Here is a 63,683-nt window from a genome sequence, read left to right on the forward strand (position 1 = left end):
CAAGACAAAAGTACTGAATAGCCAATTTTAAGTCGAATGTTGAACTTCAGCTCATCCCGTGACCCTGAATCGGATAAGCAGAAGAGAATAGATGGATGGATAGAAAAAAAAACTACCTTGAAGCTTGTTCTGTACTCTGCCATTTCAATCTGCCACGATTCTTGTATTTGCAGGTTCATGATGCTGAGTCTGGAGTTTCACCATTCTTGTCATTACGACTATGTGGAAGTCCGAGATGGAGACAGTATCCACTCCCGTGTTATCGGTAGATACTGTGGGAATAACAGACCTGCACCAGTTCACAGCTCTGGCAACAGTTTGCATGTTCTCTTTGTGTCTGATGGTTACAAGAATTTTGATGGATTCTTTGCCACTTTCCAAGAGAACTCAGGTAGGTTACATAACAAAGTAGTATCTCTGCTACTATAAGAACAGTGCTTTTCTCCTTTGTTTTAAAGTACCCTTGCCAATGTACCATACTTTCCAGCCACAAATCTTAAGCCCTCTTAAATGAGCCGTCATGGAAGAAAGCTATTTTCTTTAAATCTAAAACTAAATCTTGATTCTTTGAGTGAGCTGGAATCTTTGCTTTTTTAAATGGAATAGATAAGAAGTCATTTATAAGAAGTCGTCACGAACAATGGGGCTCTTTGGAATCATAACAAATACAAACAAGAAAGATGTTTCCATGGTATTTAGTGTCCAGTACCTAATAAAAGCTCCTAGTAGTGCATGACTAGCACCTACATTTTCTGGCAAAAGACTTTGTCATGGGTGTTGAGTCTGTTAACAGCCTGTTTACAAACCAAAATGCCCTCACTTCACAGAAATGCCCTCATTCTCAAGGTCTAGAACTCAAAAACAGACACATACACACATGTTACCAATGCCTAAGCCAGATGTAGTTAAAGTAAACAGTGGGCTTTGGAAATGAAGTTTTAATAACTTCAGCTTTGAGTATGATTCCTGGATGTAGCCTGACGTCTGCAGCCACATGAAGTTAATACATTAGAGTAACACAACTGATTCATCTAATGTATTAACTTCATTTCTTTCTGTGTTTTTATTCTCATAAGACAGTCTTTCTGTTTGTGTTTTTACTCCTAATCTTTCTGTTTGTACCCTAATGTTGTACGCTTGTATGTTCACAGCTTGCAGCTCTTCCCCTTGCCTGCATGATGGGACATGTATCCTAGACAGTTCTTACTCTTACCACTGTGCCTGTCTGGCTGGTTACACAGGCAAGAGGTGTGAAAATGGTGAGTCTGTACCATAATAGGGGACTTTGGTGAGCAAAATACTGATATTTTGGAGAAAATATACTAAAGTTGAAAATTAAAATAAAATCCATGCATGTTTTAATCACAGAAAAGACTAAACCAGTCTATTTTCCATCTTATGAGGCATTGGAAAGACATGTGTCTTAATGTACTGAGACTTACAATATCCCTAAATTATTTCAGTTATTTTCATCTAAAAATCGGCACGCCTAGTCACAATGAATTTACAAAGAATTGATTTCTTCCCTGAGGCTTTTTTACTGTTGTTGCTGCCCCAAGGCAGGCAGTGATTCATTTTCACAAGGGAGAGGTTTGTGGTCTGGACTGAGATCAGGCCAGCTGCCTTCTACAGTCATACGGTCAAGACTGTCTGTGTTCATATGTGTTGATTTCAAGTTTCACACCCAAATGGCCACCTAACACATATAGATGTACAAAATTAAGCAATTTTCTTCTGTTGGCAGATAAATAGGGTAAATGACAAGAAACTAACTGAGGAAAGGAGGCAGCAAGAGGAAGTGGATAAGGAGAAGAAACACGGAATAGATTTTGTAGAGTGGTTATTGTCAAGACATTTTGTTACTGTACTGCCACTTTATACCACCTTAAATATTTGTGTGCCCTGGAGCTCTGGGGGTACTGCTCCCCTAAGTTGATGTCTGGTGTGTTTTTGTATTCAGTGCACCTCTCTTAAGATTCTGCAAAAGCAGACTTGGTGAATTCCACATTTTTTCTTTCGGTGTTGTTTTTCAGGGCTACATTCAAGTCCATAAAACTAATGGTGAAACAATTCGACTTATATAACAACAGACAGTATTTTTCACTGGAGGAGACACCCATTTAAAAAAAAAAAAAAAAGGCTGTATGATTTCACACAGTGTGCATTCATCTGTATTCTCACGAGGAATCCTCAGCTGTTAATTTGAATGGAAAAGAGCTGGAACAACATTAATGCCTTACATTTTGTGGTGATATTGTAGTCTGTATTTCTGCCTGAGAGTCAGATGGAGAATTTCAAATATGAACCTGACCTTAGTCATATTTTATGCCTTCAGTAATCACCCTGTCATCTGTCGAAAGCTAAAACTCATTTGGTACGAGACAGTGTGACACTTTATCATAAAAAACTTGTGACAGGAAATGCTTTCTCTTCTTTTTCTTTTCCCTCTCAGCCCCAGTTGAATTTATCTTTGACACTAATCAGTTTCAGTATGCAGTATGTAACTCAGTTTCCAGAGAACTTGTGAAAGAAACGATGATTTACTTACAGTACATGTTGTGATGTGTAATATGTTAGCATTCCACTCTAATGACTCCACATTTATTTAGATTTGTCTGTGAAAACTATCGCATTTAAAAGACAAATCATTTCATGGGAAAAGAACAACAATGCACACGGCACCTCTGGGCACTTCATGGTTTTTTATACATATTCAAAAGAGGTCAGCTACAGTTTATTTCTCTACTTTTGGTTGCCAAGCGCATTCCTTATCCCCTAAAGGACTGAAGGTTGGAAATGCCGTTCAGTTAAAAAGATTATAGGGAGGGTTCTTTGGTTTGGAGCTTAAAAACCACAGACAGTGCATTTCATGGATCTGATCCCACTTAAAGTCAACAACATAACAAATCTCCTGAGACAGCCTCATAGAGATATGATAACTGTTGTCTTAACACATGTTTTGCGAACCTATTCGCAGGCCTTTATCACAACATTTGTGTGCATATTTGCAGCTGTGCTTAATGATTAAGTATTACAGTGTATCACAACATGCAGAAGAGTTTTCCCCAGACTGTTTTATTTTTGCCGGAGGTTCTTCTACGGGACAGTTGCACACAGTATTCCATAAACACATTACCAGTCTCTACTATCCCACTTCGTAAAATTCTCTTTTACAGCAGTGGAAAATTGAACATTTTGACTAAAAGGGTTTTTATTGCATCTATTTCTTCCTCATTTACAAGCCATGTGTTAAAGTCATGCTGTTAACTGTTCGCACTTTGCGATGATGAGTGAAATTATTTATTAATGAGTCTCTGAGGTAGCAGGCAGTGCTTTTAAATCTCAGGAACCTTTTGAATTAGAAAAATCGAGTCTTTGCTTTATGGACTACCTGTCTGACCTGTAAATAGAAAGGAATAGAAAGAACTTGCTGAAACTGTTTGTGTGGTCTCAACTGATTGTTGAGGTATGGTAGAGATGCCTCCTATGCGTTGTAATTTTGATGACTGGACATTTAGTTCGGAAAAAGAGAAACTTTGCGTGTATATAAATAAACCCCACATGTCTGTATTTCTCATCAGTGGTGGGCTGCCGCAGGCCTCCGGTGCCCACCCACGGATCTACAGAGGGTCTGTTTCATCACTCTGGTGCTCGCATCACTTTTCGTTGTGACCCTGGGTTTGAGCTGAAGGGGTTTCGTCACGCCATCTGCCTGAGTGACGGAACATGGAGTGCGCCTGCTCCCGACTGTGGTAGGATAATAATACAAATAGGTTTTTCCCTCTTCAAAATAATTACAATTTCATATCTGGGAAAGTCATACACTATGCGTGTCTTTAGCTTGCATCTGGATGCCATACATATTGCCTCAGAAATAGTGCAGCTCATGGAAAATAAATATGATTTTTTTTCCCTTCCTCCCTTCAGTTCCAGTGGAAAGAGTCTGTGCTCTGCCACCCAAGCCAGCCAATGGGGACCACTTCTTGGTTTATGGGCCCAATGATGTTCTCATTGCACTACAGTACTTGTGCCACCAGCCATATGAACTCAGCGGGGGCTCTCAGAGAACCTGCCTCCCCAATAACACCTGGAGTGGGACTTCTCCTGTTTGCATTAAAGGTTGGAAAATATGTCTTAATAACTGTAGACTGGAGATGGATGAGTCATTTTGTTTTTTTTAATAGTAAGCTGTTAATAGATGAGAGAAAATGACTCAATGCCTTAGAGCTATTCATCGTACAGGCCAACTTTAAACCACAGTTTGCTAAATTTGCTAAAAGATAACTTCTTAATAATCTCTTTTATGTTTTTCTTCACAGTGAATAACACTCTTAATGAAGCAGAAAAGGACAAAGCAAAAGAAAAGGGAACAGAGACAGATATTTACAGTAACAAAGATATCAGTAAACCTAAAGAGAAAGAAGAAGAGAACACAACTCGCGAAAACGAAAGTGTTGCTGGAAAAGATGTAAACACTGAGCGGGAGAACACAACAGCAGTCGACAGGGAAGATAAATATAATGGGACCACTCCTGGGAAAACTGTGGTTGAGGGCAGGAATGAGGGAGAGCTAGATGAGAGAAATACTGGCCCAGAGAAGCCATCTGGAGGTGGGGAAGATAAAGTGACTAGCAAAAGCCCAGATAACAGCCTAGATTACATGGTTGAAGAGAAAGAACCAAAACAACCTGAAAGAAAAGAAGACACAAACTTTGACAAGGGAAAGACAGATGTTACAGAAATCCCTGTCATAAAAGACAAAGGACAGGAAGAAAGTGAAAGAAAAGAAAAACAGGTGAATGGGAAAAGAGATCCTGACAAAGTGGGCCCCAATGACACCAAGCTCAGGACGGTCATATCTGAGGGTGAAAACACAGTGGAGATACCTGAACTGGAAATGACAAAGAACAACACTGTTTCACATGATACCAAGAGCACAAGTAAAGAAAATAATACCATAGGGTCTCTACCGCCAGGGAGGAAAATAATTCCAACTCATGTCAACATCACGCTGTACAGAGCAGAAAGTGGGAAACCGAAGGAGAAATCAACAACTGCGAAGGATGAAAAGGAGAAGGATTCAACTGAGAAAACAAAGGAGGAGGTGGAAAGAGAGCAGAAAGAAAAAGAGAAAGAAAGGGAGCGAGAAGCCAACCAAAGCTTCACCGGTAAGAGAATCAGTGACAACAGTATGAATAATTGAGTGAATAATTATCTGCTTTTATTTGGCCTTTACTCTCACCCGCTCTCTGTTGTCCAGAAAAAAGCTGCCCACCTCTGCCTCGCCTTTACCATGGCTACCACCAGGTGGTGCCAGGTTTGGAGCCTGAAACAGTAGAGTTCAAGTGCAATCACTCTTATGCGCTCAGTGGTGATGTCCGACGCACATGCCAGCCGGATGGCACATGGAGTGGCAAACAGCCCCTCTGTATCAGAGGTACCAGCGCCTGCTCTGTCTTTTTATTGAATTAAATATTAAGATTTTGTTGTTTGGAGATTTGTTAAATGTTTTTATTTCTTTAAGCATGTACAAACAGCATTTTTTCTTTCTTTTTTTACTGGACTGGTGCGTAGGTTTCAGATATATTGAAGCATTAGCGGACACTGTAGTGTTTGAGAACAAAATGAACAGTTAATAGATGGTTGTGGGTGTTATATCAGTCTATTAAAGTTGTAGATATACAGGGCTTGTAAGTCAATATTCCCAAAATGCTGAATAAACGCTAATGCTAAATGTTATTAATGAAAGGGTTCTGGCAGTAAAATGATCCATCAGGACTAGAGCTGTAAATATTAATTAGTTCTTAATAGATTTTGACCTGGATGCCCAGTAGCTCTTTGCCAAGAGGTAAGTGGAGGAACTGTCCACTGGCACGGCTTTAATGAATAAATTAAAGAAACAGAGGCACAGCCAAAGTAGGCCATGTGAAACAGCATGCAAAGCATGCCTCTATTAATACAATTTAAAGGCTTTTAAGAGAAAAGCATTGATAAACCAATTTCTCAGAAGATGGTTTAACATTGTGGGAAATGCTCCTATTTTATTTTTGGCTAAGTGTTACATATACAGATAGATACCACATGCCTCTTTACTAGAAGAATACTGCAAAAATACTGCAATCAGCAGCCGGTTGGCTTGCATGTAGTGTCACTTTTCCCAATTTTTTGTGCATATTTCATATGAATGTGTTTTTTAAACATATTTGTTCATTTGCAGCATGTCGTGAGCCTAAAGTCTCAGAGCTGGTGAAACAAAAAGTTCTGCCCCCTCAGGTACCATCCAGGTATGATTATTAAAACATCATCTTATATAGAGTAACTGACAACCATAAATATATAGTATTGTGTAGGTATGTATGCCATTTAGCTGAAGAATTAATATTAAGGACTCATATAATGCATTTACTACATACCTTTGGCATATTTTTCCCCTCAGAAAGACACCCGTGCACAAGCTCTACTCCTCAGTCATGGGCCAGCAGCCACAGTTGCACAGTCCCACTAAAGTCCCCCTGGTGCTTTCGCAGTTGCCCCAGGGTTTCCACCAGCTCTACACGCATATAGAATATGAGTGTGCATCTCAATACTACCACCACTTTGGCAGTCCACGTCGGACTTGCTTGAAGACAGGGAAATGGAGCGGGCGCCACGTCTCCTGTTCACCAGGTGAGGGCAGCAGAGGACCACTAGTTGTCAGACATTTTTAATAGAGTGATTTACGCCCATATATCAATCCTGTGCAGACATTAAAAATGATGATGTGGTCGCTTAGACATAGTGTTTTCATGGCAATTTATATAATGCAGTAATATTTGATGATCATATACAAAAGCACCTTCTAAAAGCATTCTTGTCTCTAATTGCTGACATTGATTAAAGCATTTTTGCACAGCCTTTTTACCTCTCAGTGAAAGCTTGCTAAGACCCTAAGCTTAAATTCATAAGCTGATATGTACAACACAGCTGTGACATCGGTGTAATGACAGAATTTTCAATAAAGGATGTCAGATGTAGCACTAATGCCTCTTGTTTCCATACACAGTTACATTGAAGAATACTATAACAGCAAAGTTAAAACACAGCTGATGTAATGCTGCTATCCACACATTATTATTTCATCATATTAAACAGTGAAGATGAGCCGTGTATATTAAACCTTATATTTATCATGCATTATTAAAGTTTTTAATATTTCTAGCTGTTAATTAAATAATGAATATAGAAAATATAGGCCTATATAAACAACTTATTATATTACTATTCAAGATTATTACTCTTTATTTTCTTTACTGCACTCTTAAATCGAATTCCCTCTCTATAGGATATTAGATTTGTACCATAACAATCACAAAATGGACTGCCCTTTTTTAAAACAACTTTCCTTAATACTAATGTGAAAAAAGCACTGTTGTGAGCACTGTTTAATAAAACACATCAACAAATACTGGAGGAAGATTCATTTTTATATGGTGCTATATGGTACTGAGCAAAGAAACAAACCAGATCAATGAATAAAATCCTTGAATAGTCTGCTTCTTTGGTCTGATTTTGTAATTCTGGTGAATTGGCATTAGTGTTTAGTGTTTAAGTGTAAACGGACAAGGTACCATTCTATGTTATGTGCAAATTGTGTACTTAAAGATTACGTTATTTCACTTCTTCTTTCAGGGAGTCACATTTCACATGGCTCTGTAGCCTTTAAGTGTTTTATATTCTGCTCCATCAATGCTACTACTTTAAATAAAAGCAGTCCCACAGCGCAAAATGTTGACTTAACCTCAGTGCAATTTCAATTTCTCCTGTCTTGTTTTTCCTGCTGTCCCGTTGATAATGGTCTCACCTCTCATCCTCTTTGGCAGTGTGTGGGAAGCATCCAACCTTTGACACAGAGAGGCCAGAAGAGGCTCACTGGCCTTGGCTGGCTGCCATCTACCGCCGCTCCACCAAGGGTACAGAGACCAAGGTGACCAAGGCAGACAGCCAGGCAGGGTCCCTGAAGAAGGATGGTGGAGCAGGAACTGGCAAACACAATCAGGCTTTTGACTGGCAGCTAGTCTGCAGTGCAGCTCTGGTTAACCAAAGAGTTCTGGTCGTAGCTGCTCACTGTGTGACAGATCTGGGCAAGGTTTTTCCTCTGGACACTGCCACAATAAAGGTGGTAGTGGGGAAGCACTATCGTGATGATGACAGGGAAACCAAAGGTCTTCAACACCTGCGGGTAAGCTCTTAGAAGTCTTGTTATTCACACAATCCCTTTTGATAAAACTAAGCATGTCTTTTCCCCTTTCAGGTGGCCTCCATTGTTATTCATCCAAACTATGATCCCAATATTCTTGACTCTGACATTGCTGTGATCAAATTACTGGACAAGGCAAGGATTGGAGAAAAAGTCCTGCCTCTCTGCCTGTCAGAAAACCAGGAAGAAGATTTGACATCTACTCAAGGACTTGTGACCGGCTGGTCTCCAATGCCCGAGTCAAATTTAGGCCCTGATGAGAAGGCTAGGGTTGGGCTCGTTCACCTTGCTGATGTAGTCCCATGTGAGCAGCAATACGCTCGTAATGGTGTGCCAGTCAGTGTAACAGACAATATGCTGTGTGCCAGCCAAAAGCCTGACTATGGACCATCTAACATATGTCCCTCTGACACTGGGGGAATTCTTGTCCTCCCTGCCCTCTCTGAGAATCAAGTCAATGATAACCGAAAGCCTGGTTATGCACAGGCGCAAGGGGAGAGCAAAGGGCTGTGGAGACTACTGGGACTGGTGAGCTTTGGCTATGACCAAGGGGAATGTGATCCTGACCTCTACACAGTCTACACACGTGTAGCCAGCTTTAAAGACTGGATTGAGAGCAATATGAAATAAACATCTTACAGTCCACTCCCCTGCTTAATCTCTATTTTAGTGCATTCATTCTGTCTAATCTATTTTTATGCACAAGGGCATTTTCCTACTAAACGCAGAAGCAACACTGGACATCACAGTGCTCAAACTGAAGGGGGTGCTAGCACATTAGATGTGCTGATGCATCGGCCCTTTATCTGAAGACTTTAGTGTTCAGGTCATTCAACCTGAGATCAAACACTTGAAACTGATAAGAAAACCATTCATCTGAGTATTTGACTGTTAATGGTTTGGACTGTACCCTCTGTTATGTATATATGTTGTAATGTACTGAATTATTATATCAATTCAAGCAACTCCAGAGATGTACATATTTTATTGAAAGAGAAAAATCATGACATTTTTATTAAAGGAAAGGTTGGTGTGGTGAAGCTTGTGAGACTGGTTATTCTTATGCTTTCACATGGTGTAAAAGTCTTTATGACAAACAGATTCGGGTACATTGAAAAAGCACCTTATATTTGCTTCATGAAGCACACAATGGAATGAATCCGGGTCAGAGCTGCACCATTTTCACAACCATAAACATAGCAAGTTATTCACAGATCATTTCCCAAATCAATTACCTCCATTGTGACTTTTCTCCATTATACAACTTCCAAGTGAGTTTGCATAGACAAAAGACCTGCAGCTTATAATGAGTTACAAAACGGCACAGTAAGCAATGCATTACTGTAATTTTATTCCATTTATACACACAATAAAGCTGGTGAAATGCTGCAGTCTTACCACATAGACAAAAATGACCTGAGCTTTAATTTCCAGCTGGCTGCAATTGCTGTGTGTCATTCCACCCAATATAATGTTTTAGCAAACACGTTTGTGTTTAGTATAACATCTACTTTTTACTGTTCAAAAACTATTTGGCCTTTTACAGTTCAACAGGAGATATTAATCATGCAAGGTCACAACTGGAATGCCGAACTGGTGGAATCCCCTTTTTCTCTTCACAGGAACATCTTCTATCAAAGACTTTCTGTCTTCTCTTCACCCATTTACCAAAGCTGAACAACAGCTTAGCAATAGTCCCATGTTTCCCAGAGGACAGTCCTATCCACTTGCGCTGGGAGACCGTCTGTTCACAGGCCCTTGTAAGCTCACAGGGCATCATCAATAGAGACACGGGCAACGTTGAACCATAAGCTGACTGGCCTGGGAACAGAGGTGTAGCTCTGAACAAAGTACTGGGATAATGATGAGAAAATGTTACCATGAGAAAATAGTTTACACTGGAGAGCCGGAGGGGTAAAATACTTAACACCAGACTTAAAGAAAATGTTTAGGTGTTGATCCAGTTTCCCAGTTAGGTTGATGAGCTTTCTGTGCTTGCTTCTCAGCATGAGAGGAAGCCTTTGAGCTGAAAAGGATGCCCACATACTCCACTGTTAGCATTGTGGTCATAACAAAATGGGACTTCTTCTGTAATGTCCAGACGTCTTCTGCATTTACAGTTCAAGCTTTGCTCCTCACATTTTTCTCATAGACCTCCCTAGCTCTCAGTCATAAAGCCTATTTGCTGGTACTAAAGGTAAATTTGAAAAATGTTTGTCAATGTTTAGAACAAAACTGACTAATGTTACACCATTAGTAATTCAACCGTAATTTCCACCTGTATTTAGGATTTACTCAGTCTAAACTGCAGTGTCCACACACTACAACAGTTACATGTCACCCAGTGCAAACATCGAACTTCTGTGTTTTTGATTATTGTAACTGTAACAAAAAATAGATGCATAAAGATGGAAAGCTGTATTGTGCTTACTTTTCTTATTGACTCAGTGTTGCACTTCACAACCTACCATGCTATCTCTATCAAATCTTATTTCAGGTTCAGTCTAAATAGTCAATACAGTACTGTGTACAGGGTAGTTAACAAATCATTGTGTTTAAAGTATGATACAAAAAAAAATTACTTAAACTGTTCCATAAACTAGCTAATAGGTCAGTCCTTGCGGTAACACTGAAGTCACAGTCGAGTAATCTTGGGTAACAGATTTGTGCAGAAATATCTGTATGTGAAAACCAAGCAGCTTAAGAAATTCTTAATGTAAGACCCAGACTGGGACAAGTTAAAAGGACAGGGTGGGAAGGCTAAGAGGACAAGAGACGTTCAAAGGAAAACATTTTAATTCCAAGCTCTCGTCCACTTTCCTTTAAGATTTTAAGGACACAACAGTACTCCATCCTGAGATATGCTAAGTTTTCAAATAATAGATTATTAGGAATCACATCACTCATGCAAACATAATATTTTATGTTGGACTAATTGTGTCATCATTAGCATTTTTCATAGATTTGGCTGAAGCAACATTGGTTCATTCCTCGAGTTAGGCACCTTTTCGATAGTGCATCATTGAGGCAGCATGTTGTCATCTTGACAGAGAACGGAAAAAAGTCAGCAAGAAGGCTGTCTCTTCAAAAAACCTGGAAAGTATTCATATACTTTATGGAAGTACAAGAAAGCCTGCTTAAGAGATTTTAGGCCATGTTGAAGAAAAAAGATAGCCATACCAAATATGACTCGGAATTAGCAATTTTTGGGCCATTCCTAATGCTGAGTAAGCCTTTGAGTTTGTTTGTTTTCTATAAGGTATATTGCACTCACAATCACACCTATGGACAAGTTAACCTGACATCATATTGCACATGATCTACATGATGCATTTGTGAAAGATTGGTAAATTTCTTGCAGTAAGCCCCTCGATTGCTGATATTATCAATGGCTCTCCCAAAGAGACAAGCTTCATATTATTTTTCTCAAAGCTATCACCCTGTCCATACTGCTCATTCTGTTCCGTTCAGCAGTGCTGCTCATCAGACACCCCAGAAACATTTCTTTTCTTGTCTGCTCTCTCTTTTTTTATATCTTCAGAATAGAAGAGATAATACTGATACAGTCCTGGTGTCACTTTAATGGTTTTCTGATTTATGTTGAATTTTCCAGCAGATCACTCTTTTTGATCTTCAGTTTGCCCTATACTTTTCAATTTGAAGACATGAAAACTTAAACATTAAAATAAAGACTACCTGTGTTTAAAATCAAAAATTTATTTCTGTCATTTCCATTCAATTAGTCTTTACTTTTCCACATCCATGGTGGCAAAGCTACAAATAGAATTTGTAGAGACTAATTAGTGCTGCTCACACAAATGCCTTTCTGTTTCCAAGCTAGTGGGCTGCTGGATACATACAGAAAGGGTCCCTCAGCTGAAAACATGCAATCATTGTATTGAGTCATGTGTGCAGAAGTGTAATATCAAATCAGTTGAAAAAGTGCTCCACCACCCCCTTATACCTCACAATGCTTGGTCAGCACTCTGTGTTTGGGATTTTGCTTGCATTACGCCACATGCACTCATTTGTTGCTTAATAAGCTTTAAATGCAAAGACCATGTTTATCTAAATGTACAGTAACTTCAATGATAATTCAGTGTGATCTATCACATGCTGTCAGAGAAACAGTAACCTTAAGCACTGCTTCATCACTATGTCCCCACTCAAACAAGAGTATTCCCTAACAGATCAGCTTAAAGGGGGTTTATGGATTTCGAGGGCTTTGAACTGACCGGAAACAGCATGCAAACAGCACTCTCATGAGCCAAATCCCACTCTTTAAAGATCAGTCCATTGATCTCAAACTCATCTCAATGATATTTTGTAGCCAGTGAATTTTGAAAGTTCATTGGCTTTGAAAACAAACTTGTTACAAAGCCAGTTTTTGCCATCATGTTTGAAATATGCTACTTGTTCTCGTTCGGGAAAGCCACACCTATGGAGGGGTGAAAAGCCTTCTGTCATAGAGTCCTGTTGAAGCTGAGCAAAAAAACAAAAAACAAAACAAAACCAAAAAAGAAAAAAAAAAAGAAAAATCTGTTTTCAAATTCCAGAGTGAGAAAGCTTGCTGTTTGACAGTCACACAGACCCATTAATAGCCCATGGTCTGTAACACTGTAACTATACGTCTTTATCAGCTACGCTGAGGCAAAAAGAACAAGATAATTATATAAATTGAGGATGTGTCACGATGCCTTGTGAGAGTAAAATATTGACTTGGCTGACCTACTTACTTTATATTTCTATAATGTCTTGTCTTTCAATGGAATCAATAGGAGAATTTTATTTTAGCATTTCTGACATTTTAAGTCTTTATTCTTTTCAGAAAAAGGTCTCACGCCACCTTGCATAATCAAAACATTTAGAGAGGTAGAATTGTTTATGCTGTCTGGGTTAAGTCTGAGATGAGTTATTTAACTTCTTTAACTAAGTTTTAACTTTCATTTTAAGAGGTTTATTTTAGTATTGAAAATCAGTGTGGGAGATATCGCTTTTACAACACTGTGCCCAAACTGGAATGGTTCATGAATAATTGGACACTTGACACCTTTGTGGGCTTTAAAGCAGTTCAATCAGGTCATCTCAGTATAGAAACAATGTTAGTGAAGGTCACAAATGATATTCTTATGGCCTCTTATCTTTGTGTTTGTCCTGCTAGACCTCAGTACAGCATTCAATACTGTTGATCATGAAATTTTCTTACAACCATTAGAGCATACCATAGATATTAAAGCTATTATATTGCAGTGGTTTGAATTATATCTAAGACTTAAATTTGTTCATGCAAATGGTGAGTCTTTTTCATATGCTAAGGTTCATTATGGAGTTCCACAGGGTTCCGTGCTAGGACCAGTTCAATTAACATTATACATACCACCCTTAGGCAGTATGAAGGCAAAATATACATCTTCACTTCTATGCAGATGATACCCAGATTTACCTATCCATGAAGCCAGATGACACACACTATTTTATGTCCATCACCAGAATGAAGGCCAAGAGTCATCAGATATTCAAGAATGTTGGGTACCAAAAAACCCCCCTCAAATAATCTGGTGGATTGAGGAGCAAACGTATTGTGGAAAACTGAAAAATTGTTGGTTTTTTTATGTGTGTGAAAATGACTACACAGCAAGTGAATAATGGATTTCAAGGTGTAAGCATCCTTAGTTCTATGCCTATGTTTAAACCATGACCGTAATCTGGACAATTCACCAAAAATGCAATCCCCAATAAGCATTAAAATGAGAGTGGGCAGGATATAGCCAAGATATACAAAAAGATACCACTATAATCATGGCACAACAATATATAGGCTGAGAAACCAAAAGGTAAAGAGTGTAGGGAAAAAAGCAAAAAAAAAAAAAACCCAAACCAAACCAAAACAAACAAACAAACAAAAAAAAACCCCAACACCTTACGGTCCAAAGCTTTTCACCTTATCTGTCAAACACAGTGACAGTTGAGTTATAGGTTTTATATGTGAATAGAAATTCTACACTCGCAATTCTTGATTATTCCTGCAATAATAAATGAATAAACAAGATGAACATGTGCACAGTTCAGCCAATTACAAAAAAAAAAAAAGGCTGACATTTTATAATTCAGACAGTCCTGAATCTTAAAGAATACAAAATCTGTAACTGTGCAGTATTTTTGGGTAATCTTTAGGGTAATCTTAAATGTATCATTCCACTCAAAATTAATGGACTACTTCTTTGCCAACAATTGATCATTGCAGTCATTTTCAAGAGAAAGAAAATTAGGGCTCATCGTGTACTCCATTGTAACCGAGTACTTTTTTGTACTTTTTTTCTCATACTACTACCACATTAAATATAATTTTAGCTTTGGGCTGAAGGTTCTCTGCCTCATTCTTTGAATCTTACATTAAGCTAAATATTAACTAATAACATCTTCTTCTTACTTTAGACTTAGACTGGATATATATTTCACTTTTCTTTCATTTATCTAATAAATATGATGCAAGTTAGACCGACAACATAGAAAATGTAGTGCAGGTCTAATATAACCTCAAGCCTGTGTAAAAATGGGTAATAAAACCTGACATTACCAATAATGCCATTGGTGTAGATCAGAAAATCCGCAGAACACCTTCTGGCTATCAAAGAATGACTTAATTAGGATACTTTTTGAGGTTAGGTTGGTATTAGTGGGCTTCACTTTAAGGAAATCTAGCTCACTTTATCAAAGTCCTTATGAGGAAGGTTTTGCGTGTCCTTGCCGGTAAATCGCGCGCGTGCTCATATGCATGCGCGTGAAATAAAACTAGAGACTGAGCGGGGTAGAGAGGGTCACAGGGAGACACGGAGAGAAAAAAGGGTACGGTATAGGCTGCATCTTCAGCCAACGAGAGTTGGCATTCCCATGCAGAAGGAACAAAGAGGGGGGAAACGGGTGGAGGTGGGTGGGGGAGTAAAGCGCCGAAGAGTGAGGTGAGGCAGAGCTCATTCAGTGGGATCGTTGAGCTGCGGAGCTCCTCGGATTTTACTAACAGAAAATCCCTGTTTGGTCCGTGAAGCGCTCCTGTCTTGGAACGCGGTGCGCTCTGAAGCTCGCGGTGGCAGACCCTCTCTGAAGCTGATGAGATAAGGTCCTGTAAGGGGACAGCACCAAAAACTTTTTTTCGTCGTGATTTGCTGCAAAGGTAAGACGATGATTGGCGTTTATTTTAAACATGTAAATAGGATACGTCAACACAAACAGGTTGATTATTAACGAGTGAGTGGCTTTTCTTTGGCGTCACATCCAGCTGGTTGTTCATCACCACAACTTACAGGTAAACATAAGTAATTGCTTTGAGAAACGATTACAGGTGCACCTAATATACATGCTAGTAGGTAAACCATTTCAAAAAGCTAATTGGTTGACAGATTTCCATCTCTCCCCCTTTTAATTAACATTTTTGTTTGTTTGTTTGTTTTTACATTCATATCGCAGCTACTCCAAAGGTAAAGTGACAACCTGCAGTGAAAAGTCCCACAAGGCCGACCGTCAACAATAAGCTTGAGCTGCAGATTAAATTGCAGCATTGAAAAGGGCTGAATATGCTCATTTCTCTTCGGATAGCGAAAATGGCAAATATTAAATGAAAGTCGATTGGACGTGATGTAGATAAACGACGTAAAGAAACATTACAGTGGACGGTTAAAAATAAACCCGGCTTTGCGATGGTCAACACTTTGATACCTACCTACGTTTCTGGACACAATTCTGAGGATGGCCCGTGAGAAAAAAACAAAACAAAAAAAACATTATTCTAATTATCTGGCGGCTTAGCCAAAAGCAGCACTCTGTGAAGGTGCTGTCCTTGTTTTCCTTCATCCAAACGCCAAACGATTCCCATCTTATTATTGCTTAGAGAAATTCAGATGGGTTAAGCGCAGATCACACAGAAAAAGTAGATTTTATTGTAAATAGGTGCTGTGACATATTTTTTATAGTTCCATTATAAATTTTGGTTTGACACCAAGTGTGACTGCGTACTAATGAACGAACCCTGTTTTTCTTGTGTGACCTGTGTAGCGGTTCTGAACATGAAGCCAACAAGTTGTAGCCTGTGTTGCAGCTTCTGATAAAGTATTTTATTGTGAAAAAGACTATTCGTAGCCTCGTAGAGGTGTCGGCAGCCTCTTGCATTTACAAGACGACCATGCAGTTGAGTAATAAATGAACTCCTCCCTTAAAAAAACAAAACAAAACGAAAATATCTTATAGCGAGCTGTCGCCCACCACCCCTTCCCTCCTTCTTACCTTTGGCTACAAACGCCACCCCCTCTGAAACCAATCCTTGCAGCACTCTTCCTTTTTATATTAAAAGGAATGCACATGGGCGTTGGGGCGTGAGCACACACAAACACACACAGTTTTCCAATCGCACCATCAATGTCACCATGGAAACCAATTCTCTTGGCACTCTCAGTTGATCGCCTTCTGCATTAGTCTTGGATGGTCTTGAAAACGGTTACAGGGTTGTTTATGGATGCTTCTGTCAAAAGGATGTTGATCAAACCTAGACAGGGCTTGGCACTTCGCCTGAGTGCAGATAAGTCTATATGTTTGGGTTTAATGGGCATGTTTTCATCCATCGGTGGGCCTTGTGAGAGGAACTGGCTGTACCATGAGGAGACATGATCGTTGAGGCCTTGACCTTCATTGTAATTGCTACGAGAATCTGTAAAGCAACTGTTCATGCAGCTGATCCATATTGGCAAACTATTGCACTGTGGCATTTTTCTGCCTTACATGACTGAACCTGACACGCATTCAAGGCAAACCCACACATGCAGCTGGGGGAGGGAGGGGGGATCTTTTATATTTGCAAGCATATGTCTTTATCATGTCATGCGGTTTCACACTGTGAAGTGCAGCCATAGCATTTCACATAAATGAAAATTTGCATCCACATCAATGTTTGTATGATGCATATATTTAGCATCCACTTATACAGAAGAAATTAATAACAAGTTTTTGTAGGCACTGCATCTGTCAGTTCAATTTTGAATCTTCCTTTCCTTCATTTGTTAGGAATTAATTAGGATCAAAAACTAATTATTTCTAGGGTGTTTATGATTTTTTGTTACAAGACCGAAAAGGAATTTTCTGTCTTTCTGTGCTTTTCGGCTCATAGAAATGGTCAAAGTAACACTGTTGAAAAGACAAATATTGCAACTTTAAAGACAATTTTGCAGTGACTATCAAAAATGTAAAATTTTAATAAATATGTTTAAAATATGTTTTAAGTCTTGGAAGTTTGGAAGCTCAAAAGATGTAACAAAGGAGGTGCCAGTTGTCATGCATGTGCGCGCACACACAAAAAACACGCAGTACAGGGACACACATGCACATCAAAAGATCCTGCAGCATGGCCGATCTTGCTCTAGAAGTGAAACAAGTCAAAAGTATATTTTCCCAAAGCTGTTATGCTTAACATCTGTCAAGATGCTACTTTAATTAGTAAAGACAACATTCATTGCCCTCAGGGCAGGACAGATGTTTAGGTTAACACGCACATGCACATACATGCTCACATTGTTGTGGAGAAACTGGCTGAAGGCAAATCATGGCGCCTTGTCAAAAAATCCATGTGCTGATTGACTGATATCTTCTTCAGTGACTATCCTCTTTAGTGCAGATTCAATTCCACCAATAATGGTTTCAATAGTTTTGAAACTTGATAAAGATCTGTTGTGCTTCAGAATTAATAGAGAAGGAATCCAGTAGATAGATTTGTGTAATGTACTCAGTTGACTGGGAACAGTGGACCAAGTAAGCAGTCAGCAGTATTTAGACATGAACTAATTCAAAGAAAATTCAAGCTAAGTGGTGGAATGAATACAAACAAACAAACAAACAAACAAACAGGTGAAAAAACACCCACTGAAATCCAAAAGCACTTTAGTTTTTGCCAGACAAACTGAGGTTTTTACACTGCGAGAAGTGTGAGGCAGAGTGTGAGAGAGTTAACATGTGGGAGTAATAGAAAGATAAAATGCTGAGGAGGACAGAGAGTAATATATAGAACTCTTTGTTTTTAAATTGATAAATGATGGAGTGGGTGAGCAAGGGACAAGGTAGGGTTGTTGCCCCTCCTTGAGACCGAGAGACATTTTTCTTTGAAAAGCGAATCCTGCCCATGTACGCAGAATTCAAAGAGCTCCAGAAGCACTTAGAAGATGGGGCCCATGTTACCTGTCTGGGGCTGGGCAAGTCAGACCTGTTCTCTTATCTGTTTGGAAAGGCTTGATTGAAGACACTGAGAAAAAGTGTGATTTAAAATGGGATGAAAAAGAAGGTGGAGAACATGAAGAGAAATGCGGAAGAATGAAAGAAAAATGATTGCAGATGAAGAAAAAAGAAAGAGAGGAAACAGGTGAACTAGAGACCAGTCCACAGCAGGGGGACATCCACCGAGATGTGTACCTGTGTGCATGTGTGGTTGTGTGTCTCCATTCACCCAGCTTCTCTGTGGTCTCGCTGGCAGTCTGTGGCATCTAGTGCTTGAGTAATCCTCCTGGGAACATTCAGAAGCTGCCAAAGTGCCATCCAGCTCCTCTTTTCACTCTTTACCACCCGTGCTTGTCTATCTCTATCTCTCTATCTCTCTTTTTACACTCATTCAGCAGTCCTCCTTTTCTTTCTCTAGCTGTTGCTTTTATCCCAGTCCTTCCAAATTACAGTAATATCACCCAATTTCATTTTGTTACTCAATTTTACTGTATTTGTTTGCCAACTTTTCTCTCTGGGCTTTGAATCGTGATTTGTCTTCTTCTTGTGACTCTATCACAGCTGTGAGTCTTCCCAATATGGGGAAGAAGGTGATTCATCATCTGTTTTTTTTTCTTTCCCTCTTGTAGTTCTGCCTATAGAACCAATGTTTTGGTTCTCAGAGAGCTGGACAGTTAAGCCTTTCCCATGGGATGACCAAACAAAGAGCCCAGCTCCCTTCACTTCTGTATGACTGCACAGGAACAGAATCATAGGCATTGACTAGCGGGACTGCTGCTGGGCGGCAAAATGATAGATCTCTGCTGGCCACGAATGAGGCACTTCTTCATTTTTGCAATGAGACACCAATATAAACTGCCTCTTTAATCTCTGATGAGGTGCCAGGGAAGAAGCAAAACCACCCACGTGGTGCCATTTAAGTTTACAGTTTATTTATCTCATGTAATGTAAATTTTGTCTCAGAATAATATTTTGTACTTCTGGACTAGAATTCTCCTTTATGAGGGTTCTGACAGCAGAGGTAAACAAAGACACCTTAACTTTGTCATACAAAGACAGTACAGTGGAAAAAGTTTACATTTATTTAAATTTAGTTAAATGAATTGTACAGTATTATTGGAATTTCTGCCATCACAGCGTAAGACCTCTGTATATGTGCTGGACAGGTGCTCTATAGGCTACTCATAAACAACAGTAAAGGAAAACAGTGTTTTATGAACTTTTTTGTGCTTTGCAGGCTGGTACATCGCCTCATGGCTACATTATTGTGAAATAAAAAAAATTGTAATAGCAGCTTATTAAAATTCATGTCATGTAAGTAGATGTCATTTTAGCCTTCTAGTGTAATTTAGTGCTTTGCTGTGCAATGTTCTTGGCCCTGTGGCCCATTACTAAACTATCTGAATTTTTGGTTTGGTCCCATCTGGTAGACATGGGTCAGAAGTTATTGTTAGATTATCCAGGATGTGTACTGAAAGCCTGCCAGTGCCATCACATTGTGAACGTTACCTAAATACAGATAAGTTTCCCTCACATACTGACTTTATCTGCTCTGCCTATTATATGCAAATCTGCAGTTTTCAATTCCTGTTTTGACCCATATTCTGCATCATATTAGATAACTGCTCATAATTAATATTGGAGGTCACCATACTAGCTAGGGGGGTCCACATGGGGATTGAGTCAGCATTTACTGGTACAGCCTCATCCCTCCCACTCTCTACATCACTGCCACTGTCCTCCTCCTTGCAAAACTTCAAACCACTCACATCCCATTGGCACCTGCTACACTGGAATTCAGGTCAGCAGGGGGAGTCACGAAATTACTCCAATAGTAATTGGTAAAGGGAAGAAGAGGCAGGATAGACGGGGTCTCATTTTCTTTCTGTTTTTTGCTTCCTGGCACCAAAGACCATGCCACTATGAACAATCATCCCATTGTGTGGCGACAAAAGAAACATAATTGAAGCAGATTTAGAGCTCAAAACAAATAAAAGACTTCATCTGAACAGTGATTTATCGTGACAGATTCACACTGATTATCAGATGGAGCTACTTTTGGTTTATACAACAGCTTTATTAACTTGATGTCAGATGTCTTTATATTTTTGCAGAAAGTAGCATCCAATCGCAAAAATGCTCAACTTTCAAGAACAATAATAGAGCTATTCGATTAATCTGATTTATCTGATCTGATCTAGATTGAGATTTTTAAAAACAGTTCTGTGTAACTAAAAAGATGCTAAAGAGCTTTTAAACTGTTAAAATACATTAATAACAAACCTGTCTTTAGGTTAAGGAAAGGTCTCTCATATCCCACTGGATGTTCCTTTTACTGTTTATATTTGTCTACCTATCATTTCTATTTTTGATGCTTGTAATCCATGTTTTGGAAATCAAATCTTACTGAAACACAGAGGGGAAAAACATAAAAATAACACAAAAATGACAAAAAAATTGTCTAATTGCCCATTTCACCCACTACCCCTCCCAGTCTCACCCACCTTCCTCTTCCTTTGCCCCTTTTTACTATTCCACAAATCCTCAATTAAGTGCGTAATGGGCCTCAGAGGCAGGTTTGTGTGCTTCTTTGTTCAGCCTTGGGGGATCGACTGGCATTAATGTTCCTCTTGAGTATGTAAATAGCCTGAGCTGTGGGAGCGCAAAGCAGAGCTGCTACTTGTCTACTTAATCGCAGCGAGCTCCATCACTTTCAGACATTTTAGGGAGCTGAAACAAGACATGCATGAGAACTTCAGCACTAAATACAATACCCACACTTAGAAGAGTAACCTCAGCACCCATGTCCACCCCCCAATTCTTCCGGAACCCCCCCTTTTTTTTTTTTCTCTCTCTCTCTCCTGATTCCCTCAGGACCCTTTACTCTCACCCTTTCTACCTACCTCCCCCCCAAACCTGGCAGTGCCCTCACCCCTCCTACTTACACAGCTCCCTGACCAATCCTTCCTCTGCATGTGTGCTGCTCCCCACTGCTCAGCCTATCCCATCTTGACAAGCTCCAGTTGATGGACCCTACAGTCTAGTTTTGTTTACCTCACCCACTTCTCCAGCGGAACACACAACAATTGCGTTCATTGCCTGTTTGTCAGCCCCCTTTTCAGAACTAAGAGAGGAGAAAGAGAGGGTGGGGGTGGGGGGGGATGAAAAAACAAAAATGGAGGCAACAATTAAGTTTTCCCTCCTCCCCATGAACCCTGTGCGAGCGGTTTCCCAGCTCTATATTCTGTGAACTAACTTGGAGGCCTGTAAAGTGGCCCATTATTCTAGTAGGGTTGGCGTGTTCCAAGAGCGGATTGCCTCAATGGCTGATGAACACAGAGAGGGTTTTGTTAGCAGCGTTTGGCTCACCACATTATGCACTGGTTAATTAGGAGGTCTATCTATCTATCTATCTATCTATCTATCTATCTATCTATCTATCTATCTATCTATCTATCTATCTATCTATCTATCTATCTATCTATCTATCTATCTATCAATACAGTCTTCTAGATATCTAGACATATACCCTGAAATCAATGGAGTACACAGACCTGTTGGTACATTCACACTGACATCTTTGGGAATCCTTGTTTCCTCGTCCTGAAATCCAAAGCAAGTTTACTATCTTCTCACAGGCTACGATTTTTTATGCATGTGGGATTTATAACATTGAAAATGTGCTGAAAATGATTTTGCCCAGAGCCTGTGATAATGATTGACTGTCACTATATGCTGGCTTTTATAATTAGGTTGTGGAAAAAGCCTATGAGAGAGTGCTCACCCTCTACGGCATTCCTTTGCTGCCTATGACTGAAAAAATATTTACATAGTTTGACAAAGTGTGCATGACTTTGAAGGAAAAACGATGAACCAAAGAGTAGCAGAGGACTCCATGTGGCTTCACATGTAAAAAGTGTTAGTAGTAAGCAAAAGCTAGTTCCTGCTTTTCAGATTCAAAGACATGGCTCTGAAAGAAGAGCAGTAGCAAAGTGTTTCTTTATCTTTAATAATTTGTAAAATTCTGTTTATCTAAAAAAAGACCTAAAATACTCCAGTTCATGTAACCAGGACCAAACAAGGCTCAAGATAATCTACCTTTGCTGGAAATGCCCTGTACTGTATCAGTATCTTGTATGCGTGTGAGGAAGAAAAGAAGAGAGAAACTTAGGTAGAGACAGAGAGCGATGAACAGGAAAACAGATATACACTGAGACACTGAAAGTGAGTAGCTGACAGCTCGGTCACACTTCCCTGCTCTCCTGATACGCTTCCATATTGTGTCCCTGATGATGGGTATTTTCCTCAGGACACACACAGACATAGACTGTTCTTAGCAGATTATTAGATTTTCAACTAATGAGCACACCTTGTCGAAATGTGATTTAGCTAAGAACACTGTAACTGCCATGTGTACATACATCTATTTCAAGTTTTATATGCAGATAACATATGGCACATATCCAAGAAGTACAAGCATTTCTTTTGGTTGCACAGACACTAGGCACTGGTTTCATTGTTGAAGATAGTTATACCTGCAGTATTATTATCTTACTGCTAGAGGTTAAAATGATTTCCATGCTGTTTTTAAGCAAAATTTAATATAGACTTTTATTTTTATTTTAACCAGACCATGCTTGTTATTTAAATGATCCAATTCACATAGCATATAGAAATCTAAACAAAATATTTGTCTTTAGGACTGAGTCATATGCTAGCATAGGTACAAAATGTGCACATGGTAGCTTGGCTGAGCTGGATGATGTAATGAGCTGTATGTGTGCAGGCATGCCCTTTCAGTCAACGCTGCAGGGTGGTGTGGGGAAATCAGGGTAATGGCTACTGTTTCAGGCTATGCTCAGTCCCTATAGGCTGAACTGTTTAATTAGTGAGAGAACATCCATCCTCCTTTGTCCTCTTATTGGCAAATCCAGACCCGGACTTTAACCCCCCTCACCCAGCCTTTGATTCATGGGACATGACCAGCAGACATTTTCTGTGTTGACATTGGCATTCCACATTCAAAAACAATTTTAAGCGCATCCTGTCATTTGAATTCATTTCAATTTTAGAGTGTGTCAGGTGAGTCTAGCGATGTATGAAACATGATTTGCGCAGTAATCCAATTTCACAGGGCCAGCTGCCTAACACAGATGTCAGCTTGTCATGTGTCCACAGATAACGTGATAACAAAAAAGCCCCTCGCCTACAGTAAATGTGGAGACATGCTGCTCCTCAAGTGATTACTTTCCCCTTCACTTTCACTGTTTTCTTATCCACTTGCCATTCCTTTCCTTTGTCTCCATCCTTACCTCCATCAGTGACGCCCCCCCCCCGTTTCCTCGCCCTTCCCCATTGCATTGTTATGGATCCATCTTGATGTGGCATTCTTGCCATTTAACCCCTCCCACTCTCCCCTGTCATCTGCCTCTCAGCCATGTAGCGGGTATATTATAGCGGTGTTTGTAGTAGGGGGTGGGGTTGTCCTGCCTTACTGGCTCATTTAATGAGCTCCGGTGGGGATCGGACCAACTGCATGAAAAGCTGTGTGTTGAAAAATGGGATGTTCTGTTAAACAGATGCGCCTCTGCTAATGATAGTGCTGTAGCATCACTTCATATACAGCATGAACACAGGAACACTCATAGGAGGCGGGAAATGTGTTTAACCAATCAGCTGCTTGGGAGGTTTGGAGAGGTAGAGTGAGAGCATCTCACATGACTGTTTTTTTTGTGAACTTTCATCTGTGTACCTAGAAAAGAGTTGGAGATTTGGATAGGGAGTACTGAAGAAGCGGTCACTACATAACTGAAATCTTCACAGTTAAGAGTCTAAGAAGAATGTGAGTCATAAAAGCTGAGACTTGGGTTATGAAGGTGAGAGGTTTAAGAATAGCTGTTGATCTTTGCCCTTTTTAAATCATAAAAATAATCCAACACACCCAGGGGTGTCACTACGTGTCCTGTAGCTCCAGCAGTAAGGAGGTTGTGGTGAAATAGATACCATCAGACTAAATTCCCCTTTCAGATATTATCCAGATGAATTGAAGTCACCTCATTCAGTCCTGTGACAACCATGACCCTGCATAATGGGTCATTAGGACTTAATTACAGTGGGACTTTTTCGCATTTGCGATCTATAGAGACTCCAACACAAGCTTCGGGATTCTCAGAGACTCTCTCTAATGACTGCCTCATTATGGACACAGAGTTGTGCTAAACAAAAGAAAACCTTAGGGAATGCTCCTTTATGCACTGCCAAGATGGCGAGACACCGTGATTTTAAAATATAATGAGAAAAATGGGAAATTTGAAAAGAGAAAATCTGTCTTACAGCTATTGAATACAAGAAATTGAGAATTTTATCTCTCAGGAAGGATATTACTTAAAGAGGAGAGTCATCACTGTATCTGTTGGAAGATACAAAACCGACAAGCTCCAGTCTGTGAATTCATGTAAAAAATTGGTACAATTATGACAAGTATGACTTTTTTGATCTCCTAGTAGTTTCAGTATGGGCTGTAATACCATGTGACAATCTTAGGGTCAGCTGTGGTAAGTACTTGGTAGTCTGTCAGTACTTGGGAGATCTGTGCTAAGACCGGAGGCTGGGTCACTGACCGTGGTACTGAATACCAGTGCTTAGGCGTACAAAGGCAGGATGCACATATGTTTTTAAGGCTATCCCTGTTATTGTCACCAGATCTGCAGCACTATGTTGATAACAACACGCTTTAAATTTCTGTTGCTTTTCTCTTATCTGTACTGTGAGTAAAACTTCAATATGCAGAAAAGTTTCCTCAGAATTTCCTTTAGAACACGTCACCTGCTTTCCAGTCAGTGATTAGTGACTTTGTTAAATATCAGCATAAATATATTTTATTCAGTGTACAGATACATTTACCTTTGTGTCTTTCTTCTGACTATAAGCTCACTGCAGGGTTAACTTTTAATTGGCTTAAGACAACTTTTTAAGTGTACCACTGAGTGACTGTACATCTACTCTCTTAAATTAACAGAATTTAGAGAATTTAGGATCACCAACACTAAAATCCAAATGTCAAAGGTGTAGCATGCTTTGGAAAACAACATTCAGAAACAGCCGAGACACACAAATATGTAAAAAGACAATGTATAAAGATATTATGCAGAAAATACATCATCATTTTTATTTGTTGGAGAATAGCATACTGACTGTGGAAGGAAAGCACAGTGCCAGTTCTGATTTGGGATTTGATATTTAACACATGCAGTTTTGCATCAGTATTGTTTTATTGGAACTTCTGCTTGATTACTTTTCCCTCTGTGGACATCTCTATCGATACCTGTCCCTGAACATATTAATCCCAACCATGTAGGGATACATAATCTAGAGGTGCAGTGTGATAAAGCCTCTCTTTCTTTCGAGTCCTGGAAATTATCTCCCACTTCTCATGCACAGCACAACCTGGAGTGTTTGATGAGAGCTTCCTTTTGAGGGGCTGGTGGTGGTCACAGCTCCTAGGCAGCCAGTATGTGTGAGCTCATTTCTTCCCACTCTAATGCAAGTGACTGTGAGGCCCAAAGGGGGCAGATATATCCGGAGCCTGGCCCTGCTCCAGTTGCCTTTACATCACAACATATTGTGATGCACCAATCAAGAGAATGGGGATTGGGCCCCTCGAGAGACCAGTGGGAAACGTGTATTCTCGTGTACACCTCCCTCTGTGCTATCACATGGATGATAACAGCCTGAATTTGACCAGTAATCACACAACCAGCCTCTAATGCAAACTTTTTTAGTTAATAGGTAGACATATTTTGTGAATGGCACCATATGTCCACACTTACCACAGTAGCTCAAAAATTATGAAGCAGCACAAAATGCCTCATGAAGTTTGTTTAAATGATTTTTTTCTAGAAAATTAATTTTCTTTTATGAGATAAAGATAAATTTTCAATCTTTTGAGCCATACATTCTCTTTATAGGGTGTTTGTGCAGGCCGTGTGTTTGTATGCTATGTATGTGTGTGGCTGTGAGCTTCCTCCTTCCCCTTCATCCTCTTCTCTAAACCACAGAGTGTTGCTAGGACAACCCCTCGTGGTCCTTGCTGCATCGCAGCAGCACTCAATGCCAGCGCTCAGGGAACCTCCTCGCACTGGGAAGGCTGCATAAAATTGGGATAATCGCCGTCGATTATGGGACACAATGAGCTGCTGCTTCTGAAAGATTCATTCATCCTGGAAAAAGAGACTGTGGAGGGGGGAAAGAGAAAGGGGTGCCTTGGTCCCTCCGCTGCTCTCCCACGGTGGGCACAGGCATGACATCAGTGGCCTGAAAGAACTGGTATTCTGGACATGCCCACTGCACTCCCCTCTCGCTATACCCTCTCATCTGAATCCCCCCCCTCCTTTTCTTGCTCCTGCCAGTTTGGATGCAGCGCTTGGCCGGACGAGTTGGGGCCACTGCCACTGTTTGCGTGTGAAACAAAGCCCCTCAGAAGGAAGAGAGAGGAAGCAGAGAGCTTCACATGGTACCAGCCAAAAGCGGGGATGGCTGCCTCGGCCTTCCCCTCACAGGCCCCTCTTTTGGCTGAGAAGTGCTGGTGCGACCCCAGTACCCCTTTCTCCCCTAGTGTCCCTCTTACTCGCCCTTGTAACCCCTTCTTCTCTGTCCTAGCCCCTTGCTCTCATCCCGAAACTGCACTCTTTTCCCGGGAGAGCCCTTTGAATAAGGATGACATGTTAAGGGATTTAGGATGAGTGATTTCTCATGACACAACCTTTACAGACAGAGATGGCATTCCTCTGGCTTTTGTTGTGTAGCTGGTCATTTGTTTGAAGAGGAAATAGCTTTCCAACACATTTCCCTAATTAGAATAATGTGATACTGCTCAATGCCATGTGAAGTCCCATGCTGCTGGGAGACTAGAGGGAAATCAGCGTGACAGCATCCTCACATGAATCACATAGGTCAATTGTGCTTTGGAGTTCAGTTTGAAGTTTTATTGACTATAGTGAGAAGATGTAAATATCTAAGCAGGGGTGTGTGACTTGATTAGGTGGAAATTAATTTTATAGATAGATAGATAGATAGATAGATAGATAGATAGATAGATAGATAGATAGATAGATAGATAGATAGATAGATAGATAGATAATCGTTTATTCTTTTCATCTTTTCCCACAAAAGGGTTACTTACAAAGCACTACTATATTGTGCCAGCATGATCATGCTCATCTCCAGTAGCCTAGCCTGTCATGCACTATCCGTGGGACTTGGATGTGTCTATGTGGGGATTACAGTGTCCAGGGACTGTGAAGGACCCTGAGGGACTTGAAATATAGGCTCTGATACTAGCTCCTCCCTCCATTTCTTCTTCTTAGTTATTTATTTACTTTTACGTTTGTTGGCTGTGCGTGTGCGTATGATATGTGTGCACGTGTAAGATTCGTGAGTAGCTGGTCGTGGGTGTTGGTGGCAGTGGAGTCAAGGGGTAGGGGGTGTGGTGGTGGAGGGGGGGGTGGGGGATGTAGCAGACATCAGGATGGGGCCATTCAGGTTGCTGTGTCTGTGACTAAGTCTGTCGTCTGGACTGTGTTGACTCGCTCCTCTCTGGATTCTGCGGAGGAGTTTGTGGACAGCTGAAAGCAGGTTGCCGTCAGCAGAGCAGTGGTGTTTTTAGCCACCGGCTGTACCTGGGATCTTATCTGCTGACATCAGGCAACATATTTGGATGGAGCACTTGCACGCCTGCTAACACTTTCTTCTTTCCCTCTTAAATACCAAAGACTGGAGATTTGATCCTGGTCAATGTATATAGCACTTACCTCAACTCCCCCAGAAATGAAGTAAGTACTATGTAATTTCATTCATATCATAAATATTTAATCCTTTTACTTTTTTCTCTTTTTTTACTCCAGCCACTTATTGATTTTTAAGTTTTATTTTTATATATAATGAAAAACATATAGTTTTATAGTTTTAGTTTTATTCAGAACTCCAGTAACTCTTCATGGCTTTACAGTCCTGTAATGCAATTAATCTGACTAAGCTCTCAGCCAAGATTAACTGGTTTAGAACGTGATCCCATTAGTGACTGAGAAGAAGAAGCTGTTTGTGGGTGTGTGGGCTTGTACAGGTCTGAAGGTCTGAAATATGGTTTTGTACTGAACATTTAGTCAAATCTGATTATACTGAAACAAAAGTAATTTTTTAATATTTACACTTTCTAAAACAAGATGCCCAGTCCCATCTGACTGTGGACTTAAGTGTAAAGCTTCTCAGAATTATCTGTTAGGGCACAGTAATTAATTCGAAGCTTATAAAATGTTAATAACAAGAAGAATGTTCCATCCAGCAAAATGACTTTATAACACAAAAACACCTTGCTATTTCCTCCTGGTCCAAATTGATAATAAATAATGCAGCTGCTGCAGTGGCTGTAACTCTTAGCTATATTTTTTTCACATTCATCTATCACTGGGTCACACAAACCTGCTCTCTCATTTGTCTCTGACTCGGTGAGAGAAGTGTTAATGAGAGGATTACAGCAGAGTATCGCCTGCTTCCTCTCATAGTGCTAAAAATAATGAAAGGGAGAGAAAAAGGGGGACATTCAATTAGCAGCACTCGTCACTCCTGTGGAATAGGATTTTTATGTAATGGTAATTTTTTAATTTCTGGGGTTTTATGAATTCCTCGAGTTTTTATCTAAAGTATGAAATCACACCAAGATAGAGTGCAATGTGGCTGCTACGTGCCTGCTGTTTGCATGTATTTTCTGTATTTCACACGTTGAAATTAATAAGAGGAACTAGGAATCATCCATCTGTGTGCCTGGAAGGTGACCAGGTGGTCTTGTTATAGTCTTTCAACACCGCAATGCAGACACAATGGGGGAGGTGCGTGTAACTTAGAAAGTGTGTGTTTTTATGTGGAATTGTATGCATACTCAAAAAACATAAAAACTACAAAATCATAATAATAACAAGGCTGACTGTGAGGTTCCTCTCCGAAAACAACCTCTTGATTCAAGCTCTCTGTTGCATTTGGTAAAGCTTAAGCTTTGACAAAGAAAGAAAAAAAAATACTTGACATCATCATTAATATCTCCAAATAACATAGTCTTCAGCACTGAAGCTTCCATTTATGTTTTTTAGACTGTGAACCCCACGGCAAGGGGAAAGGTCAGGGTCACTTTATTTCATTTTTGCTGTTCTTGGTAATCCATCACACCAGAATTTGTAATGGGCTCACTGAAAAGGAACAAAGTCACTTTTAGTTCATAAGCAGACAAACGATATATCAAGCCAAGCAAGTTAATTTTGTATATTTTTTCTTTAACTTGATGCTGAGGGATTAACATAAACTATAGTGCCTGTTAATTTCTCTTTTCTTACGTGTTTTAAAAACATGTCTAACTGTCATATGACAGACACAGCTGGCTCCCTTCTCATTAAAAAAATGCATTAACGCCTCAGTGGGACTACAGAAAGCTACTCTGGGCTGCATGTTATGGAAAATTGTGTTTTATTCAACACAAAGCTGCTCTTAAAGCATTACCTGTGATTGTGAAAATTGAAATGATAACTGAGAGATAGAAAGAGAAAGTCTAAACAGATATATTATTTGATAGTTTGGCATTTCTTGATTTTTTTTTGTCTCGTACTCTTTTTTTTCAGTGCAACAACATTGTTAAATTAAGGCTCTGTTTAATCTGTACATTGTCACAATTCCTGAAAAGTCTACCAACATTTTCCACAATTAATTTTATCTTATCAGAAAAAAGTGGTTTCACAAATTCCGCAAAAATCCAACAAAAGTCTGCTCTGAGAAAATTGGGGCTACACAATCGCCCTTCAGTAAACTGAGATGAGATACCCCAAAGGACTGTGATTTCAGAAGCAGCAGCTTGTAGTCAGCTTGCATCTTTTGGAATGCTCTCTTAACCATGAACAAACAGTGTTCGAGTGACAGCTTGGCAACGCTTGAATGCTAAACATTTTTCATCACACAGTGTTTTGATTTGAGCTATAAACAGTTTTCAAAGGCTCCTGTATGTTGTTGTGGAATCAACAGAGCCTTCTTTCTCACAGTGGCCGCACATGACAGAATATGACCGCAGCATGATCGCTACAGCATGGACATCAAAAATGTTCTGTGGTCAAGACTGTACTTTTCACATTGTCTGACTTGATGGCATTGATTTTAATAAAAACCACTTGTTCTTTCTTCATATCACAGTGCCAACAGTATGCCTAAACAAGTGGAGGTGAGGATGCACGAGAGTCACCTGGAGCCCATTGAGGCCAGGCCCCAGTCGAAATGTGCCCAAATCTGCTCCAAAATGTTCAAGAACCTTCTTCTCACTCTCACTGTCCTTGGTAAGCCCCCTCACACTGTTTTTTTCTTTCAATTACTTTTTATTATTGTTATTATGGTTTGTTTTTTTTTAATAAAAAGCAAGGCGGGCTAAACACAGATACTAACTATCACTGAGTTCAGCCTTATGCTAGCTCAATTATACGACTTACTTGTAATGTGTGGAGGAGATGCCATCTGTGCTCTGATAGAAAGATGACTGAGTGTTCTGAACTTTCCCAATTCTGTGCCGCCTGTTGCTATCAAAAGCTCTGTGCTGTACTGGACATACAAACAGCCTCTGGCGATGCATGAAAAGTGCTGTCATCTTACCACAGGCTCGTTAGGCTCCAAAGGAAAAAAGTTTTTAAAAAAGGAAGAGATGTAAGGTCTTAAATTAGATTTGTTTAAGCTGTAGTTCTTTCTGATGGTTTGTTTGTTATGTGGTCTCTCCCAGTCATACAGTCTATAATTACAGGAGTCTTTAAACTGTAAATTAAAAAATGTGTGTACATTTCACTTATTCAGTTTCTTACTGCGTTGCACTTGTATGGATGTGGGCTTGCGTGAGCATGCGTACTGTGTACATCCAATGGCACCCGGCTGGACGCTCACAAAGCAAGTGAGCCAGCATGATCATTGATCATCTGTCACTTGGCAGATGAAACCTTGAAAGGGAACTTGCAATTGCTCCAAAGGGAAAGCACAGGAAATCAAGTGCCATCCAAAACCATCGGGTGTGCAGAATCCACAGGATGCTGCTAGACTGGGGGATAGATTAAAGCGCTGAAGACAACTTAGGTTTAAAAAAAAAGAAAGCTGGAGGCCTTGTGATCAGTTTGTGTTATGAAACAATATATTGGGCTGTGTTATCTTTGGCAGCGGAAGTGCAGCCCCGGGAGGATGTTGGAGTTTTGTCTGGCCTAAGACAGACAGACACAGAGGCCAACCAGCAGGCCTGGTAGGCATGGGAGTGGGGGGGCGGGAGCATACAGAGGTCAGCTTTACTTAATGGCAGGAACAGTGTGTGTGGCAGGAAAAGAGTTGTTGGTTAGAAGAGACATTATGGCTTTAAGGGTCAACAATGATTTTGTTTGAGAATAGATGATCTTTCAAATGTCACAATATTCAGGCTATTAAAGAATGGAGATCAGAGGAAAGGTAAGGTTGCACACACAAAAAAAGATAATGTGAAAATAATCGAAGTATCTCAGTGAGACTAAATTTGTGCCTGAGATTAGAGTGAAACATATCTTTTTACCCATCATTTATTGAAGCTTTTGAAAAAATAGAATTTTAAAAAAAGAGTTTGCAGAGATGACAGATGCTTCATCAGTGAGTCTGACATGCTGCTCCTCCTCTCTGCTTCAAAGAAATCTGATCTTAATCCTCCACGAGCTTTGCTCACTGTCAGCAGGTTTGCATTTTATCTTCACAACCCACTGTCCACCCTAAGTATCTAGCAGATGCCTTCTCACCAAACAACTGAAATTATAAGGCAGGAAGCTAAGATGTTAATAAGATGTCTTTGAGAACAAATCATTCGTGAATTATTTATTTCATAGTTTGAATTGATAGTATTTTCAAGTAGCCAAGATTAAAATCATTGCATTTTGTTATGCTTTGTTTGGATGTAATATCTGACTTACTTTAGTCAGCACTTTGGTCAGTGCCTTATAAATAAAGTTGGCTTGGCCACTTTGTTTCTGTATTTCACTTTGTTTCTCTCACACAATTTCATATTTTGTGATTTTTCACCTTTTTATTTTTCTTGTTGCACTTCAGGTGTGATCTTGGGGGCTGTAGCAGGGATGCTGCTTCGTGTTGCTTCCCCAATCCACCCAGATATTGTCATGGTAATTGCTTTTCCTGGAGACATCCTGATGAGGATGCTGAAGATGTTGATCCTGCCACTCATTATCTCCAGTTTAATCACAGGTGGAGTGTAATTTATCACACTCAAATATATTAGGAATATTAAGTTCCTAATTTACACCTTTTGCTGCTCTAATACACTAAAATAGACTTGGTGAAAGAGTCATAATGCAATAAGAAAATACCCTTATATAATCTACTAATTGTCTTTGCATAGCACAGCCTTCATGTCTCGCAACATTGAGTCAACATTTCCATTGGATACGTCCTAGTAATTAACAGGCAAACATGATCTTGCTTGCTTTGGGTGCAGGTCTAGCCGGTCTTGATGCCAAATCTAGCGGTCGCCTGGGCACCAGAGCTATGGTCTACTACATGACAACCACAGTTATTGCTGCTATCCTGGGAGTTATCCTGGTGTTAGTCATCCACCCTGGCAACCCCAAACTGAAGGAGAATCTTGGCGAGGGCGAGAAAAATGATGATGTGTCTAGTCTGGATGCCTTCTTTGATCTGATCAGGAACCTTTTCCCAGAGAATCTGGTGCAGGCTTGTTTCCAACAGGTAATGGATTAAAAGGATTTATTTACAGTTTGAAATTCTTTGTGAGATATCTGAACACATGAATGCCATCCCACCACTTACTAGGGAATATTACATAAAGTCATAGAAAACAAACTTGTGTATTGGGACATGTGTAGGCTTACATTCATAAAGTGTTTGGAAGAGGCTAACAACACAGAGAACTACAGCAGTTGATGCCTGATAAACCAAAACAATTGCACATACAATGCAAATTTTATTTATATAGTGCCAAATCAAAACAACAGTTGCCCCAATGTGTTTATATTGTGAAGTAAATACCTTACAATAATAGAAAGAAAACAGAGAAAATCCAAGCAACCCCTCCTCGAGCAAGCGCTTTGGGGACAGTGGGAAGAGAAAACTGCCCTTTAACAGGAAGAAGCAGAATCAGGCTCAGGGAGAGGCAGCCTTCTGTTGGAAGAAAGCCAGAGATTAATAACTAATTAATTACTAATAATTAAATGCAGAGTGGTGTATAAACACATAGTGAGTGTAAAAGGTTATTGAAGAAGAAACACATCATGGCAATCCCCCAGCAGCTTAGAGCTAGAGGATTCAAGGTCCCCTGATCCAGCCCTAAAACATACTTTGAGGGGTCACTCAGCAAAAGCCGGGGTTGCAGTGGGAAGTTTTGCCTGAGTGACCGAGCCTAATCTTAAAAGAAGAAAGGGTGTCTATCTTCCAAATTTAGAGCTGATTCCACAGAAGAGGGGCCTGAAAGCTGAAGACTTTACCTTTCATTCTTCTTTCAAATACTAAAGGAACAACTTGTAGGCCCGCATTCTAGAACAAATTGCTCTAATGTGATGTTATTGTACTATAAGGTCATTAAGATAAGATGCGGCCTGATTATTCGCGACATTAAATCTGATTCTAGATTTAACAAAGAGCCAATGAAGAGAACTCAGTGTAGAAGATATATGTGCTATCTTCCTTGTCCCTGTCAGTACTCTTGGTGCGGCATTTTGGATCAACTAAAGGCTTTTGTAGGACATTCGAATAATAACGAACAAATTCAGCCTAGAAGTAATAAATGAATGAACAGTTTTTTAACATCACTCTGAGACATGTTTCTAATTTTATAGATATGCTTCAAGTGGAAGAAAGTCCTACACAATTGTTTAATATATGCTTTGAATAGCCTGGTAAAAAACAATTCCAAGAATTGGAGGTCAAGGTAATGCAACTTGCTGCAGGTGTGTCTTTAAGACATACCTGCAGGTTAACTAACTGGTGTATGTTATGGTGTATGTTCATGGGTAAAGTTTAGTATCATCTGTATAGTAGTGAAAATGTTTGCCATGCCTTCTGATGATACTGCCTAAGGGAAGCATGTATAATGTTAACAGAATTGGCCCTATCATGGAACCCTGTGGAACTCCATAGTTAGCTTCTGCTTAGTGTGTGAAGAGGACTCTCCATTTACATGAGCAAACTGGAGTCTGTTAGAGAGATTTGATTCCAACCACTACAGTGCAGTACCTTTAATACCACACAAGTATTTTTAAAGTAAAATATTTTAAATGTCATTAGCTCGTTAGTATTTATGTTTAATGCTTAATTTCTTTCAGATTCAGACAGTCACAAAGAAGGTGGAGGTGGTTATTGAGGAGGATGTCAATGCCACCACTATGGAGGGCCTAGTGGCTAACATTACAAAGGAGCCTCAGTACGTCATCAAAAAGTCACTGCAGTTCAAAAGTGGGATGAATGTTTTGGGTATGTAAAACTCACTGCAACTGAAAACACATAGTAATATAGCTGCAGTATGTGGCCTAGTAACATTAAGCAATATTACAGCCCTGCTTACGAATGGTGCTTAGAACTAAGCGCTAACATCAGCATGTTAAAATGAAGACAATGATGAAGCTAAGATGCTAATGCTAAGCCAGTAGCAGGTAACAGAACATGTATACATGTTGAGCACATTCATCATCTTAGCCAGCTTAGCCATCACCATCACAGCATTTGCTAACTAGCGCAATACACAGAAACACAGATCGCTGCCTGATGGAAATGTTCTGAATGTTTTGCAGTTGAGACATTTCCATTGAACCCACAATGCAAAGAGAAGAAATCGGGGAATAATCACAGTCATTTAGATTAATTCCCTCGGCACCATATTGATTTAATATCATGGAAAATAGATGTTCAGATATTTCAGATATTCCTGTCATACTCTAGAGTCATGAGGCTAGAATGACTGGGAATAGGTTTTGAAAGTTGCAAATATCTGGACAGGCCTATTGGTTTTTAAATGGAAACCCTATCATCTTATAAGAATTCCCTGATGCTGGACACATCTCACCCTTCAGCACTGGTGGTATTCAAAATGTGACACATTTATGATTTTTTGTCACAGGTCTGATTGGTTTCTTTATTGCATTTGGCATCTGCATGGGCAAGATGGGAGAGAAGGCCAGGCTCATGATTGAATTCTTCAATATCCTCAATGAGATTGTGATGAAACTTGTCATCATGATCATGTGGTTAGTGTCACTCAAGATTCCCATTGACTCATTTTAAAACTCATTTAAGTCATTTGAATCAGAAATGACTTAATTTAATGTGTTTTTGTTCATTCCAAGTTATTTGTCAAGTCACTGTAACACTTTAAAAGCTCGCTTGTAATAGGAAGATTTTATGAGGGTTAACTATATTACTATGTCGCTAAATGATTAAACATATACTTTTTCTTCTCATCAGGTACTCTCCCTTTGGTATTGCCTGTTTGATTTGTGGCAAGATCATTTCCATTAAGGATCTAGAGGTCGTGGCTAGGCAGCTGGGCATGTACATGGTGACAGTGATCATTGGCCTCATTATCCACGGAGCAATTTTCCTCCCCAGCATTTACTTTGTTATCACCAGGAAAAACCCCTTCACCTTCTTCCTGGGCATCTTCCAGGCCTGGATTACTGCTCTGGGGACAGCCTCCAGGTTAGCATCAGAATGGATGGATCGGTGAACGGGTTACTGTCTTAATATGTATGCAAATTATTAGACATTTAAAATCCAACTTGTTTTGCTTTTTCTCTCCAGTGCTGGTACACTACCGGTCACCTTCCGTTGTCTGGAAGAGAATTTGGGTATTGACAAAAGAGTCACTCGTTTTGTGCTCCCAGTCGGTGCCACCATCAACATGGATGGAACTGCTCTGTATGAGGCTGTGGCTGCCATTTTCATTGCCCAGATGAACGGTGTCAACCTTGACCCTGGTCAGATTATCACTGTCAGGTCAGAAAAAACACAGCTTTGCACTTAATATTTAACATCCCATCCTAGTTTACATATACATAAGAATGGGTTTTAGAAATGGAGTCCTCCAGAATGGCTGCATCTGTGTGCAGTTCTTCCATTGAAGCTATTCTTAGTCACCAAAGTAAGACTTGCAGTTCCCACTGTTTAAATTGTTTAAACTGAGATAAATGCAGTTCCCACAGTTAGATCATTATAATAAAGACAAACTCAGAAGAAGTGTTGTGGCATTTAGTAGTGAGCTGAAAAGAAATTTAGAGTACAGCAAATTAAGAACCCAGAGGAAGCAGCCATATGCCCCAGTCCCTTGTCTCATGCTAGTAGGAAGCTTAGCAAGAATTACCAATCAGTCGCTGTTTTCATCGTAACAATCTTTGCAAAATACACTTATAATCCAGTGATCTGCAGACAGATGACCTTGGCTCTGACATTTTTATTGGATATAAATCCATGGACCTTCAAATTAAACATCCAATCTCTCTCCCATCTCTGTGAGCCTCTGTTCATAAAGATGAAGAAACTACTCTGGTGCGCCTCAGCCTAGGCACAGCAGAAAATGAATGTCTCCTTTTAACTGTGAGATGCAGGGGATGTAATGTTCATTGGTGTTTGGAGAAGTGCATCAGGGTGTGAAGAATGAGGTTAGGCGAGTGGTTTTGGAGAATGTGATTGAGTGCCGCTTTCCCATATCTTCACCCAGTCTGACAGCCACCTTGGCCAGTGTCGGGGCTGCCAGTATTCCCAGTGCTGGCCTGGTGACTATGCTGCTGATCCTAACTGCTGTAGGCCTGCCAACCCAAGATATCAGTCTCCTGGTTGCTGTCGACTGGCTGCTGTGAGTTTGATAAAAGAAAAAATTATATTGTGGTTACATAGTAAAAGGTAATTTTGCCTTTGCTTTTGTATTAGGGTTTTGTAAACCTTTTACCAGCATGCAAAGCCATCTTTCATGCTTTCATGCTTGTGTCTCATCAGTGATCGATTCAGAACCTCAGTGAACGTGGTGGGTGACTCCTACGGTGCAGGCATCGTGTACCACATGTCGAAGGCAGAGCTGGATGAGCTGGATGCACACATGGCGAAGTCGGATGACATTGAAATGATGACAAAGACCCAGTCTTATTACGATGACATGAAGAACCACCACGAAAATAATTCCAACCAGTGCGTCTTAACCGCTACCGATACCACAACTGCTAGCGCCACTGCTAACAATTCTGTTGTAGTAGATGAATGCAAGGTACATTTAATGCTTACAAACATAGAGACCTGTATATAACCCTCTCTCGTGTTGCATGCTCACCCTGCACCTTGCTTGATTCTGTTTGAGTTTTAAGCATTGCATCTTTGTTTACATCATTGTAAATACACCCATTGTTATTTTATTTCAGAAGTGAACCAATGGAACAATAGTTGGATGTATGCATGTTTTCATTTCTCTGGAATAGCAGCTTTGCAGTTGAAAAACAACAACAAATAATTATAGTTTATGTCAAAATATTATTCAGCATCAGTACATATGAAAAAAGGATCAAATTTTTCCCCCCGCAACAGTTAGCCTAATCTGATTACTGGAACCTATTGGGGGTTGGCTCCAGTTCAAAAGGCAGAGCAAGATAATCCTCATTATGACACTGAGGAATTATTTACCAGCCACCTCTATCAAAACTTAAGAATACATGTATTAATAAACACTTTAAAGAAATGTCTTTAGACATAATTTTGAATATTGCTTATGTTCAAATTATTGTCCAGTGTGGCGTATTCTGCTTTTCCTTGGAATACAGCAGATTTTAACTGTTAAATGGGAACATTTCCAAATGTTTCCCATTTTCTGTAGGATTTTAAGACACAGAAAGGGAAGTGCTAGAGCTAATTAGCAGTTCATATATTCCCCACACACCAACTACGAAACTGTCAGTGACTCATTCCCTACAAGGCTTTTTTTTTTTTGCATTTTGACACCATCTATTTCTGGCCACTGTGAGAAATATTCTGTGAAATCTAGAGGGGAGAAGGCGCTCCGGTAATGTAAAACATTTTAAATCCTATCTCTGAATGTATTCCAGTCTTTTAGAATAATAATTTTATATGTAGGTTCATAATGCTTGTTCTCTGACACACACAGGCAGGCGGGAAAGGTCTACTGATGAGCCTATTCATTTATTAAAGGATGAAGGGCGTTACCTAGCAACGCTGGTAGCCTGCCGCACAAGCAATCTGCCGATGGCAAAAAGTTATATCCTACTTTCTCAGACTTGCTTTATTAATGGACACTTACATATGAATGTTACACAAAGCCTTGCTACTTCCAGTACCTTCCACACCATTTCCCCTGTTTTCTGTTCTGCTTTGCCTCACTTACATTTCTAACCCATTTCAAGTCCAATGAAACGCTGTAGATGCTTGCAGAATAGCTGAAACATAACTATGCATTCATTTGGTAGTGTTCTTTCTTTGTGTGTTATTTGTATATTTTGTATTTAAAATGTATTCATTTGTCTTTTTTTTTTTTTTTACTGCCTCTTAAGTTGGTTTTCATCATAAATTTGTGGTCCATTTCCAAGGTCATTAAAAGAAGCTGTCTAACTCATGTTAGGACTACCACAAGCATGCATGAACATTATTGCAAAATATCAATTCTGTCTATGTAGGTTTCAAGTGCTAAAGAGGGCTGTAGTCAACCAAAGAAAATCTCCATTAACTGAAATTGGTCCTACCTAAATCCTATCTACTGGTCTTGGGGAGAATAATGTTTTTCTAGATGAACTAAATCAGCTACACTGTACTGAGTGCACTTTGCCTTCTAGCCTTATTAGTCAAAATGTTTTATAGATAAACAAAAATGTTATTAAACAGAACACCGTTTAAATTATTTCAAACTCTTCATTTTGTACTGAAATAAAAACAACAGATTTGGAGCCAACCAGCATATACCAGTGTGCATCCAGATGATTTTAAACCATATTAACTGGTGATCCCAGGACAAAAATGCAAACAAGCAACATGCTCTGACCAGTAACTTTGACAGCTCTCCAACTGTGATACAATTCTTCTGTATTGATGAAAGTGAAAGATTCATATTAATATTAATACACATACCAGTTACAGTTTCTAACATGCACATACTTGTAGTCTCAAGCATTTAACATCAAAGGTGTGAAAAATGTAGCCTTAATAAAAAATGTAGCCACACTGCTGACCTTTTTGACAGGTATTACAGAGCTACTGCTGAGCAAATGTTAAAAAGCTACTCTTGTCTCTATCCAAAGTGATCCTAACAGGAAGTTTTCGCTCCGGCCATTAAAAATGAGGAAATAATACAGGAACGACATTCTCCTTATGAAAGTAACATCAATTAGAAAACTAGTAATTATATGGTCAGTTAACTAGTTGTTCTGGAGACTACAGCCCTGCAAAGCTCTATAGCTAAAATTAGTCAAATTTAAATCAGAATGTTGTATACTATATTTTAGTTTATAGACATCACATAGCAAGGAAGACTGAAAAGGTAGTTGATCTGATGTGTTATAGGCTTAAAGAATGCGGTGTAATTCTAAGGTCTTTTGACCAGAGTTTTCTTTTTCTCTTGGATCCACTGTTTAGATGTTCTGCTAACTTCTTACAGGTAACCTCAGCCACTAATGGCTCTGCTGCGGAGTGCACGCTTGTTGAGGAGGAACCATGGAAACATGAATAATGGCAGCACAGAGATCCCCTGCTTCTGGGCTCCACAAGCTTTCCTGTATGGTGATATACGAGAATGAATGAAAAATCACATGAACAGAACTACTAGTTGTTCTTTTTTATGTAGCTTACTTTTCTTTCTTTTTTTAAATTAGTCCCTTTAAAATTTTAACTGTCTATCTGACTGATATATATGATACTAATTCACTTAATTGTGAAATGATAACATAGGCATACCTCACATGTTAGAGCGCAGTTACGTCCTGTATAGCAGATACTTGCACAACATACTTCAAGGCTTGGAGGGCGAAGGAAGGGAGGAAAACAAAGGTTAGATAAGCTATTCTTAGCAATACATTCTGGTCCCCTGTTTGTATGAGGAGTGAAGAAGCGGAGATGCACTGAGTTTATCTGACAAGTTTCTTAAAGGTGACTCGTTATTATAGTGTCAAAGACAAGTGGGAGTTGGAGCATTATTCATGTCAGCCAATGCAATTTGTAATGAAATCCCCTTCTTTCCATCCCTGTCAGTACTATCACAATGTGTGCACAAGGCCACTGCTTTTTGTTTTCATCCCAGCCTCTCATCTAAGAACAAAAGTGTCTCTGAAGTGCTTCTTACTGCAATTATAGTTACCCAATATTACTCAGTATCCCTGTGGACCAGAAAACTGATGAAAGGGTCAGGGAGAACAATAGTGAACAGGAAACACATGCTGAGCCTCAAAGCACCCATCAGGTTTTTATTTTATTTTATTTTATTTTATTTTGTCTACTGTGTAGAAAAGGGATCTTTTTCTTTGTGTCACCCATTGGGTGATATTTAAAGCTAATTTGTGTGTGTGATAGAGAGAGAGAGAGTGCTAAGGTCAAAACATGGCCAAGTCAATTAAAGGGACCAAACAGGCAGAAAATCAATCAGCTCACAGAGGCCTTTGAACTGTCACCATGACATCCATTTTCTTAAATTATCCATTTATAGCACAGCAAGAGATAAAACCTCAAAATCTAAAGTGTTGCCCTAAAATTAAAATGTATAGAGTATTATCAGTTTTCACCAAAAACAGTAATTGTTTAATACCAATGAAAAAGACATTTCAATCAGTTTTAAAACTAACCGTAAATCTAAATGGCATACCTACATAAAATATTGAATAAAATATAATGAAAATACTTTTTTTTTTAAAAAAGCACAAATCAGGCGAGAATGTGAGTGAAGACAATAATCTTTCCAACTTAAAAAAAAAATTAAAAATAAATGAGATCAAAAGATACTCTTGTTTACTCTCATGTCATGTTTACTCTTACAGGGAAACATATTTTAATCCTAAAATGTTTACTTGTTTGTAAGAGCAGTGTTTCCTCGAGAATGGCCTCTTAAGAGCACAACTTTAAAAGATTTGTCTATGAAAAATGACAGCAAAAGTCTTTATTGAAAGAAAGTTATTGTATGATATATGACAATACAGTAAGCACACGTTTATTATTTCAAACTACATTCCAGTGGCTGAGTGATCCTGTGAACCAGTGTACTAGAAAGCACAGACATAGTTATTATTAAACACTGGCAGAGCACAAAAGGTGAACAGCTAGAAACGTTTCTAAAAAGAAATTGAGAAGGAAGTAGAGCAGCACTCAGCTGTCAGATGGATTCTTGGCTTGCACAGAGACAGATCCTCTCTGGGAACACCTGCCAGCTTCTTGTTCTAGCCAGATCTAAAAAGGTAAACAATATATTTTTGCCACCAGAGCTCAAGACTGTTTCTACAAACCCTAAATGCTGCAGCTGTTTATCCATAAAGTGGGAAGGTAGTTGATGAAACCAGAATATGAGAATGGACATGCACAGTTATATGCCAGGATGTTCCAGTTATCAGGTAATACACATATAATCATCTCCTAGAACCAAATGATTAAAAAAAAAATATGGCAAATACACAAACAAAGCAGGAATGCTGTCTGTTATCGTTTTTTGGGTGCATGTGTGAGGGAGGTGAAACTGATGTCAATGTGAATTTGATTTCTTTGTCAGCACTGTATTCTTCTCTCCTCTCTTGTTTCTTTTCATCCGCGCTGAATGACCTTGCCTTGAAGGTGTTCGATTCAAACAAATGCCAATTAAAATAACAGTAGGAAACTTAACACAACATCTAGTGCAGCACTCTGTCATTTGTCTACTTTTATACATCACAATGAGCGTGCAGCGTTCTGCTCAACATACTGCATAGACTGATGTATATATGCACCATCTTCACACTTTTCTCCAAATGCACATGTAACAAAAATGCAAAAATAAGTAAACAAACAAACACATGGAAGGTCAGTACATTTATAATTGTTATGAGTGAGTACAGCACTGACACTCTAACTTCTTGTGATCTTCAGGACACACACACACACACAAACACACACATACACACATATATCTATATATACATATACAGTGAGTAGCCGACAGTGTCACCGATGGGGATTGTGTGTTGGACCAATATTATGTTCAAACTCACGGTTTTAGAAGCATGAATTAAAATGATATGATAATTATTTTTTGCACCACTATCTTAAAAGCATGATATTTTGAAGTGCCTCCTTGCACTTTGTGTACATATTGTAGGTAACAGATGCTTTTTGTTTGTTTTTGTTTTTTTCCGGGGAATGTGGGGGGTATCAAAATGGTACGTAGAAATATAGTTTCATTGCTGTGACATTTATAAATGTAATCCTCTAGAGAAAAAAAAAATCATCCATGAGACGAGTAAAATTAGATTAGACAAAATGTATAGAGGAAAATATGTCATAAATTGCTTGTTCTTTTTTATTCTCTAATACCTGTTAACTAGCTGCTTTAATTAACTGTCACATTCCAGCATATAAATATCTTTTTTTTTATCTAATGTAAGTGTTTTGAATGTTTCATCCATGAAGATATAAGCAGTGTGAATTCATTTTCATTGTACATACATAAATATATAATTATTCTGTTCAGTGACAATGCAGAATTCTCCGGAAATTATAGTAATCCTGCAAAAAAAAAAAAAAAAAAAATTCTATTGCATGAAGAAGAGAAAGAAAGAGACTGAGAAAGAGTGAGATGAGATAAAAATAGGCATGAGGAAGTTTCTGGTTTGATGAGGGGGCCAACACGAGTTATTTGGGTGGGAAATTATTATTATAAAGGTTAGTGATAAGACACAAAAACAGGGGAAAAGGTCAGATTTGCTCTGTGTGTAGGATAGTGATGAATCAAACATAGCTTAAGAGTTGATATAAGAGAAAGCTCAAACTTCAGTTGTATTCAAATGCCTGTTACAGTATACAGCAACATTCCTCAGGTGACTCATCTAAACACATTTTGTCTTTACAAAGGAAGAAAAACTGGTTTAGTCTCAGACATGTTTGTTTACCTGGTGCATTTGAAGACATGGACATCTATATCATTTAGATTCCATGTTAGCATTTCCATAAATCACATCTTGACACATTTGAACTCTGTCATGTCATCAGTCTAGGATGTTTTTAGGAATACTACTTAGTAAGCTGCCTTCACTTGACTTGCCTTTTTACTTTCTGCACAGAAACGATATGCACGCACAAACACCTGGAATCGCTTACCTAAATGGTACTGACTACATGGAAAATAATAGGCACAGCAAAGAGCCAGTATATCGTCAAGCCTGTGCTTTTCTACTGAAATGTGTCTTTTTGAAGAAACTCATACACTGAGCTGATAACCTGTTACACTCCTGCCTACAATGTGCTTTGCAGATTTTACTTTTCTAGGCCTTCCCTCTTTGTAAAGCTGTTGTTATCTTGATGTAAAGGCAGAGGTTATGTGTGGGGAAATTCACTGTTGAGAAAAAAAAAAGAATTCTTTTCTCAGTTTATGGTATACATAAAAATCTGTTTCTACATATCAATAAGTGTTGTACCTTTGGTGTACATATACAAATATAACTAATAAATGTTGATTGATAACTAAATTGCAGCTGTTTGGAGACTTTCTTTCTTTCTTTTACAACAATTTCTGCACAAAAAACAAATACATGTATGTTTTTTTGTGTTTAGTTTTTATTAACTAGTTGTTTTAGTGTAGTATTACTGTATAAACATTTCTAAAGAGTGCAGAAACACAAGTAGATTTTATCTTAAGAAGATTTATCTTATCTATTAAGAAGGTGAGGGAGAAAATAGACAGTGAAGTATTTACTGCTTGTTTTAAGCTACTCTATCCCATTTTGCTATTTATATTGATCTTATTAATCTTCAGGCAACAAATACTACAAAATTTTTTAGGTGGTGAACTTGCTAAAGAAAAAAAAGGAACCTATTTGTTGAACCCATAATGCATTATAAACAAACTCCAAAGCATCATTGCTTCAAAGCTAATGTGGGACTCGCTCAGATAGCTTACTGAATTAGCCTCTGGGCAACTGGTGATTTTGTCGGGCTTCCAGTATAACTAGCAGATGTCTGGAGCCAAGATTTCAATTTCTGTCAATTTCTGTCTTCCAGCTGAATACAGATAAATTTGATAAAAGCTAATGAAAAGCTAAATCATTGGCAGAAGATTATTGGTGGTTGTCCCACATGCCAATAGTCTTTATAAACATTAGACCCATATTGGGTTTTACATAGAGAAATGCTGTATGTTCCTTTTGTTGAGGTATTGACTATACCACATAAAATATGACATTTGTGTTGCAAAATGGGACACAGTTCATTTGACAAAAATATTGGGTGAAGTAAAAAGAAGAGGATGCATCTCATTAAGGCTAGAAATGGTTTACTACAAATAAACATGGGGTGGCTGTAGCTCAGGTGCCAGAGCAGGTCAGCCACTAATCAGAAGGTCGGTGGTTCGATCCCAGGCTGCCTCCTGGTTGCATGCCAAATATCCTTGGGCAAGATACTAACCCCATGTTTGCCTGCTGGTGGTGGTCAGAGGGCCCGGTGGCGCCAGTGTCAGGCAGCCTCACCTCTGTCAGTGCACCCCAGGGCAGCTGTGGCTACAATGTAGCTTGCCATTGCCAGTGTGTGAATGACTGAATGTAGTGTAAAGCACTTTGGGGTCCTTAGGGACTGAGTAAAGCGCTATATAAATGCAGGCCAGGCCATTTAAACATAGACTGTATATAAAAGATGAACACTTTTTGTGTATAAGTCTTTCACCCCTTTTCAATATTTTTTTCTTTTTGCATATTTGTCACATTTACATCAGCGTTCTCCAACCCCCGGGCCATGGATCGGTACAGGTCCGTGAGTCGTTTGGTACAAGGCCGCGAGAGTTGAGGCTTGGGGGTGAAATTTATGGTTTTCAGGGTCTTATTGGTTTTTATCGTTATTTATCGTTATTTTTTATCATTAACTTACCTGGGTCCTTTCCCATGTGTTGTGAATAAATCTTCTTTTTTTGGTACCGGTACTGGTTTTATTTTGTTGTACTTATCCGCAACACCTCAAACGCTGGTCCTATAAAGATGAAAGCCTGAATTTTTCTTTGGCCTGTATCAGTATTCCTAATGGGAAAAGACTTAAAAAATATTTGAGGGCCGGGTAAGTAAAATATGGAAAAAAAAAATATCAAGTTGTTCTGTCTAGTATTTGAACATAAACTAATAAAAGGATTTTAGGTTTGAATAGTATTTTTTTTTTACCCTTTAATAAATGAAATCATTGTTTAAAAACTACATTTAATATTTACTCAGGCTATTTTTGTCTGTTATTAACATTTACTTCATGATCTAAAACATGCAAGTGTGACAAATATGCAAAAAAATAAGAAATCAGGATGGGGCAAATACTTTAAACAACACTGTAAATAATTGCACTTTTTTCTGTGTTCAAACAGATGAACCACCCCTTGCTAACTATTGAAACTAATACTGATTCAAGGACTTCTCCATTATTCATCAGTGTCAGTGAATTAGACAGTGCACTGTGCAATAAATGCATGGGAAAAAAACCCAGTAATACTTCTCTGTTGTCATTGTGACTACACTGCATGCATTTTAATCCAGGAAAGAAGCCTTCTCTGTCTTTCAAAATGGCCGTCTTTTTCTCTTTCTGACTTCTGTGTAAACATGTTCTCTCGTCACAGTCCTGGTACCATGGAAACTTCTCTTCCTGTTATGCAGCGCAGTGTAACCACTTGCATTTCCTCTCTGGCTACACCGATCGATTGCTCCCTTTGTCACTACACAAAAAGCAACAGTAATTACGGAGGGAACACCCAATTCCAGCAAATCTGTTTATGTACACATTTATTTAATTCAAGACTTTACAAATTATTTCAATGACATGCGTTATTCTGTTATAAAGCTGGCAACTCTAATACATTTGCTACTTCTGTTCAAAGCAAATCATTTTAGAGAAAAAAGGAGGAATTCACAAACCTAAATCTGTTTGCAAATCAACAAAAGGTTGGCACACAGGAATTGATCTTGATAGGAAAAAATGTATATTTTAGCTTTGAAGGGGTCAGTAGAAAAAAATGCAGCATTTTGTTTACATGTTTGAGCAACTGGCACATCAGAGCAAGTGTCATCATTACAAACCCCTCTCTTGGGAACACATAGACAGTATTGTTGCAGTCTTTTTCTCTTGAAACAACCTTTCACATACAGTACAAGCATATGTTATTATTGTATGTGCTATTCAGTATCCAATGACAAGCACCTGTCATTCGTGTGGCAAATTTGGCATTGGAAATAGTTACAGTCAAATTGTTTCTTTTGTGCGGTCCTTTAGCCCCAATGAATGTACACACTGTGTATATAGTATGGTTACATCTTTACTATGATTCTTCTTATCCTCAGGATAACATCAAGGTATCCTCATATTTGCAACTCAGTATAAATGTACATTATTTTAACTGACTTCAGTGATGCATAAATTTTTGATGCCTTAAATTAACTTTGACTATTGCAAAATCACAATTGTTTCACAATTTCATCCTCAGTGTTTCTCAAGATACAGCTTCTAATTAAATGACCCTCGGAAACCTCCTTAAAACAGGTACTAAGCCCTTACTATTAAAAAAAATACAAAAAACAAACAAGAAGACACATGGAGCTATTGCTAAGTCATTTTCAATATACATACTTTATATACAGAGATCAAGAAAAAGCTGCATAAATTAAGGTAGTGACATCCCCAGTTTTCTTGAACATGGAAAAGAACATTTCAGTTCTCAGGAAATGTTTGAAATATACACGAGCCATTAACAATAGTGAAAAAAATAAATTAAATACTTGGGGGGACTGGTGGCCTAACATTATTGATGTAAGTTAAAGAAGATAAATCACTTCTCATTGCTGATTCCATCTTTTCCATTTAGGCTGAATTGCAAATTTTGGGATCCACCTTCTCTAAAAGAGATGAACATTATCTAAATTTGTTGTCACTCCTCATGTCCCCTTAAACACTTGCGCCTATGGCTTTATCATCAATAAAACATACAAATGTACAAACGCGAAAACAAACAAAAAATACATTCCCAACCCCTGAGCAACATTCAGTCTGTGCTACCAGACAAACAAAATGTTGCCCATGTTAAAAGACATGCTTCAGACCCACTGAGTACTGAGTCTGAAGCCAAGCCTCAGCTAGACAGTCTCTGTAACACCCTTCAGTGCTTGCCACCAAAAGCAATTTTATCCCCCCCAGAAACTGGAGCCCCCGCCCCACCCATCTACTGTCTTGATCATCTCCTCATTTTGACTCCTCTAACCAACTATCATCTGCACTATCATCCCTCATGCCAGCTGCTCTTTATCTGTCGACTCTCCCAGAGTGATGACAGTGAATTCCTCTGTGTTGCCGTTCTCTTGGACCTTCTCCTTGCTCATGAGGGTCACCATTTCCTGGTTCTGGGAGCCAGATGCCGCTGCTGTTCCATTGCCTTCACCTGTGTCTTTTGTGATTATCAGGGTTTGTGTCTTGCCGCACAAGCTGCAAAAGCACATTTAGATACACATATAATTAATGTTACTTTTTGCAATGCCTCACTGTGTAGCATATAGAGGGGTGTTTTACTAGGTGTTAATTGTCAGTCCTATTATGATGGTAATCCAAGTCATACCTTTTTCTCTTGGCGACAGCTGCACATAGAAGAATAATAATAATGACTGCCACAATCACTAGAAGAATAACAATCCAATCTAGAAGGAGACATAAAAGTTAGGATTAAAAGAAGTAAAAATCAATGTCAGTCCAGAGTGTAAATAGGATTGCATAGTATGACATAACTGCAATGACTCTTTATATGGTATTGGTGAAATAACTTGCTTACTTGAGTCACTGTCGCCCCGTGACTTAGGCTTTTCAGTAGAAACTGCCATGCGACCTTTGCCATCTGATTTCAACAAAACAAGAGATATTCAGTTTATACCATCCTAGATATAAGTCATTTATTGGCATATAGATGTCTCAAAAATAAATATGTCTTAAATATTACCATTCACATTTAATTTCCTTTTCTCTGTGAGTGGACCAGACTGGTGTGCATTACTAGATACTACAAACTGCAAAATATCAATAAAGCTGTTTCCCCCTCTGCATTATCTCTCCCAAAGTGTCACTTATAGCACTGTTATTAGGCCTTTAATTAAACCTTTTTGAGTTAAGGTGTCAGTGCCTTCAGCAAATAAAATTGTACAACTCAAACTAACACAAGGGGGCGTCCTAAGTTCTAAAACTTACTTTAGCCATCCCCAGCAGACCTGTTGCATGAGATGTCATTATGGTACATTATGACAGCATTTTTCTATGTTAAGTTATAAAATTATAAACAATTTGACATTATTGAAATTAAACATTATCATTTTTCATTATTCTATCTTTGGAATATACAAAGATAGAAGAATGTAGAGCAAATAACACATGGCCTGAGTTCAATACAGTGTCTAGGAGAAATAGGCTTTGTATACTATGGCAAAGCATTATACTGTCATTATATTTTATCAGTATAGATGATCAAAATCATGAAGAATACATCTCAATCCTGAACTGAACTGTATTCATATACAAAACTCTTTGTTCTGAGTTTGCATTGCTGTATGTTTTTCTTACATTGTGTTGTGGAAGAATATTCGTCATGACTCTTTGTCTCATCCCCAAGAGGAGTTTGCATTTCCTTAGTTGTTGAAACTGTTGTATAGGGTTCCAACTCATACGACACCCCCCCTGATCCATTGTCGATTTCTGCAGGACTGGAAGTGGACAGGACTGGTAATGTACTCATACTGATGGTCTCAGTCTCTTCAGTAGGCCCTGCATCAGGATCTTCATAGGAATCCTCTGTAATATTAAAATTTTGTAGAGTTGGGTCTGTCTCGTCTTCAAGGGCTTGAGGTGTAGTTGTCTTTTCTTCACCTTTGGTTGCTGTTGGGTTTTCAGGATGGAGGCAGGAATCAGAAAAGAAAGAGTCATGCATGGTTATAACGGTTATAACAAAACATAACTTTTAATTTTTTTCTTCTGGGATCACTTTGATAATATTGAGTATTCATGGACATCAAAAGTAACTTGAACTTTCTAAGTGACTTCGCAAGAAGCAACAAGAATATTAGTTTTGTTTCGAGGATTTCCGTTTTCTTTGCTTACAAGTTTTCAAATAATTATGCAATGCTACAAAATGATCTTTCATGTTAATGACATCCCACATTCACACATGTACCCTGCCTCTCATTCTATAGGAGCTGGGATGGTCTCAAGCTCCTTAGTGCCTTTAACTGGATAAGTGTAAAAATTGGTGAATGAATGGATGCTAATGATATATGCCAAAATATATTGTGACAATTAAAAGCATTCTATTCTATTGTTCTGTTTCACTACATCCCAAAAGTGTTCTATTGGACTGAGATCTGGTGACTGTGGTCTGGTGACTGAGCGCAGTGGCCTCGTTGCCATGCTAAGAAACCAGATTGAGATGATTTATGACATGCTACATTATCCTGCTGGAAACAGGCATCAGAAGATCGCTATACTGTGGTCATAAAAGAATGGACATGGGCAGCAAAAACACTCAGGTAGCCTGTGGAGTTTAACTAATGCTCAGTTGGTACCAAGGGACCCAGAGTGCCAAGAAAATGTCAGGGATGGAACGTGGGGTGTTCTTCTGCTTCTGTAGCCCATCTGTTTCCGGGTTTGATGTGTTGTGCATTCCTTGGTTTTTATGTTGCCTTCCTTGCAGCTCAAAGCAGTTGTTCTCATCTGACCTCTGACACCAACTAGACATTTCTGCCCAGGGAAACTGCCGCTCACTGGATATTTCATCTTTTTCAGATCATTCTCTGTAAACCCTAGAAATAGTTGTGTGGGAAAATCCCAGAAAACCAGCTTGTCTGATACCAGCAACCATTCCACCTTCATTCAATTTGAACTTCTGCAGGTCATCTTGACAACTTCTACCTGTCTAAATCCACTGAGTTGCTGCACTGTGATTACTGATATGGGCAGCCAGGTGAACAGTTGTACCTAATTAAATGGTTGGTGAGTTCATCGTACATTCCAGGTACAGATTATCGTACAAGGCAATAACGATTTAGCCGTCACCATTATATAGCATTACTATTATGACTTTGGTCATTATACACTACATTGCCAAAAGTATTAACTCGTCTACATACGTATGAACTTGAGTGACATCCCACCCTTATTCCATAGCTGTTTTAAATCTCAGTGCTCATTCTGACTTTCAGACTTTGATTCATGCAACCCACCTCCTCCCAATCTCCTCCTCATCCTGGTCACTCAGAACCACACCTCACCAACTCATTTTAATTTTCATCACCACCAGCTTCTACACTCTGAGGGTTCCTCTCCTAATTCCTTTCACCAATGGGATTCTTTTCTGCTGTGATGGATCATCAGAGTCTAATCACCAAGTTGCTTAGTTAAATTCTGTATCGTAAAAAATGTTCACGTTCACAAATAACCTCTCCTTATTAACTATGGATGCCAGATGTATTAAAGCAACGACAGAGGGAATGGGCTTACTTTGCTTACCTGGTGGATTTTGGAGTTTTCTCAAATCAAATTTGTTGGTGCAGTTCTTCTTTGATCCAGCTGACACAAAAGGAAGCAGGAAGAAGACATCACCAAAAAGCCAAGTTCAATTAAATCTAGACTGCAAATTTACAAGACAATTTGTATATTAGCATTTGATTGCAGCTGGGTAACAGCTTTATTCATTTTGTGAAAGTTACCATTTTCATCATAGCAGTAGACATCATATTTCTCATCACGCTGTACTTTTGTATTTATAATTAAACCAATCATGCTCTTTGAACAATTTTCGTGGCTCTTGTGTCTGAGGATGGCGATGCTCATATTGCTGATCCAGCCGTTCCTAAACAGATACAATAATATTGTTAGTAATATTCTTATGTTAAAATGATTGTACATTTGTTAACAGTGGATGCAATCTATCAAATTAAATCATGCTAAAACACATCCCACAACTAATAGAGTTGATGGGAAGGTGGTTTCCTCAACTGGAGGGTAAATGATGGTCAGTCGTGATGACTTTTATATGTGCACATTTTAGCTAAAGGGACACACGCACAAAAACAACACAAGAGGACCCAAAAGCATCACATGATTTAAATTAGGGTCTATATTCCAAAATCAAAACCAAAACTTTAAAAAAAAATCCCCAAAAAGGGGGGATCCGAGAAATAAGAAAATAAATTTCCGTTAAAACAATTTAACTCGTAACCGTGAATACAAATACACATTTTTAGAAGAATGCTTGTTGATGCACCTGCAGGTTTCCATAGATGCATTATAGGCCTCCTGGATTTGTTCTAGGGTTGCAATGGTGCTCTTCTGTTGCTCACACACTTTTTCAGCCATGCTATAGTCCAAAGAGTGACGGTCATTTCCTTCAGCCCGGAAAACTCCAGCAATGCTGCAGCTTCGGACATTCACTGCAGGGAGAAACAGAAAAAAAAATCTGAATCGGTTTTACTGGTTTGATCTCTATTCACTGTATAGGCCACTTGCAGTAACACATGGAGAAGACTTGTTATTTGGGTTAAGGGATTTGGAGAAAATAACAGCAAATCAAACAGAATCGCAATTCAACATGTGGTAATAATAATAATAATAAACTACTAAGACTAATAATACTTACACTACTGAAAATAATGATAATATTTTTGTATACAAACGTATCATGACTCTGGTAGTACACACAATAACAACTATAGATTTTAGCTTAAGAGTTCACACATTGCAATGTATGCTTCCTACCCCTGGAAATTACACAAGACAAAACTAAAAATTAAAGTAACCACTTTGTTAAAATAACACTTTTTTGGCGTAAACATGCTTTATGTCTTTACAATAATTCCACAAAAAGGAAAGTGTCACAGAGTCCCATGCACTGTGTGTTCTGTGTCATGTGAGGTAATTTGTGTAAGTTAATCTTCAGCAAAATGACTTTGTGATGCTGAAAGGCAAGCTAGGGTTAGCAAATGAGCAATGAGCTAACAGAAGTTTGTGTATACATAGCTACTCCTGTCATAGAGCCACAGGTGCACGGTGTACACACACACACACACACACACACACACACACACACACACACACACGCACACACTGTAACCGTTGGTATTGGCAAGAAATCAATTTTAGAATTTAGACACCTGGAGATTTTCCAGAGCACGACTGAGAATGAGGGAGATACTTGCCACTGCATACAAAACTCCTGTGTAAGTTTTGAAAGTTAGCCTGAAAACATTTTTTATCAGAAATTACAATCTCAACATCAAAATAATCATAAACACCATAAGAAACAAAAGCCTGAACTGTTGATTCAGACTGAAAAACAACAACAACAAAACAGATTTGTGCAGCAAGATTCACAAAATGCAAATGCAGTATCTATTTAAATTCGTGTTGTTCATGTACAGAAAAAAAATCTTCTGTTTTCTTCTGTTTGGTGCTTGTTTAAATTTGTTGCCATGGTAGCATGCATGATGCCTTAATCACACATCACACAGGAAAATGACGCACATGATTTATCTTAACTTCCTGCAGTCAAGTGTGAAAGTGTTAAACTGTTGTTCCTTGTTTGGAGCAACAGTATGATCAGTATGGGTCTCTTGGAGGAGAAATATGCAATAACCAAAGTTAGCTGATCAGAAACTTGTTGAAACTGTTCCACAAAACTAAAACTGAGACCACACCTTCCTTGTGAGGTGCAGTAAAAAACCTAAAAATAAACAAACAAAAAAACCCCTTCTCTATAGTGAAAATCAGTAAAATACTCTGGAGACACTCTAAAACACTCTTTGGCAACAATATAACAAAGTACTACTTTAAAAATGTCTTTATACAGCAATACAATTCTCCTGCAATCAATACAACATGAAATAAACCTAGTTGTAGTACAGGGGTGTCCAACTCCAGGCCTCAAGGGCCGGTGTCCTGCAGGTTTTAGATACCACCCTGGCTCAGCACACCTGAATCAAATGATTAGTTCATTCCCAGGCCTCTGGAGAACCTAAAGACATGTTGAGGAGGTAATTTAGCCATTTAAATTACTGTGTTGGATAAAGCACACATCTAAAACCTGCAGGACACCGGCCCTTGAGGCCTGGAGTTGAACACCCCTGCTGTACTATAAAAACATTAGTGAAGTTGTTTATTTAGAGGCAGTAAAGAATAATTGTAAGGATTTCTGAGACTTATATAGCAGTATATAAACAGAAAAAGACATACTTCCAGGAAATATCTAAGGTACATGAATTCTTCAAAATGTATTGGAAAGCATCATGTGAAACCTCATCAACCATAGCTTTATCTTTCATAGTGACGTGAGTGCACAGATTAACAGTATCTCAGACATAATACTTGACGCAGTGCTTAATGTAACAGCTTACCACAATAATCATAAATCAGACTCCTATTCTATTTTATGTTTTATCAGTGAAGCAAAATGTGATGTCTGCATCTGCAAATCATTTGGAGTAAACTGCCCATAAGTAGCCTAATGTCAATACGTTCAATGATTAGAGTACATCTGCAAACATTAACCAGCATTAAACTATAAAGTTGTCTAACTCATAAATCATTTTCATTAAAACAACTTGATTCTAAGCCACGCTTGATAAGAGAACCTGTTAATCATTCAATTTTTCATGTAACCGTACTGTAAAGAGTTACCAAAAAGAAAAATTTTAATTTTGCTTTAGTGTAAACTTCCTTTTCTCCACTCCAAACATTGAGATACACATAAAATTGTTATTTTTAATTTGATAGCATGCTTATCTCCTTGAAATAAAGACAGGAGTCTTATAAAACGCCAGATATGATTAAAAAATAGGTCCACCCACTTTCCACTGGCTGTTATGAGTAAACAGAGCACTAGCAACAGACGGAAGTTGAGATCTCTGCTGTTATAAGCAGTTAGGCAAAAAAAAGGCAGTGCAACTTTTATTGCAGAGCAACTTCTGATCTTTGCCCTCGCTAACTCCCTCGCCACCACCACTTTTTTATCTCTCACTTTCACACATATGCACACACACACCTGAAAGAACTTCAACGTTTGCTGCCACATGGGACCGTGTTTCTCTCTGTGCCCAGAGAGATCAAAGCGAGCACGGCTCTGCGCGATGAAAAAGAGGCTGACATGAATCTTAGGAGCAATCATTAGTGTGCAGAGGGAACAGTCATGGGTGTCTTTATACAGCCCAGAAACCTGTTGTGCCAAGGCACTGACTCTCCCAAAGGCTCTATTGTCACCTAATGGAGTTGAAACCAAGGAGACTGTGTAGTCTGTAGATACAAAGCCTAAGAGAAAGAGAGCTTTAGCACAGGTTCTTGCCAAAACCTCCAGCTGCTGTAGAAGTAATTGACAAGCCTGACTCTCAACTATCACTTTTTTTCCTGCTCTCTCTCATTTTGTCTTGTTTTCTTTCATTACTCTCTGCTTGTCTTTTCTAGGGCAGCAATAAAGTACAATTTGCCCCCTGCGCACAGGTGCGCAAACAGACAAGCGCATCACAGACACACATGCGCAGGAACAGTCACTGATAATTTCTTCTTGGTTTCACATGGCACGCCATGGAAAGCAGGAACACACGCACACGGGTTGTGTTTATTTTTATTCTCTTATCCACATTTTCTGAGGTGCACTTTACTGAAAAGGGAAGCAGCAAAGTCGTGCAGTGGTTAGCGCTGGCACTTCACAGCAAGAACGCTGTGGTTAGCTGGGGGCTTTCTGTGTGGAGTTTACATGTTCTCCCTGCATGCATCTTCTGTGGGTGCTCCGGAGTCCAAATTTATGCACGACAGGTTGATTTGTGATTCGAAATTGGCTGTAGTTTTCCTTCTCACCGAGAGGCCCGTGAAACACTGGTGGTGTGTCCTGAATTTACCTTTCCTCTCACTCTGTGACAGCTAAGATAGGATCACAGTAGGCTGGAGCCTAAGTGAGATAAGTAGTGAAACCTTGCACATAAAGTATGACTCACAACATTTCTAAAAATATTAATTTATACGTGGGAATTCAATGCTTGAACAGAAAATCAGCTGCACGTGTCCCACGACCACATTAACATCCATTTTGTTCATCAGCTATTTGTGAGAGAGGGTCCTTGTGGTCATAGCTCCCACAATGCTCCAGTATCCTGCATTCTCACACTTGAGTAAAGTTGCTCTGTCAGCAGATGCGTCTTTCCCTCCATTCATCACAACAAAGGTCCAATGGGCCAGTGGGACAGGTGAAACACAAGCTCTTGTGAAAATATGCACACAAGAACACAAAAGCAAGGTCACAAGGACTGTTATTATCTGACTTTCACTCTAAACTGTCATTTCCTTTCCCACCTTCAGGCTTCCTGCACCACCCACCTGATTTATTTTCCTTTAAAAACAAAAATACCATATTTATCAGATTTATCAAATCTATCACATGTACTTTCACACCCTTTCACACCCTTTTCCTAAACTTTAAATCTAAATAAAAAACAAATAAATAAAGTTGAATAGTAAAGTTTAAAAAGTGGAAGTACCACACTATCTCTTGCAGAAGTCCTTTTGATTGGCTGACAGAGGTATAAACCATCAAACTGATGCATTTACAAGAGGAAAAATCAATTTTAAACACATTTTCATGAATACCCAGGTTTTTATTTTTCATTCAAGAGTTTTACTTGAGCTTTTTTCAAGAGCTTTCTGTGACTGCTGAAAAAAAACTTGTGTGTCTCACATTATGGGAAGTAAGTGGAAGTCACTTCTTAGCTTACCAACTGTATGAAGTAACAGGGAAATACATTTAGCTTCCTCTAAAAGTCAAGAAAAAGGCTATAACTATCATCAGTTATTCTTTTCGTGTTAATCAAAACAAATGTTAAAAAAATGTAAAAGGAAAATGTGCACAGTTTCCTGTTTCTCCATCTGTTTCCAGCCTTTATTCTAGAGTTGACATAACCAGTGTTAGCCTAGCTTCACTCAGCAAACAAGAATCACATCAGCCTTATTTCCTAATTGTGCAAAGGCATAACTTACTTTATCTCTCAAAATCTCAGATTCAAGTATTATTCACATTTCTATTTCCTGTGTGGTACAAGTTTCAGCTGAACCACAGATTAGCTGGGTACATAGAACTTTTTCTAAGAAAGCATGCTTGTAACAAAGACTTTGATGCATAAAAGAAAGACAAAGAGCAGAGGGCATGTACTAATAGGAAGGTTGAAACATGCAAAACAAAAGAAAAAAAGGTGAGCAACTCTAAAACTTATAACAAACTGTAATGATGCATGGACACGGAAACTCATTCATACCAGAGGTTATATTGGTGAAAGAGACATGTGTCTGGAGGTACTCAGAACCTACAAAAGTATAAGCCCTCTTTGTGAGTGCCTGCACTGGGGCTTTGACCATCCTTCACCTCAAAACCTAACACGAGCACCACAGCAGGGGTTTCTAAACCAAAGAGGCAAATATTCAGCCACAACCCACTTTGGGCCAAGTGCATGTACATTATGGAGACTGCTTCTGCTCTCTAACTCATTGCCTTATTGTTTCATTAGGATCAATTATTTATCTTTACCTATTGATAGATATTTACGAATGATCACATATGAAAGATTTCACAGACTCTCACCACTGGATGAATTATTGAAAAGCAGCAATAGATTTGATTTAATCTAAATATGGGTCTTACTGCATCCCTGGCAAAAGGCCATGCAGTTACATATTAATTTAAACTGATCAAATAAATTACATGAACTACTTGGTAAAAAATTAATATGACAGCCTTTAGGGCATTTGCAGCCATTACTATGGATTATTTATATGGTATATTACTTATAAATCTTCACAGAATCATTTCCTGAAGCCACGCAATAAGTATCTTTAAAACTATCTAGATATCTTGTGGATGTCTGGTTCGGTCACTGGTCCACGAGACCTGCTCTCATTGCTGTGCTTGTGGCAAAACAGACATTGTCTGGATCAGGATGAGCAGTAACCACTGCAGGACACTTAAGTTTCCAGACACCAATTACTCTGACACTCAGACACTGAGATACAGACGCAGACACACATGCACACAACTCACAGCTACACAATCCACAACGAGTCTTGAGGGGCAAACACATGTTGAAGCACTATGGGGGAGCGTGGATCCCCCCCCCCCCTCCTACATGCACTTGATGTCACATACATGAGCGGTTCAGGTAAGTAGTCTGACATTTGCCTTTAAATCCAGGTCAAATTCATGGCTTGGTGCTGATTGTTCTCTGGCGCAGTGCCAAAGGCAGTCTCTATGAACAAACTAACCACCAGCTCCTGAGAGAATAAGCCAGACAAGCCCCAGACCTGTTTGATTCTGTACCAGCTTCACCTCCTGAGATATATCGCTCCAAGCAACAAATCCAATCAAAACCTTAGACAGAAATAGCATGTGTGAAAGAGACAAAGAAAAAGAGACAGACAGAGAGACATTGCCAGGGTGATTACATCCTTTGTGTTAGAGGATGTAGCATTAAGCGTGCCAGCAAAGAAAAAAAATCTCCTTCTGCTTCTACTTTAAAGCTTCTGAAAGCTAAACTGGTCATCCAAAACCCCAATAAGGTTCACTTGCCAGCGTACAAACAGAGAGTGAGCAAGAGCGCCTATCTCCTTTGTGTCTATCAGGAGTCTCGGACTGCCAGACTGTCTGTGCTGGTGTTGCTCACACTCTCTCGCCGGCATCTACACATGCATTCTACAAGCAGCAGAGCAGAGTCTCTTTCTTTTAAGTGGTGTCTTTTTCCACAGAGTAATAACAGTGTCTGGGTAAAATCTTTTCAGAAACTCCTGCTGCCTGAGAGACCGGTACAATTTAGGCAAATAAGAAAAAAAAAATCCCCAAACAAAGGGAAATCCACTGGGAAAAAGGCACATCTCCTCACCTTGAATTTCCGACCTGGAGGAGGCCAGTAATTCCAACATGACCCCCAAGATAAGAGTCCACATCCTGGGCATAGCGATTGCTGATGAGCTGGGTGAGCAGAAGTAAAGGTGTTTAACAGTTCTCCTGTGGTCCTGTCTTCTTTCAGCCAGGAGTGACGGTTGGTGTGTGTTTGTGTGTGTGGGTGTGTGTCAGAGTAAAAGAGAGCAAATGAGTAAGAGAACAGAAAAGAGAGACAGAGAAGAAACCTGGTGCTGTGGAGGAGAGTTGCTGTTAGTGTCTGGTAGCTGGTGGAGCTGACTCTATTTTACCCCAACTTTTCGATTCTCTGCCTAAGAGACCAGTGGCACACCACGTAGAAGAGTGGTTCATTTGAGCACACACCCTTGTGCCTCTCCCACACTTGCCCCACCCCCCTGCTGCCCCACCTCACACAGACTCCCCCCTCTCTTCCTCTCGCTTGCTTCCCGTTTCTACAGTTTGCAATGAATAAGATGAATGTCATCTCTTCTTCTGTCTGGCTGCTTATCCTCACCCTGCTTCCCTACCACTCTGCCGCCTTTTCTCCTAGCACCCCCCAACTTCCCCTTTTCGTGTTCTTGAGAGTTTTAAGAGAGCCCATCTGTTTTCTCTTTAATCCTCACTCTATTGTCATCAGATTTTTTTGCTTTTTTTTTTGTCTTGTGCTCCTTTGCACTTTTTCTGTCTCTATGTCTATTTTTTTTGCCTGCGTGACCAATTATAAGAGGTCACATCAATTTCACAGACACGCCTCATCATCAGCTTCAACTTCTTACCTTTATCTGTGTGTGTGTGTCTGACATCTGCCTTGAACACTGCAAAGATACAGATCCATCAACAGAAATGTGTTTAAGACACAACTTTATTAAAAATCTGTGTACAGAAAGCACCTTGAAACTTTTCATACAATGGTGCCTGTTAATGCAGAACAATGTGTCATGCTATCTCATCAACCAGAGGTTTCACTACCATCATGAGAAACCTGTCTCAATTCTATCTTTAGGTTTAACATTTCACTTCATCAGGATGATGGATAAAGCCATCTCAGGTTACCGGAATCTCCCCAGTGACACATCTTGTGATTTTGCCATGTGATTGCTCAATATCTCAAGTAAACAGTGTGGTGAGAAAGCTCAAGTGACTGTCTGTGTTCCCGGGAGTTCCATATCAACCATAAAGTATGTCTAATGGCTCAGCATGGCCAGCAACTCTGTAGTCATGGGAACAGCATTCAAATAATAAGTGACCTGGCCCTTCAGTTGAACACCGTTATTAGTGCATTACGCTCAAGCTTTTATATCTTACATCTCAGCATTTTTCCACTTATTTAAATCACAATTTGGCTCACTTGACTTGCAGACTCTTTTAGATATGTCTTTCAATGTGAAACTCCTTACATGCTTTAGCGGTCCAACACAGGAAGTGTAAGGTTACCATTGTACCAAGGTTAAGTGTCAACAGCTCTAGTAAGGGTGCAAGTGAGGCAACAGTTGGCACAGCAGCACAGTGTACTGAGTAAAATGCTCACAAATCATTCCAATATGCCTGAAATAAAACTCTACATCTTAACCAGCTCATTATTCTTACCGTTATTGTACAAAACACACAGTCCATTGTAGGCACCTGTGAGTTATTCTTGCATTCTAGAACCATATAAAGTATATCTGCAATACTGACTTGGTGACAGCACTAACGCAAAAGTTGAGAGATTACTAAAACAGTTCCTAGGAGTTGGCTGACATACCAAAACATGCGAGCATCGTGCCTGAGTAGGGGGATCCCCATGTGGAATTGTCCCATAGTTCAAGTTAAGTGAAAAAGGAGACTGAGGTGCAAAAGAAAAGATACACTAAACATCAATAACACAGTCACCCTGTGCTTTTGAACCCATATTTCATGGCAATTCATGTAATAGGTTTTGAAATATCTTTGTAATTGGCAATTAAGCTGAGTGATCAACCAACTGGATGTTGCCATCCCTAGAGTCAAGTGTCTAACATATGCAAAAGCACAGAATACACCAAGGACACACAAATATCTGCTTCAAAGTCTTAATTATTATCTCTAAACGACATCTCGTGATTTGTATTCAGTGATTTGTATAGGTATAATCTCATGATTTGTATATGATTAGCATGTAAGAGTATGTATGTAATTGGACTTATTTTTGAGCAATGCTAATGCTACATCTGATGGAGACTAAAAGCTGAGAACTGAGCCCATCATTGAATATATATATATAAATTAAATTATAAGTTTTTGCTGTTTATCTATGCAAAAAAAAAAATAAACAAATGTAACTAGGTATCTGAGATATTCACACTCCTACAGATATAGTTTACTTCCTGTTTTACTGTTGCCATAGTGATAGTGATGTAACAGTTTATCCTACAAGACAGAATGCAAGTAAACATGTTTGCAATACTAGAAACCATAAAAACCCCTATTTATTTCAACTTCTTTTTTTACACCTCATAACACAGACACATTTCCTGCCTTCTCTGGTGTGATTAGTATATCTTGCTCTTAACCTTTGACTGGAAATGGGCTATACTGACATTAGAATGACCAAGAGCTGTCTAGCATGTTTCCTTCTCAGCACAATGTCTGCCCCAGTCTCACAGGAGAAACAACAATGATTTAAACTGAAATGATGATCCACTGCTTTAATGAATAGTTGGGTCAATGAGTAACATTTGCCATGACTGCTGAAGCCTCTCTTAAACAGCTGTGCATACACACAGTCCCATATAAGCTAGACTGAGCCAAGGAGAGGCTAACTTGGTTAAAACTGTAGCACAATGGAATGCACGAAACTCTCAATCACTGTCAGTTTATACAAGTAAAATAAACCTGCTCTTCCTAGTTGAACCCATCGTGTTTAAGAGCTCGTATGAACATGAAAATGGGCTAATGACTAAGTGGGTCATATTTCTCATTCAACCGCGATTTAGGTTGTAAAACCTATTCATAGCCACATAGGCTGCAATGATGGTTTGAAAAATAACAAATTGTAGATAGCCTTCAAGGGTTATCATGTGGCTATTGCTGGGGTATGGCAGTGAAAAGAAAAGCAAAGAACAACAAGGAACACTGGGGAATACAATATATGAGTAAATCCCTAATTAGACATCAGACTCCTGAGTCACTGATTATAAAAAAAAGGGAACTTTCCCATGATGTTTGCTAAATGAGGTCACACACATACGCTGACACCGTGTTTCGGAATCCTTGTGGTAATTTAGGCTGCCTATTGGCGACTCCTCAGCATTCCTTTTAGGCAGCGTGCCTTTTTCCTTTCGACCAGAGCCGTTACTGGAATTTGAGAGATTGCAAGATGTCCAAATAAGTGCAGAGTAGTGAGACAAAAATCCAACATTCACAGTCTAAACATGTGGTGAATATGAGTGATGTAAAGTATTTGGTGTAGTGAGGCTGCACAGTGTGATGACCACAGGAACTCTTTCGAGATTTGTGTGTGTTGTCTCAGCGTGATGAAGATCATCTCCTGGTTGGCTGGAGCTAAACTCTGTCAAATAACAAAAAGGAACTTGCCAATAACCAAAGGCTATACAAGACCTGCCTCATCCTGCAGTCTAAAGGGTCCTTCATCCCTGGTACCACCACTTTGTAATATGTTGAATCATTTTTTGTACAGCTTATTTTGAGACTAAGGTTCTGTCAATCTCATTTATCAATATTGCTTTTTTATATATACATTTACTATTTTCTTAGTTATCCCCTTGCAGCTGTTGAATATTTGAACAAATTATCTGCTAGTGACAAAAATAGCAAGTTTGTGTTTTAACCCAATCCACCCAAAGATGACTATTCTTTCCCTTTGTCTAATAAACTTACTAAAGCTAGAAAGTTGCTAGGACTGTGTCCTTGTTGTGCATCTCTGGCCGAGCTCTGCCTCACCCTGCAGAGTGTCAAGCTGAGTGAGCTCTCCCAGCATCATGGGACCATGACTGGACCGCTTCAAAAGGCTAGGCTTTGCAACAACAACAAAGCAAGGGCCTCGCTTCTGTTTGGGTGCTGGGACAGCAGAGACTGTGTTTGGATAGTGAGTGTCACAGCATACTGTAAAGCCAAATGGAATGTCCTGTGTCACCTGTACCCTCAGTTTGCATAATGATAAGCCTCAGTAAGTCTCATTCGAAATGTTTACAGATATCTCTTGGTTTCTGGGAACGCTACATGTGTTTCCTTTCAGAAGAAACAAACAGGATGCTTTAAGTTCAGTAGCAACTTACACCTTTCGAAAGAAATGACATCAAGTTCTAAATGTGGCATAACTCAGAAAAAGGAAGGGGAAGTATACAGTAGTAGTGTTACAGCTAGTTAAACAAACAAAGCAAGTATCATATTTAAAAAGAGGATTGAATAAAGAAGTCCTGGTCGTAAGGGGAAATGGGGAGACCAGAGGAAATCCTGTCAACAATGGTTGAACAAACTTGAGCATGACATAATGTGGATGAGAGCAACCCTCTTGCCAGCTGCGGTGATTAGCCTGCCTGCTTGTACAAAGAAAATCTGCATGCAGAAGATGTAACCTCCCTATATAAAAAGACCAGAATAAATTTAGGCAATAAATCTATTTTTGACTTGAAAAATCTACATCTACTCCAGGGTTGGATGGCTTGGGGAAAGGGTGGGATTCAAACTGAAGAGACTGCAATTCACCCTATGCCTTTTTTTTCTAATATAATCAAGATCTGGTCCCACTCCCTCATTATATGCAGCTGAAAACCCTCAAACATGGAATTCAGCCATTATAGCTTTTTGGACCAACACATTTTTTGGACCAAGTGCCTGAAGGACATCCAAGAGGTGCACACTTGTTCTCATTGGTCTCCATAGCAACTGCCTCCAGCACTCCGTACCACGCTGTGCGTCCATTGGCCTGACCTACACATATGCCTGAGCCCCTGTATTATCTTCAAGACCTTGCAAACAGTTCAGCAAAACCTTAGCGGGAACAAATCTAATTCTTGCTGTCGATGCAGCTCCCTTATCCAG

The 63,683-nt window shown here is 39.2% G+C and overlaps 3 protein-coding genes across 4 annotated transcripts in view; 2 read left to right on the top strand and 1 right to left on the bottom strand.

Annotated features, from left to right (window-relative positions):
- Positions 1-9,282, top strand: part of pamr1 (peptidase domain containing associated with muscle regeneration 1) — an 11,571-nt gene extending 2,289 nt beyond the window's left edge. The window contains exons 1-10 of the mRNA XM_039615578.1: positions 1-391; positions 1,152-1,259; positions 3,582-3,752; positions 3,928-4,119; positions 4,320-5,168; positions 5,261-5,437; positions 6,218-6,284; positions 6,437-6,666; positions 7,860-8,218; positions 8,291-9,282. The exon at positions 1-391 is cut by the window's left edge and continues 2,289 nt beyond it. Of these exons, the coding sequence (XP_039471512.1) occupies positions 37-391; positions 1,152-1,259; positions 3,582-3,752; positions 3,928-4,119; positions 4,320-5,168; positions 5,261-5,437; positions 6,218-6,284; positions 6,437-6,666; positions 7,860-8,218; positions 8,291-8,866 (3,084 nt within the window). The 5' untranslated portion in view covers positions 1-36 and the 3' untranslated portion in view covers positions 8,867-9,282. The remainder of the gene's footprint in view (positions 392-1,151; positions 1,260-3,581; positions 3,753-3,927; positions 4,120-4,319; positions 5,169-5,260; positions 5,438-6,217; positions 6,285-6,436; positions 6,667-7,859; positions 8,219-8,290) is intronic.
- Positions 9,283-28,062: 18,780 nt separating this feature from the next.
- Positions 28,063-44,219, top strand: slc1a2b (solute carrier family 1 member 2b). Of its 2 annotated transcripts, none has more exons than XM_031728626.2 (11): positions 28,063-28,317; positions 30,713-30,852; positions 32,615-32,767; positions 33,018-33,268; positions 34,861-35,008; positions 35,652-35,778; positions 35,996-36,229; positions 36,332-36,526; positions 37,248-37,382; positions 37,523-37,787; positions 40,176-44,219. In XM_031728626.2, the coding sequence occupies exons 1-11, from the start codon at positions 28,280-28,282 to the stop codon at positions 40,245-40,247; spliced, it is 1,758 nt and encodes a 585-aa protein (XP_031584486.1). In that variant the 5' UTR covers positions 28,063-28,279; the 3' UTR covers positions 40,248-44,219. The 2 variants fall into 2 exon arrangements, with proteins under 2 accessions (XP_031584486.1, XP_031584484.1); XM_031728624.2 differs by having other exon boundaries at positions 37,523-37,711.
- A 2,248-nt stretch (positions 44,220-46,467) lies between these two features.
- On the bottom strand, positions 46,468-59,008 carry cd44b (CD44 molecule (Indian blood group) b). Its single transcript, XM_031728623.2, has 8 exons — positions 58,642-59,008; positions 51,999-52,164; positions 51,442-51,584; positions 51,242-51,301; positions 49,304-49,615; positions 48,525-48,587; positions 48,315-48,393; positions 46,468-48,184 (listed from the first exon to the last, which is right to left on the bottom strand). The coding sequence occupies exons 1-8, from the start codon at positions 58,712-58,714 to the stop codon at positions 47,989-47,991; spliced, it is 1,092 nt and encodes a 363-aa protein (XP_031584483.1). The 5' UTR covers positions 58,715-59,008; the 3' UTR covers positions 46,468-47,988.
- Positions 59,009-63,683: the final 4,675 nt, after the last annotated feature.

The sequence above is a fragment of the Oreochromis aureus genome, linkage group 7 (genome assembly GCF_013358895.1).
Source record: "Oreochromis aureus strain Israel breed Guangdong linkage group 7, ZZ_aureus, whole genome shotgun sequence".
Classification (NCBI taxonomy): domain Eukaryota; kingdom Metazoa; phylum Chordata; class Actinopteri; order Cichliformes; family Cichlidae; genus Oreochromis; species Oreochromis aureus.

Excerpts from the sequence above, each read along its gene's own strand:
- slc1a2b (XM_031728626.2), top strand. The coding sequence starts at position 28,280 with ATGTATATAGCACTTACCTCAACTCCCCCAGAAATGAA. Across the intron at positions 30,853-32,614 it reads TCTCACTCTCACTGTCCTTG|GTGTGATCTTGGGGGCTGTA; the intron begins GTAAGCCCCCTC and ends GTTGCACTTCAG. Across the intron at positions 35,009-35,651 it reads AAGTGGGATGAATGTTTTGG|GTCTGATTGGTTTCTTTATT; the intron begins GTATGTAAAACT and ends TTTTTGTCACAG.
- cd44b (XM_031728623.2), bottom strand. The coding sequence starts at position 58,714 with ATGCCCAGGATGTGGACTCTTATCTTGGGGGTCATGTTGGAATTACTG. Across the intron at positions 48,394-48,524 it reads ACGGGGCGACAGTGACTCAA|ATTGGATTGTTATTCTTCTA; the intron begins GTAAGCAAGTTA and ends GTCTCCTTCTAG. Across the intron at positions 48,185-48,314 it reads GCTGTCGCCAAGAGAAAAAG|CTTGTGCGGCAAGACACAAA; the intron begins GTATGACTTGGA and ends GTGCTTTTGCAG.